The sequence below is a fragment of the Erythrolamprus reginae genome, chromosome 4, assembly GCF_031021105.1.
Source record: "Erythrolamprus reginae isolate rEryReg1 chromosome 4, rEryReg1.hap1, whole genome shotgun sequence".
Taxonomy (NCBI): Eukaryota; Metazoa; Chordata; class Lepidosauria; order Squamata; family Dipsadidae; genus Erythrolamprus; species Erythrolamprus reginae.
The window spans coordinates 59,981,154-60,053,242 of NC_091953.1; the positions used below are offsets into that span (position 1 = coordinate 59,981,154).

At 40.4% G+C, this 72,089-nt stretch overlaps 3 protein-coding genes across 8 annotated transcripts; 1 reads left to right on the forward strand and 2 right to left on the reverse strand.

Annotated features, from left to right (window-relative positions):
• The first annotated feature begins 239 nt into the window (after positions 1 to 239).
• Positions 240 to 50,193, forward strand: SMIM11 (small integral membrane protein 11). Of its 6 annotated transcripts, none has more exons than XR_011558991.1 (5): positions 240 to 361; positions 6,595 to 6,702; positions 8,856 to 9,033; positions 36,212 to 36,350; positions 49,566 to 50,193. XR_011558991.1 is itself a non-coding variant. In XM_070750368.1 (4 exons), exons 2-3 carry the CDS (start codon positions 6,688 to 6,690, stop codon positions 9,021 to 9,023), a joined length of 183 nt encoding a protein of 60 aa, XP_070606469.1. In that variant the 5' UTR covers positions 240 to 361; positions 6,595 to 6,687; the 3' UTR covers positions 9,024 to 9,033; positions 22,808 to 22,906. The 6 variants fall into 6 exon arrangements, 3 of the variants coding, with proteins under 3 accessions (XP_070606469.1, XP_070606468.1, XP_070606467.1); XR_011558990.1 differs by lacking the exon at positions 49,566 to 50,193 and adding an exon at positions 39,363 to 40,321; XR_011558992.1 differs by lacking the exon at positions 49,566 to 50,193 and adding an exon at positions 37,197 to 37,311.
• Positions 21,211 to 21,969, reverse strand: C4H21orf140 (chromosome 4 C21orf140 homolog). Its single transcript, XM_070751775.1, has one exon. It carries the CDS (start codon positions 21,967 to 21,969, stop codon positions 21,211 to 21,213), a length of 759 nt encoding a protein of 252 aa, XP_070607876.1.
• Positions 50,194 to 65,916: 15,723 nt separating the features above from the next.
• On the reverse strand, positions 65,917 to 66,294 carry KCNE1 (potassium voltage-gated channel subfamily E regulatory subunit 1). Its single transcript, XM_070751776.1, has one exon. It carries the CDS (start codon positions 66,292 to 66,294, stop codon positions 65,917 to 65,919), a length of 378 nt encoding a protein of 125 aa, XP_070607877.1.
• Positions 66,295 to 72,089: the final 5,795 nt, after the last annotated feature.

The following is a 72,089-nucleotide window of genomic DNA, read 5'->3' on the forward strand; positions in this document are numbered from 1 at the left end:
AGAGTGTAGGAGTTGAAGGAGTTTAAATCCAAATATTTTCACAGCCCTTTTTTAAAAAAAGAGTCTCCTGCTTTAGCATGATAACCTACAAGGTTTCCTTCCAGTTCTTATTTTGATTGTTATTCTATTTAGAAGAGAGAACGTGCTTCTGCCTTCAATCCTAGTAATAGTAAAAGAGGAAGCCCCCCCCCCCCCTTAACAGGATACTGAAATCTCAACTTCCTTCGCAGGACAAGTACTGAAAGGGTTAACATCTACGGGTTTTTTTCTTTGCTGACGTATTGGATTCCGTGGCAGCAAGGGTTCTTGGGAGTCGTAGGCTCTTGTAGTTTCCTGTGTTTAATGGCTCCTCACTATTAAGGTACTGTATCTTTCTCATAACAAATTACACGGCGTCGTAGGCTTATTTACCACAAACTCTAATTTAAACAGAAAGCATAGCATGAAAAGTGACGGTGCTGTCGACTTTATGTTTCATAGTTTAATCTTTACATTGCATTAGGAGCAATGATTTGTACATTCTTTGGTCTGCAATTCAGAATCTCCTAGCAGCAAATCTGCATTTGGAGTTAATTTTGTTGGACACCAAGGCACATAGTTTAGCATCTCAGCGTACGTGGAATTCAGTTCCACAATTCAGACTAGGCAGACATAAGGGAAGTTATAGTTGCTTCCTCCTTGCATAGGTTTAGCCGTTTTCCAAATCATCGTTGTAGATAGCGGAGTATGTTGCAAGCCAGGCCAGGCCATGTAGCTTTCTCCGGAAATAAATAGCGCTTATCTCATGTAAGAGTGCTAGTGGTTCAGTTTTTGGAGGAGTAGAGGAATCAAATAAAATAGACTTCTGAATACAAACAATTGTACTGAAAGTGCCCAGCTCTATATATTTATTCTATGGAATTGTTTACGAAATAAAAGTCAATTTTACCACGGAACTTTGCATTTTGTGTTACCAATTAAAATATTTACATCCTCGCAGTCTAAATTTGCAGTTCTGTGCCTAGTAACAAATGAGTCAATCACATTGAGGTTTATTTTAGTGTGAGAGCACGCTATATCTAAGTTGAAAGTCAGAACCATAAAGCAGTTTCCCAACGTTGGCAACTTGAAGATATTTGGACTTCAACTCCCAGAATTCCCCAGCCAGCGAATTCTGGGAGTTGAAGTCCAGATATCTTCAAGTTGCCAAGTTTGGGAAACACTGCTCTAAGGTGTTTTGTTATTCCCCTCTTTTTTGTGTAATCTGAAACTTTTATATTTTCTAACCATCTGAGCCTCATTGAAATACTGTAGGTTGAACAATACAGGACTCAAAAAAGGAGCTTTCAATATGCTCCTTGATGTTTCCATACAGTTTGACCTGGAGTATACTAATTAGGTACAATTGTTCCATCAGCTCTTATTTCACATAACAGTAATATAATCCAGTCCACATTGTGCCTTTTTTTCCCTATTAGAATGTCATGAGAAATTTACTATCCTGTTGTCTTATATTTCAGGCTCCAGTGATGGGCTAATTTTGATCAAAGTCTTCACTTTTTGGAAAGTTTTAACATTTGATTATGTATCTTATCCATAGTATATAACACAGAGCTGAACAATATTTTGAATGTAGGCTGCATTCAGTCATGCCGTAGTCATTCGCTGATGGACTCAAAAGAAAAACTAAATTTAATTTTATTTAATTAAAACTAAATTAATATGCACATATATTTTCCAATATATTTCAGTACTTCTTTTCTCCCAACCTGAAGCCTTTTCGTTTCGTTTTATAAGTCTCTGCTGAAAGCCTTAAGTAGATTTTTAAAGACATAGTAACTGCAGCTGTGATGCCAGAAAGCATATATGGATGCTTTAATAGCTTTTATATCTATATACTATGAAACACCTTTTGAAAATCAAATGTGAAACATTGTATAGCTTTAGTTTATAGATAAATATCAATTATTTATAATGCTATTATTTTATCCAGGTTGTTATATTAACCAGACTTTATGGATTAATTTGAATGGCCTTGACCCTATTAGTTTTTCATAAGAACTTGGAAACCTAGTTGTTACTTCCCCCTTGTGGCTTTGAGCCAGAACACTGGTTGAACTCATTCTGAAATAATATTATATAATACAGTATAATATTTGCACTGGAATATGTTGTGTCTTGCCTATATTGTAGTTTTATGTGTAGTTGCTATCGGTTTCTTTGTTTTTTTTCTATTTTTAGTTATATGTAAGTTTCTCAGAGTCTTATTTGTGAAATGAGCAGAAATATAAATCTTCCAAATAAATAAACAATATAAACTGGCATAGCATTAAGTCTTGTTATTTTATTAGGAGAAACATTGCCGCTGTAGGAAAACAAACTGTGATCATATATCAATCCATTAACTGATCTTTGAGGGGAAAGATAAATATGGAACTTCATATATCTATATGATTATAAGGGCCTCAAGAACATAATTTTGAAAAGTCTTTATGAATTATCACTAAAGAACATTTTAAAAAATAAATGGCTTTCCATGCAGGGTTTTGGCAGAGACATAAAGATGAAAACAGAACTGGGAGAAAGTCCTGGAACTTGACAGAAAGGTCAATAGAAATAAATATAAATATTTTTGGAATAAACTTGCAGTGAAATATGTAACATGTAACATTAATATGTTTAGAATTAAGTTTCCCTTGAAATCCTTAATTTATTTCGAATATAAATGGGTTTATAAATTTGTTTTCAGAAGAGACTTTGATTCAAAACAGAATTTTCTGTATAAAGCAGGATAAATAAATCAAGATTGTTTAAAAGAGTACAGTACTGAGCAATGTAGAAAGAATATGTTTGTTTGCTGCTGTCATATCCATTTCAGAATTTTTGCTCTAGAATGAAAAAAATCAGATTCCAGGAAAGAGTCGAAATGGTTTTTTGGTTTCAGAAAATGGGCAGGGGAATATGGAATCTAGAATATAAACAGGATAATTTTTTCTCAAATTTAATAGTAAAAATGTTGTCATTAGTGCTCAGTTTTCATTGCTGTTTTCCTTTATTGAATATTTTATTCTACATTATTAACACAAAAGATTTCTCAATTCAATTTTATATTGGGAGAGCCAATCAAATTAAACTTAACTATTCCTACTTGATTTCTATTGGCTAAGAATTGGGTGGGTAAGTTGAAGCCCAGTTGTTGAGTTTCAAGCAGTTTGTAGGCAGCTTGGCAAGTAATATACCAAATTTGGAGGATTTTGAATAGATTATCCTTTGGCCAAGTTAGTGGTTGTAACTTAGGTGCAGCTCCTTAAATTTTTGCAAATGCCTTTTGGTCAGTAGAATCTGCTGGTTTAATTCATCTAAAGTCAGATAGATATATAAGCAATAAATTGGGATTCTGTATGATTTTAACATGCATCTAGACACTGTGGTGGTCCAGAGAAGATTGGGGTTGCTGGTATCAGAATGACACAAGCAGTTTTGGACAGTCATAAATTCAATTCAATTCAATTTATTAGATTTGTATGCCGCCCCTCTCCAAAGACTCGGGGTGGCTCACAACAATAATAAAAACAATATAACAGTAAACAAATCTAATATTAAAAGAAAAGATATATAAAACCCCAACAATTAAAACCATACAGCACATACATACCAAACATAAAATATAAAAGCCTGGGAGAAGTGTCTCAGTTCCTCCATGCCTGGCGACATAGGTGGGTCTTGAATAATTTGCAAAAGACAAGGAGGGTGGGGGCTGTTCTAATCTCCGGGGGGAGTTGATTCCAGAGGGCCCGGACCGCCACAGAGAAGGCTCTTCCCCTGGGGCCCACCAAACGACATTGTTTAGTCGACGGGACCCGGAGAAGGCCAACTCTGTGGGACCTTATCGGTCGCTGGGATTCATGCGGTAGCAGGCAGTTCCGGAGGTACTCTGGTCCATTGCTATGTAGGGCTTTAAAGGTCATAACCAACACTTTGAGTTGTGACCGGAAACTGATCGGCAGCCAGTGCAGGCCACAGAGTGTTGTAGAAACGTGGGCGAATCTAGGAAGTCCCACAATGGCTCTCGCTGCTGCATTCTGCACGATCTGAAGTTTCCGAACACTTTTCAGAGGTAGCCCCATGTAGAGAGCGTTGCAGTAATCGAACCTCGAGGTGATGAGGGCATGAGCACCCGTGAGCAATGACTCCTTGTCCAAATAGGGCCGCAACTGGTGCACCAGGCGAACCTGGGCAAACGCGCTCCTCGCCACAGCCGAAAGATGATGTTCCAATGTCAGCTGTGGATTGAGGAAGACGCCCAAGTTGCGAACCCTCTCTGAGGGGGTCAATAAAGCAAGCACTATCCCATTTCATCATTTTGATGACGGCAGGAAGCTTCTATTGGTGCCCATGCCTATAGAGGGCTGAGTTTCAATATTTTGCCAAAGGAGAAATCTTTAATGGAAGATACATAAGGTCTTAGCAAGTTAAAACTGTCTCCAAACTTGTTTGGAATTTGTTCAAGTCTATAACTTATTCCAATAAAATATAGTAGCCCTTCTTTTAGACAGCTTATGTCTGCTTTATTTGACGTTGTATTCAATCACAACATTGTTTAAAAATCCATTCACTCACTTAGCATTAAAATTGAAGGTCACTGCCAGTACTGCAAATACAAGGTGTAAGAAGCATTATTGGAATCTTTATAGAGCAGAGGTCCCCAAACTTTTTACATAGGGGGCCAGTTCATTGTCCCTCGAACTGTTGGAGGGCCGGACTATTAAAAAAAACTATGAACAAATCCCTATGCACACTGCACATACCTTATTTTAAAGTAAAAAACAAAATGGGAACATACTATTTAGAGGGGGGGAAGAAATCTGAAATTCATATATGTTTATGTTTTGTTTTTAATTTTCTTTTGTTAACATCTGATTGGCTATACAAGGTTTTCTTGGTTTATAGAAAAATGTAATAAAGAAAGAAGGAAGCACTTTGGCATAATGATTAATAAGTTAGAAATATAATTGGTGGTGTACTTTTTGAAGGAACATTAGGGAGAGAATTTAATTAAAATAAAGGTATGTATCTGTGCTCCTGTCACTCACCCATGGGCCGTAGTTTGGGGACCGCTGTTATAGAGACTCCAGGTAGTAGAAACTGAGCAGAAGTTAGTTGTGATTCCCTACTCTAAAAACAAGTTAGCTGTAATCAATATCCTACAGTAGGGTTTTCAGTAGGGTTTATATGCATTTAGCATTAAATGAATTGGAGCCCACAGCTGTGCAGTTACCACTTGACCAGTATTTTTTAACTAATAGATTAATTGTTGCCATTGAGGCTTTCTTTTTTGTTGTTCTTTTCCCCCTCTCTTAATAGCTGCTGAATAGCCATTTGCCGATGGATATGATCCCTGTCACCAACCAAGTCAAGTCTTGGCTGTTTATACTGCAACTGGTCAATGATCTTGTCCCTCCGTGGAACCACATTTCCCTTTCTTAAATGCTTTGTATTTGAGGAGAAGTGTGTTTGTTGGGAATTCTTACTTATGGGAACATCCTCTCCTGCCCCTGAAATGAGATCAACTCCAACCTTTTGAAGTTTAAGTTTAAGTTTAATCAGATTTGTATGCCGCCCCTCTCCGCAGACTCGGGGCGGCTCACAGCAATAACAATACAATGTAAAACAAATCTAATATTTAAGTTAATTTAAAAAACACCACATATTAAAACCAATCATACATACTAACGTACCATGCATAAATTTTATAAGCTAGGGGAAGGGAACATGTCAATTCCCCCATGCCTGACGACAGAGGTGGGTTTTAAGGAGCTTACGAAAGGCTAGGAGGGCGGGGGCAACTCTGATATCTGGGGGGAGTTGGTTCCAATGGGTCGGGGCCACCACAGAGAAGGTGGCCCCTCTTCCCCTGGGTCCTGCCAAACGACATTGTTTAGTTGACGGGACCCGGAGAAGGCCAACTCTGTGGGACCTAACTGGTCGCTGGGATTCGTGCGGCAGAAGGCGGTCCTGGAGATATTCTGGTCCAGTGCCATGAAGGGCTTTATAGGTCATAACCAACACTTTGAATTGTGACCGGAAACTGACCGGCAACCAATGCAGACTGCGGAGTGTTGGTGTGACATGGGCATATTTGGGAAAGCCCATGATTGCTCTCGTAGCTGCATTCTGCATAAGCAGAAACTCCATAAGCCCTCAAGACCTGGTTATCTTATCAGACGTGGGACTCCCAGGGTACCAGAGACTTGCTTTGAGGGCTCTATTGTTGAGGGGGGCATTCTTCTCCTCCCTTCACTTGATTTGTATCTTTTTGGCTTTTATGTTTTTATTAATATAGTTTTTACATCTTTATCTGTTATTTTTATATTTGCTGTTTTATTTAATTGTTATGCACTACCTAGAGTGTTATTGAGAGGATGGCTGACAATATGAATTTAATAAATAACTAAATATTAAGCCCATGTCACTAATATTGACATCTTGTTGATGCATATCTGTTGAGACCAATCAATGAGCTATTTTGGGCAGATGATTTTGTCCTTCCCAATTTTCCATTTATCTGTGATTCAAATGGGTTCTTTGAATACACCACTTCTCTTTCTTCCCCAGGTGGCTCCTCATAAAAAAGCATTGCATTCTTACATATTTTCCCTGCATTCCTGTAACGTCCTAAACTGAAGATTACAGTGATACAGAATCAAGATGGTGAATTGGAAGGTGAGATAATTTTTAATTTGTAGGTACAGTGGTACCTCATCTTATGAATGCCTCTTCTAACGAACTTTTCGAGATACGAACCCGGTGTTTAAGATTTTTTTGCCTCTTCTTCCGAACTATTTTCACCTTACGAACCCAAGCCGCTGCTGCTGGGATGAAGGGGTTTCTTTCCCCCCCCTTTTTTGAAGAAAGAAAAGGGAGGGGCGGCTTGGAGGGGGAAAGAGTTTGCATTTAAAAAAGTAGGAGAACAGTGTGCTTGCACAGGCACTGAAAGGGTGTCTTTTGAAGAAAGAAAAGGGAGGGGCGCCCCCCCTGACTTCCTTCCTTCCCACTCACCCTTTAGCCTAGCCTTGCTTCTTCCAGCCGCCCCCTTTAGCTGCTCCTCCCTGCCCTCTGTTCGCCTCCCTTCTAAAGTTTGGGATTTTCCTGAAGGATTTGCACGCATTATTTGCTTTTACATTGATTCCTATGGGAAACATTGTTTCGTCTTACGAACTTTTCACCTTACGAACCTCCTCCTGGAACCAATTAAGTTCGTATCATGAGGTACCACTGTATCTTAAATTTTGGTTTCCTGATTTCTTAGTCACGGAGTCTGGAAGAAACAATCCTGTCTATTTTCTATACATCAAAAGTATTGTGAATCTGGCAGCAGAGTCGGACAGCGAGGAGGCTGGGGAGGAACATGGGCCAGACCTGGAGTCTGGAGAAGGTTCAGTGCCAAGAGGCAGGGATCAAGCCCAGGCCATCTGGGAGGTCTGTCCCAACTCCAGAGCCTCCAGAGACTGACATGAGTGAAGCAGAGGAACAGGGGGTGCCTGTTCTCAATGCACACATGCACAGAGCTGCTAGAAGGCAACAACGGTTACAGAAGAGGAGGATTACTCGGGAGTAAGGCTTGGAGATAATTGGCCCCTCCCATAGGCTATATAAGTGGAGCCCACTGAAGTGCTTGTTGCAGGAAGCAACTTTGTTCAACTTATGTTATTTCATTGCAGACTCCGTGTTTCTGTTTGGCCTTGCCAAATTTCTTGCTAATTGGTCTTTGGCAGCTTGTCAAGAAAGACAAAGGTGCATATGCTTATCTGCCTTTCCCCAAAAGACTGTTGTTGGACTTGTTGTCATGTTTGGGACTTATAACGGTTGGGAATGATAATAATTCACAGCCGTTAAATCAAATAAGCTTTTTGGATGCTATTTGTGCTATATTATTTGATCAGGAAGCCTAGGTCAGAACAGATACCTATTCTGAGAGAGTACAATATTCTAGACAACTACAATCTGTACTGAATGATTTGTGTTTTTATACAAAGGTTATAGCAGGTTCTTCCTATGGCCTCTTTATCTTGTTTCTTGACTGGCTTTGCAAGAACGTATCTCAATCAATGACAGCACACTTCAGGCATGCGTGCTCTTGTGCTTTATCCGTGTGGTTAGCTTAAACTGGTTTTGTATGGAACAGATTCTGTTTCGTGATTCAGATTAACTTTCACACTTTTTAAAATTGTAGCCTTTTGAATAAAAAACTACAAAATCATTCTGTTCTTCTTTAATAGATGATGTAAAAGCCAGCAAAACCTTTATTGGGGACTCCCTATGGTTAGCTTTTTAGTGAACCTATTTGGAATGTTAAAAGAATGTTGTCCATACCAACACAAATTTATTTGTTTGTTTGTTTGTTTGTTTATTGGATTTGTATGCCGCCCCTCTCTGGAGACTCGGGGCGGCTAACAACAGTAATAAAACAATGTACAATAATAATCCAATAAATAGTAAAAATGATTAAAAAACCCGTTAATATAAAAAAACCAAACATACATACAGACATACCACACATGAAATTGTAAAGGCCCAGGGGGAAAGAGCATCTCAATTCCCCCATGCCTGGCAGCAGAGGTGGGTTTTAAGGAGCTTACGAAAGGCAAGCAAAGGAATTTTTAGAGAATTAATTATAAAGCGCCTGTACAGTATTTTAACTGAGATCATCCTCATAAGGCATTGTAATTTGTGATGAAAATTGTAACTATGAAAGCTGTTCTTGCAAGTAATTTGAGTTTGATAAATTCAAACGTTCATTTTCTAGCTAATCTGTTTACATTATTACATTAAAATAACACAGTGATTACTGTATTTTTTGTTTTGTTTTGTTTTAGGTGCTGGAAAATTTTCCCCTACTAATGTACATTTTAGCTGCTAAAACATTAATTCTTTGCTTAGCATTTGCTGGGGTTAAAGTATATCAAAGGAAAAGACTTGAAGCAAAGGCGAAAAGGGAACAAGTAGAAGAACAGAAAAGAGAAATGGAGAAAAAAGAAAACTGAAGATCTAAAGGTATATTTTCACTGGAATCAATGGTGTTTTTATAAGAGAATGCTCCATCCATTGAAATAATGCATGAAGGGAATTGTTAAGTGACACGACCCATTCTATTTTCAGGTTGGTCAGCAAACCTCCTCCTCCTCTTCCTCCCCCCTAACCCTCCCTATCTTGCATGTAGGTTTTCTACATTTATGCATATAAACAATTCTTTTGCAAGCTCTCTTGATTTGTTCCAAGACTGAAGGGACTTTAATTTGTCATCTGAACAGTGTAGAGCTCCTAAATACATTATGGGGCTCAAAGCATACAATCTAGTAAAAATGCAACTAGAAATGGGTTGGCGTTTACAATGTGTTGCGAGTTGGAACAGGCTGTTGTGGCATGCACAGTAAACTATAATTAAACAATCAGTGGTTCGTTGTTGAATTCAGCCTTTCATTCAGGATGTGGGAGTGTTGTCGTAATTCACATGCCTCTGAATAATTTCATGCTTGGTGAGTTTACTACAACTCTTTGGAACTCCAGTTTAGATTTTATATGTCCGGTAGGTATTTGAAAATGTCAGCTCTCGTAGTAGAAGGAGCTCTTTCAAATTCCTATTCTCCCAGCCCTTTAAATATGATCATCACCCATAAATAATATGTTCTGTGAGATAACTTCTTCTTTTCTGGTGCAGAAATACATTGGTATGGGAATATTAATAATAATAAATAATAATAATAATAATAATAATTTATTGGATTTGTATGCCGCCCCTCTCCGTAGACTCGGGGTGGCTAACAACAATGATAAAAACAGCATGTGACAATCCAATAATAAAACAGCTAAAAACCCTTATTTATAAAAACCAAACATACACGCAAACATACCATGCATAGCTTGTAATGGCCTAGGAATATCTCAACTCCCCCATGCCTGGCGGCATAAATGAGTCTTGAGTAGTTTACGAAAGACAGGGAGGGTGGGGGCAATTCTAATCTCCGGGGGGAGTTGGTTCCAGAGGGCTGGGGCCGCCACAGAGACGGCTCTTCCCCTGGGGCCCGCCAAACGACATTGTTTAGTCGACGGGACCCAGTGAAGGCCAACTCTGGGACCTTATCGGTCGCTGGGATTCGTGCGGTAGCAGGCAGTTCCGGAGGTAATCTGGTCCAATGCCATGTAGGGCTTTAAAAGTCATGACCAACACTTTGAATTGTGACTGGAAACTGATTGGCAGCCAATGGAAGCCACGGAGTGTTGAAGAAACATGGGCGAATCTTGGAAGCCCCACGATGGCTCTCATGGCTGCGTTCTGCACGATCTGAAGTTTCCGAACATTTTTCAAAGGTAGCCCCATGTAGAGAGCATTGCAGTAATCGAACCTCGAGGTGATGAGGGCATGAGTGACTGTGAGCAGTGACTTCCTGTCCAAATAGGGCCGCAACTGGTGCACCAGGCGAACCTGGGCAAACGCCCTCCTCGCCACAGCCGAAAGATGATGTTCCAATGTCAGCTGTGGATCGAGGAGGACGCCCAAGTTGCGAACCCTCTCTGAGGGGGTCAACATTTCCCCCCCCCCAGGGTAATGGATGGACAGATAGAATTGTCCTTGGGAGGCAAGACCCACAGCCACTGTGTCTTGTCTGGGTTGAGTTTGAGTTTGTTGACACCCATCCAGGCCCCAACAGCCTCCAGGCACCGGCATATCTCTTCCACTGCTTCGCTGACTGGACATGGGGTGGAGATGTATAGCTGGGTATCATCTGCGTATTGATGATACCTCACCCCATGCCCTTGGATGATCTCACCCAGCGGTTTCATGTAGATATTAAATAGCGGGGGGGGGGGAGGACTGACCCCTGAGGCACCCCACAAGGGAGAGACCTAGAGGTCGACCTCTGACCCCCCCACTAACACCGACTGCGACCGACCGGAGAGGTAGGAGGAGAACCACTGAAGAACAGTGCCTCCCACTCCCAACCCCTCCAGCCAGTGCAGAAGGATACCATGGTCGATTAATATGAGAAAAAGACCCTGTCAGTTATCTTTCCATTGCTATCTTCCATTCTCCGACTTTGCCTGATTAAAGACAAAACTCTTTCCAAGAAAGACAACAACAACAGCAACCACATTCCTCATTCTTCAGGTCATGATCTTCCAGTCTTCCTGTTCAATTGCAGTAGAAGGCTTATGCCTTCTGGAGGTTCACTATGGGAAAAATGTCAAGTAAAATATTTAACTTAGTACATTAAACATGTTGGAACCGGAGCAGCAGAAGAATATATTTGAGTTAGACACATCCTGACCCAGGAATTTTATTTGAATAAGCTGCACTGCTTGTTTTACTGGGCCTCTTTGGGGCAGTCTTGTACTGAAGGCTGAAATAGTTCCAACTCTTTTTTATTTGCAATTTCAGGACATTCTAAGGAACTGGAAATAATTGCTTTTATTATGTGTGGAATATTTGTCCTGTATCCACATGCACTTAATATGTGCGCGCGCACACACACCCTCAGCTTATAAGAACAGAACAACTTTGTCCAACCGTTTGCCAAATATGTGCAAAATGTAATTAACATGCAAAAATGTGATGACTAACAAATTCATGCAAAATGTGACTAACACAATGTTTGGAAACTGGGAACCTTAATTTATGAACTGAGAGCTTAGTAAGGCTTCTTTTATTATTGTGCTTTTGATTGGCATATTTTATTATTTGATACATGATAATTGCTGCATGCAGAAAAGTGAGTTTCAAAAGTGAGTTTCAAAGCATGAAATAATTTTCGTTTTCTGGGAAAACAATAAAATTATTAAATGTTATATGGTGCTCTGAACCTGAAATGGCATGTGTATTCGTAAACTGGCTGGAATGCGGCCACCTTTTAGTACTTTTCAACAAGTCAAATGATTACGTTTCTGAAACTATTTTATTTTAAATATTTTTAAATAATATTGTGCAAAATCATTGCATCCCAAAATCTGAAGCAACAATAAGAAACAAATCTTAAAACCCAATATAAAGTACATTTTGTAAATTGAATTTAAGAAAAATATTTGAATAAAAGTTGAATAGTAGCAGGCAGGATTTTGTGTCATCTTCTGAGAGAAGGGAGAATGGGAGCTAATTGAAACTCTTGGACAGCAGATTGCATATCATGGGAACCATTGAGGGTAAGACTATACTTTACATCAGAGGTCTTCAAACTTGGCAGCTTTAAGACTTGTGGACTTCAACTCCCAGCATAGCTGGCTGGAGAATTCTGGGAGTTGAAGTCCACAAGTCTTAAAGTTGCCAAGTTTGAAGACCTGTGCTTTACATATTAGATTAGAATGGCATCTGAAGTAGGACCTTATAAAATAAGACTTTAATCTAGGGCTGAGTATTTGCTACTTTCCTCTTTACTTCCTTGGGCCATGGTGGTGCGGTGGTTAGAATGCAGTACTGCAGGCTGCTTCTGCTCTCTGCCGGTTGCCAGAAATTTGGCAGTTCCAATCTCATCAGCTCAACGTTGACTCAGCCTTCCACCCTTCTGAGTTGGAAAAATGAGGACCCAGATTGTTGGGGGCAATATGCTAATTCTGTAAACCTCTCAGAGAGAGCTATATAAGTCTAAGTAATATTGCTGTTGCTTCCTCGTGAGACTTATCTTAATTTTGATTTTAATTTTGATATCCCTCTATCAACAGTCAGTTCAGACTTTTTGATAAAAATACAGTGATACCTTGTCTTACGAATTTCCTTGGTTCCAGGATTATGTTCGTAAGGTGAAAATGTTTCCCATAGGAATCAATGGAAAAGTGATTAATGTGTGCAAGCCCAAAATTCATCCCTTTTGCCAGCTGAAGTGCCCATTTTTGGGCTGCTGGGATTTCCCTGAGGTTCCCCTCCATGGGAAACCCCACCTCCGGACTTCTGGGTTTTTACGATGCTTCAGGGGAATCCCAGCAGGGGAATCCCAGCATCGCGAAAACGGGCGCTTTGCTGGCAACGGAAGTCCGGAGGTGGGCATCCCAGTGGTGGCGGCGGGTTCATAAGGTGAAAATAGTTTGGAAGAAGAGGCAAAAAAATCTTAAACCCCGGGTTCGTATCTCGAAAAGTTTGTATGACGAGGGGTTCGTAAGACGAGGTATCACTGTAGTGTGTTTCTTGATTTTATTTTCTAACAAGAAAGGAAGGAAAGAAAAAGGAAGAACCTCCACCAAAAGGAGAATGGATTGTGCAATGCATATTCCATCCATTTTAACCTACCAGGTAGAGTAACAGTGCCCTTCGGCTTACATTGTAAAACTTTGGCACTGTCTTCTGCAAACAAAATAAAGATCTCAAGCTGGGTAAAAAGTAGGCTGGGAGGAAGTAGCAAGAAAATTTATTCATCTTCTAAATCCGGCCACAAAGGATATGTATGCTTTTATTAACGGGTTTTATATTATCTTTTAAACTGTCTTTTTTAGATGTTGATTTTTGCTGTAAGCCGCCCAGTGTCCCTTGGGAGTTGGGCGGCATATTAATTAATTAATTATTTAATCAATCAAACAAACAAACAAACAAACAAACTCAAATCCCCATCTTCCTTCCCAATCCTAAATTTTTGTGTGCAGAAAATAGGATAGGCTGAGATTTGAGCTATGAAGTTGCAGCCAAGCAGTTAGCTGGACCTTAGGTACAGTAGCATTAGGAGTTCTAATATACGAGATTGCAGCATCACTTAGGAGCCCAGCACGTCAAAGCAAAACTTTTGAACTCGCATGTTGCTTTTTGCATGAGGAAAACGGAGAGTTACTAGCTGCTGCAAATAGAACCATTCTATTTTGTATGCAGATATTCAGACATGGGGAAGCTGACTTGGATGCCTTTCTGGGAAGCATTGAAGATTTCACTGAAATGGAGAACTATGCTGGAGAAATGAATTCCCTAAGATCAAGATTCATTTGAACAAAATATATTTGAATGTTGTTGTTGTTTTGTTACAGGTAGTAGCAGGATATTGTCAGTTAATTTATTCAGTAAATCTTCTTTTGTAAAACTCACACGTTATCATTTGGAATCCTTCATGTTGTGTTCCATTTATTCAAGTACCTTCCAGTTAGATAGAGCAGTGTTTCCCAACCTTGGCAACTTGAAGATATCTGGACTTCAACTCCCAGAAGTCCCCAGCCAGCATTCGCTGGCTGGGGAATTCTGGGAGTTGAAGTCCAAATATCTTCAAGTTGCCAAGGTTGGGAAACACTGAGATAGAGAATTGATTTTTCCCCATGCAAGAGAAAAACTACTGTATTTTTTGGAATATAAGATGTACAGTACTCCCTCACCTATCGCTGGTGTTACGTTCCAGACCTGGCCGCGATAGGTGAAATCCGCGATGGGGAATTTATTGACTGATAGTACTTATTTAAGTATTTATATTGTAATTGTTTGGTAAGTTTTCATTGTTTTAAGTGTTTATAAACCCTTCCCACACAGTATTTATTTTAGATACAGTATTTAAATACAGTATTTACAATTTTAGATATATTTTTTTTTAAACCTGCCGATTGAGTTCGGCGGGCTGTTTAAATCTGCCGATCGGCTTCCTCAGAAACCCGCGATGAAGTGAAGCCGCAGTAGGTGAAGCGCGGTATAGCGAGGGACTACTGTATAACCTTTTTACTCCCAAAAAGAGGGTCAAAAACTGGGTGAGTCTTATACTCGGAATGTAGCTCTACCCACCTGCCAGCCCCCACTGCTCTGAGGTTTTAGCCTCCACACATTGTGTTTTGGAACAGTTCCAGGCGGCAGGGATCATCACTTCCACTCGCGGCCAGCGGAAAGTGGGGGCTTGGTTGGAAAAGTGGGCCCTGTGCAGGAGATGTAAGGCAAGATGACTCATCACTTGGCCTGGGGAGGAAAGCATTTTCATGAGGCAGTGCCGCGATCTCCTCCCCAATTCCAAAAACGGAGCATGAGGAGACCAAAAAAGAGCATTGTTTTTCTGGTTGGCACTGCGGCCCAAAAACACTTTTCCTCCTTGATTCTAAAAATGGGGCGTCCAACCAGAGCTGGCCACCACCCGTAATGCGATGCTTTTTTTTTTTTTGGTCTTCTCACGCTCCTCATTGCCCCAAATGCTCTTTTTTGGTCTCATCACACTCTGTTTTTGGAATCGGGGAGAGGATAATGACATTTCCACCTGAAAACACTTTTCTCCCTGATTCCAAATACAGGGCGTCCAACTTTGTGAAAATAGAAGTTGCAGAGCATGGGTTTGTGGTTCACACTGAATCACTGCAAGGGGGTAGAATAGGAAGGTGTTCTGTTGGGCTCTCTGGTAGAATCCTCCCAAAAATTCACAGGTTCAAATTTCAGACACACACACGTTTGAAAATTCAAAACAATGTTCTTTATAATGAAAATTCACTTAAACTAAGCCCTCTTTTGGTATAGCAAAGAGCACTCATCTCCAAACAAACTGGTAATTTATACAAGTCCCTTATCAGTCCTGTGATACTTAGCTTGCAGCTGTGAGGCAATTCAAAGTCCTCCTTCTTTCACAAAGTGAAACACACTTTGCCCTGGTTTAGCTTCAAAGCGGGGGAAAATCAGCACACAAAAAGTCAAAGTCAGTAAAGCAGTCATGAAACACAACGATCACATAATCCTCCACAATGGCCAAACCACTGCTATTTATAGCAGCCTCACTAATTACCACAGCCTCACCCAACCACAGGTGGCCTCATTTTCTTTGATAATAATCTCTCAGTTGTTGTTGCTATGCATCGCTCTCCGCATGCGTGGCTATATCATTAACTCTTGTTCCGAATCCAAGGAGGAGCTAGATAATTGATCTCCTTCTGAGCTGTCTGCCACACTCTCCTCCTCCCTGTCACTCATGTCTTCTTGGTCAGAGGAGCCTTCATCAGCAGATTCCACCGGGGGGCAAAACAGGCCTGCAGCATGTGGATGTCTCCCCCACATCCACAGTCCTTGGGGCAGGAGCTGGGCCAGAGCTAACCACAACAGGAAGGTGGCAGAAGGTGCTTTTGCCCACCTTGCCTTTATGTGGTGTGCAAACTGGGGGAGGGGGGCTCCTCTTAGCAGATTCACTGGCACCAGATTTAAATCGAGCGAATAGCACTGGTACAATAGCTTTTTTTTGGCAATGCTGGCCTCTTTAAAAGCTATGCAGGAATCTCAAAACCCCAGACCGTCAGTTGTCACTTCATCTCGCCATGCCAGGGGAAAAGGGGGGAGAGGAGAGCTTTATCTGTTTAATTTATGCCATATGGACTGTGAGGGCTTTTCATTAATCTATTGGAAAAGGAGTGGCCCAGACATTTTATAGGCAAACAGGCTGCAATCAAGTGTTATGGAAGAACTCCCTTTCAGAGAAATATTTATCTTCATCAATATGCTTGCAGTCTCGCATGGCAGAACATTCTATTGAATATGATAAGGCTTGTTTCTCACTAAATAATTAGTAAATATTACAGCCTTGTGCTGCAGCCTTACTGAGCTTGTGTTGAATTTTCTGGAACTTGGAATTAGACATGAATACAGAACTTTAAAATCCTTGGGAATATGGGCTCTAAATTGGCTTTATTAATTTATTTCATTCTTTTTGTTAGTTTTTACTGTTTTTAATATGGTTTTATATTCTGTAAGCCTCCTTGAGTTGCAGTGAGTGAATTGGTGGCAATATGAATTCAATTACCTTATTTTCCAGTGTATAAGACGCACCTAGATTTTAGAGGAGGAAAACAAGGAAAAAAGCATTCTGAACCAAATGGTGTAATATTATATTGTTTAATAAAATACCAGTGTAGCAGAATACTTTTTACAACTATGTATACCTTTTAAAACCATGTACACTTTTTACAAACTTCAAACTTGACAGAGAGAGAAGGGGACGGGCAAATAACCAGCTTCTCTAGAGCAGTGATTTTCAACCTGTTTTGAGCCGCGGCACATTTGTTACATTTACAAAATCCTGGGGCACACCACCAACCAAAATGACACAAAAAGACAGTACATATTATACATAGTATACCCCCTTCTCTCTCTCTCTCTCTGTGTGTGTGTGTATATACACACTCTTGAACCATTTCCAAAAACAGGTGAGGGCTGGCGTTTTTGTTGCTCTCTTATTCTTTCCAAAAACAGGTGAGGACTGGGGATTTTTCCTCTTTTATTCTTTGGGTGCTTTTTATCACATGCTTTAAATCAAGAGTCAATTCTCTCTCTCTTTTGTTTCTCTCTCTTTCCTTTCATTCTCTGCCTCAATCATTTTCTCATTTCTCTTCCCCTCTTTTTTCTCTCATTTCTCTCTCTCCCTTCCTCTCCTTCTCTCTCTCTTTCTTGCTTTCTTTCTCTCACTCACTCTCTTTCTCTCTTGCTTGCTTTCTCACTCTCTCTTGCTTGCTTTCTCGCTCTTTCTCTCTTGCTTTATTTCTCTCTTGCTTTTTTTCTCTTTCTCTCTCTCTTGCTTTCTTTCTTTCTCTCTCTCTTTCTTTCTCTTTCTCTCTCTCTTTCTCTCTCCCCTCTCGCGGCACACCTGACCATGTGCTGCGGCACACTAGTGTGCCGCGGCACACTGGTTGAAAAACACTGCTCTAGAGAAAGAAATGTGTATCTCCCATCAATTGCAGTGTAATTCTGTCTTTCTGTCTTTCTTTCTTTCTTTCTTTACATTGCAATTGATGGGAGATACACATTTCTTTCTCTAGAGAAGCTTGTTATTCACCCACTGCCTTCTCTCTCTCTCTCTCTCTCTCTCATTAACAATGAATGAGCTTGCAAGTGGTAAGAGCTGGGAACATCATTAGCACCTGGTTAGGGCTAGAAAGAAACATACTCAGAGTAATGAAACAAACCCTGCAAAGACGTAGGGCTTGGAAAACATTCTTCACAGAGAGAAACAATGAAAGAGGCTGCAAGGTAAGTGCTGGGAAGATCGTTAGCAGCTAGTTAGGTCTGGGGGGAAAAGCTACATTCAATGTGTAACACACATCCTAATTATCAGCCTATATGGGAGAGGAAAAAGGTGCGTCTAATACACCGAAAAATACTGTAATTTAATTAATACATCATTTAAAAAGTGTATGATTGTTTGCAATTATAAACACTTGTAATAATTGCAAATAAAATTTAAATTACCTAATTCATCTCCCATTTTCTAATAACCAAGAGATATGGGTCTCTTATTAATGCAAGGCAAGATGTATTGCTTTAACAAAATATTTAAAAACTTCCTCCTTTGTCCCTTTTATACCAGTGAAATAATGACCATACTGTTACTGTATAAGGCTCATTAGGTTCAGTTTTAATCTTCATGTTTAAACTAAGAAGCCATTTAAATCTAATGTGATGTTTTGATTTGTTCTTATAGCCTGATTAGTTATAAAAGTACTTTAATTTTGCACAGAGTGCAAGTCAGCAAGTAGAATTTATACGAATGAAAATGGGAATATTGGTTTTATAATTCTACTGTTTCTAGACAAGGCACGTCAATTGGGATGCAAGCTTTAGTATTGAGAGTCCGATGAGAACGTTACTTTGGCTCTTTTTAAAATCTCCATTTGTGTTCGACATGGCTTTTAAAAGATTCTGTTTCTTTTTTTGTAGCTGGGAGGCATATTCTTCCACTTGCTGCTGAGAAAACTGATCTTTGCTATTCAATTTATTTTGTTTTAATTAACAAGTTGGAAAAGCAGTCCATGGGCCAGCTTCCAGATATTGCTGAAAGCAACTCTCATCAGCCATCCTAGCCAAGGCTTTTGAGAAACAGAATTGGACAACATTAGGAGGAATCCATGTTGCCAATTTGAATTAAGAATGAGAGGCACTGCTTGCACTAGAACACAAAGGCCTCTGGCACATTAACATCATGTACTGCCATCCTGTGGAAATGGGATGATTTGCTGTGGCAAAGGATGAAAGTCACCCTAAATAGGAAAAATGTCATAGGCTAACAATAGAGTACTGTATATGTTTGGAAATGACTACAGTGTTCCCTTGATTTTCGCGGGGGATGCGTTCCAAGACCGCCCGCGAAAGTCGAATTTCCGCGAAGTAGAGATGTGGAAGTAAATACACCATTTTTGGCTATGGACAGTATCACAAGCCATCCCTTAAGACTTTAAACCCCTAAATTACCATTTCCCATTCCCTTAACAACCATTTACTCACCATTATTACTGGTACTCACCATTGAATAAAACACTTAGTGATCCTGATATTTATAAACATAATTATTTATTAACAATAATATTTTTTTTTGTTATTTATTTGCAAAAAATATTAGCTTGGCAATGACGTATGATGTCATCAGGCGGGAAAAAACGTTGTATAGGAAAAACCCCGCGAAGTATTTTTTAATTAATATTTTTTGAAAAACTGTGGTATAGGCTATTCACGAAGTTCGAACCCGCGAAAATCGAGGGAACACTGTATTACTAAATTCAAAAGGTATTTTTATTGTTGCTGGTGAAGCAGAAATGTCAAGAACCTCTTGTACCCTCTCCATCTAAAGATGGATTTGAAGGATACCAGTATCACTGTTTTTAAAAAATCTTTGGATAAACATATACAGTGTTCCCTCGATTTTCGCGGGTTCAAACTTCGAGAAAAGTCTATACCATGGTTTTTCAAAAATATTAATTAAAATATACTTCATGGGGTTTTTCCCTATACCATGGTTTTTCCCGCCCGATGATGTCATATGTCATTGCCAAACTTTTGTTTGCCTTTAATAAATTTTTTTTTTAATAAACTTTAATAAATAAACAGGGTGAGTAATAATCTAAATGGTAGCTAAGGGAATGGGAAATTGCAATTTAGGGGTTTAAAGTGCTAAGGGAAGGCTTGTGATACTGTTCATAGCCAAAAATCAAAAACGAGGGAACACTGTATATAATAAAACACCCCGGAGTCTTTGAAGAATATTGTTCCCAATTAACCATTCATCCAGCTAAACTAGCAGCTTCTCCCAATGTGTCAATTGCTAGAAGAGATAACAGTCTCCAGGTGATACTAGCAAACTAATATAAGCATAACTCTAAGGGGAGAAAGGGTACATGGAAAGTGTAAAATGAGAAGAAAAAAAAGAACCAAGAAGGAAATGAAGGTGATCAATAGAGCACAAATAACTCAAGAGAGAACATTTTCCTTGGACAATGTATCTCATAGATTTACTTTTTGCCTTTATTTTTTAAAACCATGGAACTATGCCGTGGATGTGGCCAGTCTTCTGCTAAATGTATCCTATTTGGAAGTTGAGTCTCTTCCACAGTATTCATATTTATTTCATGTTTTGAGGGGTATAGCCACAAGACATCTTTGGAAGCTATTTTGAATATATGGATTGCTAGAGTATAATTGGCTGGATATTACTTGATCATCACAATAGTGGATTCAAATTTAAGCACAAAAGTACTCTTATTTATTTAGCATTGGTTGGACTCTTCCATTCATTTTTATTCTTCTGGCTAGTACTACCAAAAATAAAATGTAATCATTTTAGGAATCTGAAACATGAAATCTATAAATCTCTTGGCCACCTCAAAAAGCATTGGTGTTTTGGTGGTAATTGGATGAAATTTGACCAGGGCCAGGAATTTTGATTCGTAACTAGATTTAGGGAGTGAAAAAGTTTTCGGAAAAGTGTATTTGTAAAAAATAAAGTTTTAACCATACCCCACCCACCTATTTATTGGGATGATCATCACTGTCTCTTGATTAACTTAACTACTTCTTTGCTATTCATGAAAATGTGAAAAAATTCTAGAAGAGAAGGAAATATCTCTATTGGAACTCATCTATTATTTTGCTCTTAAAATTTGTCCTAACACAGTTATGAGAATCAGTGTAATCTAATATGGATTACATCTTTGTTTTTCTTATCTGTTAATAATTTAAGTTTTAGTTTCTTATATTCATTTATTTTAAATAATTTAATTTATTTAAGTTATTTAACTTAATGTAATTTAATTTAACAAAACCTAATTTCTTAATTCTTAATTCTCAAAAGTATTTACATATTTACGAATCGCTGTTTGTCCACATCATGACAAAATTAATCTACTTAATTGGCACGTGAATCTAATACTATAGCATTAAAAGTCACTTTAACACTATTATTTTTATTATCACCATTGACCTAGAATAGTGAAAATGCACATTTGGTATATGAATTATCTTCAACCAAAGATTACTTGACAAATGGCTGGAAGCTGTCAGGAAAACTTATCCAAATAGTAATTTTCCCATCTCCGCACTTTGTTAATGGCCAGTTTCCACTTGATTGGGCTTGTTTTCTCTATTCCTTTCCCAATCAAGTCACTGAAGAGGATGCACTGGTATGAATAGGTCCTTTCCACGGATGTCAGAGAAAAGTCTTTTCTGTTATTGATGATAAACCATTTCAAAGATGACCAGACTGCATCCATAGGATGCAGGTAGTTATAATCAAAAGGTACTGAAAGAAGTTCATGACCTGTAGCCCTGGCAATTTCAGGGCAGTGCTTGATGTTCAACAAGTAGGGATGAGAAATGGCCTGAGAATTGATTGTGTCCACCTTCTGGTTAGACGCTTCAGCCTTCACCCTTAAGTGTTTTTTCTCTTTGACCACAATGGCACACTTCCCATAAGTAATAGACAGAAAGTCACAGAATTCCTGAAACATGTCGTCCTGCTGCGCTAAGGGTAAGTCATCTCTTAGATATACTCTGTATCTCCAGGGTACCCATCCTTGGCTGTTGCCAGCATGTACAATTGTCCACACAGGCCACTTGAGATTATCTTCATAAGGAAACTTGTCTCCTGTTATGAGACTTTCAGAAATATCGGTTTCACCTAAAAATATAGTCTTGTAGTCATTAAGGTGCAGAGTTCTTAAATTTTTCAAATATTGCAGACATATTTTTCTTGATGTAGCGTCGTGGGAACTCCGGTGAATAATATGTTTTAATAGCGGGTTTACAACGCGATGCATCGTGGACTCTCTGGCAAAATTGAACTGCACAGAAAATTCTAATGATGCCCAGGGATATTGATGATCTCATAATGGATTTCACTGCCTGTATTATTTAGTAATATAGAAACAAAAGCTAAAGGTGTCAGGAAGGACATCTAGCTGGTAAATGCTCAGCTCCAATCAGTCGTCCCGACTCTACCCTGAATAAAGGATTATAATTTAACTGATCATGTACTGTTTTATAGAAGTCTTCTGCACATTTTTACACAATGGCAATATACACCTTTCAATATCTGCGGGCTGTGCTGCACACATGAAAGAAATATACAAAAACATGGAACTACTGTTCAAACGCAACTGGAATATCTATGGAGGTTTATGCTCTTACTTATGCAAAGTACTGTCCTTGCATAGATGAATGGGACAAATATTCAAGAGAGTTGCATTATATTAAAAAGAAATAGCCACCCCAAAAGAACTTGGTTCTGGTACAGAAAAACGTGGCATTTGATGATGTGACAAATATATTTTTGCTTCTGTTTTACATAAATCTTGGATTGATGAAAAATAAAAGTTTTTGGTATTTGAGACAAATGTTTTCAAGAATAATTGATGTCAAGATTAAGGAGGGCATTTTTGTTGGTCGACAGATCAGAAGTAGTACCTCATCAAAGATGAACAATTTGAAGATCTGTTAGTGGGGCCAGAGAGAATTGCATTCGCAAATGTTGTTGAGAATTTTCTTGGTAACTAACAGAGCATCAAGCTACATTCACTCGGTTGTCAAACAAGACCATTTAGTGCAACATGGTACTGAAGATTCATTTTCTGCATTCACACTTGGATTTTTTTCTAGGGGTTATCAGTGACAACCATGGTGGAAGGTTTCATCAGGACAGTGCCACAAAAGAAAAATGATATACAGCAAGATGCATCGGAGACAACAGAAATGAAATTCAGAAGCAAAACACTTTTAGCTCCCTTGAACTCATGCACCATGTCAAAAACTGATTAAATATATTATAGTAATTCAAAGTTAATTTCATATTTTTCAAGATTCCTGTGTGATAAGTCATTCTGAAATTATATTTACGTTATGGGTCTATCATCACCAAATTAAGAAAACCAAACTTGAAAAAAATGTTGTCCAATGTAATGGGATAAATGAAGGGCATCTGAAAAAAAGTACATTGGAGCAAATAGCATGACCTATCCTCACAGGACGCCAAAATTTTATATTCCTAAACCATTACCTCTGGATTGGTATGCAAAGGATAGGATAGCAATGAGGCAGAATCTTAACATTTTCTAATAAGAATAGAAGTAACAGTTGGCAAGAAAGGAATGGGTCAATGGTGCAACATCTGCAAACATTCAGGTTTGCCTGAAGGTCAGCTGTTACTAAGCAACACTTTTTCTATTGTCTAGTTTTCCTTTGGGGATGTGTATGTGTGGTCTTAAATTCAGAATAATTTTTCCAGCTGGTTTTTTTTAATTAACTGCATGACTACTTGGTACATCTTAATTTCTTATAAAAGTATCTTAAAATCAGGTCCCACAGAGTTGGCCTTCTCCGGGTCCCGTCGACTAAACAATGCCGTTTGGCAGGACCCAGGGGAAGAGCCTTCTCTGTGGCGGTCCCGGCCCTCTGGAATCAACTCCCCCCGGAGATTCGAATTGCCCCTACCTTTCTCCACTGCATCTGGAAGGAGAGTCCAGTATGGGTAATTCTCCAATCCTATTGGTAGAGGCTGAGTTTAAATTAACATGTTAATTAGGCACCGCCCCTTGCCTGCCCCCAAGGGCTCAGTTTTAAAAACTCAGTCCTTGAAGAGAGACTCACAAGTAGCGTAGTAAAATATCTTAGTAAAATAAATATTATTGTAATTGACTGTTTTTCTCATGTCTTTTCTTGTTTTTCAGATGCTGTTGCATCAAGGACGGGGTCTCTGCCCTCCGCGGGCACCACCTCCATCAATTTCCCCATGAAACCTCTTCCCTCAGAGGGTACAGTTTTGCCAAGGGAAGCCAGCAATGGGTCACTGGCCTCAGTGGCCAAACCCGGCTGCAGCCGAAGGTGGGGGGGTCCACCACCCCCACTAGGAGGCTAAGGAGAAGACATCCGGAAAGATTCAGGGAGTGCGCTGCTTCCTTCTTCCAATCCGGCCAGTGGGCGAGTGACCCGACTGATTAGACAGATTGTCGGGCACGAAGAGGCCTTCCGCAAGATGTTGAAGACCTATCTATGTTGCCAGGCATGGGGGGAATAATTATCTCTTCCTCCCACCACCATATTTTTTCCTGACTGTAATATATGAGAATGGTGTGATTGTGCAGTAATGATTGCTTTTAATATCTATGGGTTTTAAATCTCGTTTTTTAACTCTATTGCATTTGTATTCTATGTATTGTGTTGTTGTTGTGAGCCGCCCCGAGTCTTCGGAGAGGGGCAGCATACAAATCTAATAAATCTTAATCTTAAAAGTGAACATCAAAGAAAAAAGATATTTCCAAGATAGAAGAGTGATCAATAGGCTACATTTGCGAAGTACAAAAGCAGCCAGGATATTAACTCTGGTGGAAAATTCAGAAGTTCAGAACCCAACACCTAGGAGAAGGAACCATGTACCTGCCCCCAAGCATCATTTTCACTCCAGGCTTTGATTTTCTTTACCTTTTTAACTAGGTTTTAAGTATGTTTTAATCCCATTTTAATTTCTATTGCTTTAGTCTTTGACCAACCAGCTTTCAGCTGCATAGTTTATGGGTGTTTTTAGTTTGTATTTTACTGAACTGAATATGCTTTTGTTTTTACTTGTGTTGAAACCATCCAGAGAACTTGGCAATAGGGTTTAAAGAATGTAGTAAATAAAATGACCGATAAATATTGAGGGTAACATCAGATTTCAGCTGACTTTAATTTTACTTCTGGAGAAGAATGCTTGAAAGGATTGTCTTCCTACCTGGCAGATATCGGTAGTCCTTGTCTGACAACAGTTTGTTTAGTGACCTTTGGAAGTTACAACAGCACTGAAAAAAGTGATGTATGACTATTTTTCATACTTATGACCATTGTAGCATCCCCGTGGTCATGTGCTTTACATTGATGGTTGACAACTGAGAGACATTTATGACAGTCCCCTTTTGCGACCTGATAAGCAAAGTCAGTGGGGAAGCCATTTAACAACTGTGTTATTAATTTAACAACGCTGTAATTCACTTTAATACATGTGGCAAGAAAGATCGTATAACGGGCGTACCTTGAGAACTATCTGTATGTTGTACTACAAGTCCCATTATCCTCAGCATGTTGAAAGAAAGCTGATCTACATTATGAGAAAAACGATGCCTAATTATAATCCTTTCTTTTCCAAGTAGTGTCCCTTCCTCCTACTTTATGATGTATATATAAGCTGTCACTCAAATGAAATAGTGTGTTACAAGATTTGTGGGGGTACGGTAAAGAATAATAAACTTCTCAATCCACCCTTGTTTTGACAATGTCGGGTATACTAAGCCAGTGTTTCCCAACCTTTTTTGAGCCGCGGCACATTATTCATATTTTCAAAATCCCGGGGAACACTGAAAGGGGGGGGGCAGGGGGGAGGGCTAAAGAAAAGTTTGGACAAAAAAACCCTCTCTCTTCCTCCCTTTCGCTCTATTTCTCCCTCTTTCTCTTTTCCTTCCTTCCCTTCTTTCTCTCTCTCCATCCCTCTTTCTTTCTTTCTTTCTCTCTTTTTTGCTCTCTTTCTCTCTCCCTCCTTCCCTTCCTCTATGTCTTTCTCTCTCCTTTGCTCTCTCTCTCTCTCTCTCTCTGTCTCTCGCTATCTCTTTCTTGCTTTTCTCTCTCTCTTGCTCTCTCTCTCTCTTTCACTGTCTTGCTATATGTCTCTTTCTTTCTCTTTGCCTCTCTTGCTATCTCTCTTTCTTTCTCTCTTTCTCTCTGTCTCTCTTGCTATGTCTCTCTTTCTTTCTCTTTCTCTCTCTCTCTGTGCCTCTTGCTAAGTCTCTCTTTTTCTCTTGCTATGTCTCTCTTTCTTTTTCTCTCTCTCTGCCTCTCTTGCTATGTCTCTCTTTCTCTGCCTCTCTTTCTTGCTCTGTCTCTCTCTGCCTCTCTTGCTATGTCTCTCTTTCTCTCTCTCTCTTTCTCTGCCTCTCTTTCTTGCTGTCTCTTTCTCTGCCTCTCTTGCTATGTCTCTCTTTCTCTCTCTCTCTTTCTCTGCCTCTCTTTCTTGCTCTGTCTCTCTCTCTCTGCCTCTCTTGCTATGTCTCTCTTTCTCTCTCTCTCTTTCTCTGCCTCTCTTTCTTGCTGTCTCTTTCTCTGCCTCTCTTGCTATGTCTCTCTTTCTCTCTCTCTCTGCCTCTCTTATATGTCTCTCTTTCTTTCTCTCTCTCTCTCTCTCTCAGCTGACTGCAAGCGGGAGCCCTGACGGCGGCAGCTGGACGTGCTGCTGGACACCGTATATGCCAGGCCCACAGCGCCAGCATGTACGACGTCTAGCAGCACGTCCAACCGCCACCGTCAGGGCTCCCGCTTGCAGTCAGCTGAGAGAGCGCTCCCTCTCGCCGCCGCCATCTCCCCACGACTGCCTGCGGCCACTGCGGCCGCCCCCGCCCCCCGCTCCCATCGCCAGTGCCCTCCCGCCGGGCCACAAAGGAAACTTGCCGTCGACGCAGGAGAAGCTCCAGCTGGGCGGGGCGCTGCCGGTACTTCCGTCTTGGGGCTCCCGCTCGTAGCTGTCAACCGGCTCCTGCTCGATGCCGCGGTTTTCGGCGCTCTCCTGCTGGGTCCCAAAGAAGGAAGGCGGGGAAAAGGCGCGAAGAATAAAGCTCTCCTTCTTCCTGCCTTCCTTCTTTGGCGCCCAGCAGGAGAGCGCCGAAAACTGCGGCATCGAGCAGGAGGCGGGGGACAGCTGCGAGCGGGAGCCCCAGGACGGAAGTACCGGCAGCGCCCCGCCCAGCTGGAGCTTAGCGGCACACCTGGCCATGTCTCGCGGCACACCGGTGTGCCGCGGCACACCGGTTGGGAAACGCTGTACTAAGCACATGTCCTGGATTCCTTATATAATGCCAGGAATGCATAACTTTTATTTGACAAGGGTCACACTTAGCTTTTGAATGGTGAGTTAGAATCTAAACTTGACTTCAGTTTGCTTCCATTTAAACTTAATTAAACTTTAGTATAATTATGGTAACCTGCCTAGTCTCGAGTTATGGATTTTATTATTTGTTTATTTATTGATTGTGCTTTTATGCCACCCTATTCCCGGAGGACTCTGGGCGGCTACCAATAAATAAGAACAGTTCATAAAAACAGCATAAAAAAACATTAATAAAAAGCCTCACCCAAACATACATATTCTCGCTCTCATTCCTAGCAGGATCTAGGTTTCATTCACTCAACGAATGAAATAATGAAAGGAATGAACTTTAATAGTCAATGAAGCAGTGGAAGTGATGTGCCGGTGCCTGGAGGCTGTTGGGGCCTGGATGGGTATCAACAAACTCAACCTCAACCCAGACAAGATGGAGTGGCTGTGGGTCTTGCCTCCCAAGGACAATTCCATCTGTCCGTCCATTACTCTGGGGGGGGGAGAACTACTGACCCCCTCAGAGAGGGTTTGCAACTTGGGCGTCCTCCTCGATCCATAGCTGACATTGGAACATCATCTTTCGGCTGTGGCGAGGAGGGCGTTTGCCCAGGTTCACCTGGTGCACCAGTTGCGGCCCTATTTGGACAGGGAGTCATTGCTCACAGTCACTCATGCCCTCATCACCTCGAGGTTCGATTACTGCAATGCTCTCTACATAGGGCTACCTCTGAAAAGTGTTCGGAAACTTCAGATTGTGCAGAACGCAGCCGCGAGAGCCATTGTGGGGCTTCCAAGATTCGCCCACGTTTCTTCAACACTCCGTGGCTTGCATTGGCTGCCGATCAGTTTCCCGTCACAATTCAAAGTGTTGGTCATGACCTTTAAAGCCCTACATGGCATTGGACCAGATTACCTCTGGAACTGCCTTCTACCGCATGAATCCCAACGACCGATAAGGTCCCACAGAGTTGGCCTTCTCCGGGTCCCGTCGACTAAACAATGTTGTTTGGCGGGCCCCAGGGGAAGAGCCTTCTCTGTGGCGGCCCTGGCCCTCTGGAACCAACTCCCCCCGGAGATTAGAACTGCCCCCACCCTCCCTGTCTTTCGTAAACTACTCAAGACTCATTTATACTGCCAGGCATGGGGGAGTTGAGATAGCTCTTCCCCCTAGGCCATTACAAGTCATGCATGGTATGTTTGTGTGTATGTTTGGTTTTATAATAGGGGTTTTTAGTTGTTTTTTATTATTGGATTGTACATGTTGTGTTTATTATTGTTGTTAGCCGCCCCGAGTCTGCGGAGAGGGGCAGCATACAAATCCATTAAATTATTATTATTATTATTAATAAAGTTCCTTGTTTTGTCACATTAAACATGACAATTTGGCAATTTTCAGATTCTGCTGATTTTTAGGGGATACTTGCAGCCCTGAGTTCCAGGTATATCCCTTGGTTTTGAATTTTCTATTTATGGATAATGGGCCAATAATGAATTAGGGCAGGAGAGTTAGATTTCTGGCCAATATGAACATTTGCTTGATTTGACTCTTTTCATCCTTTTATGTATTTATTTTAGATTTTGAGGAGGTCTCCACAACCTTCACAACATAACACAGTTACAAGAACAAAGGTCTTCACAAAACACACAAGAAAAAGAAAGAAGATGACTTAGTCCGTGTGGGCATGAACATAAAGAAATTGTACACGTTTGAACTTGATTACCAAACTATTAGTGGAAACTTAATGGAGCTTAGGATAGGAAAACAATAATGCAGTTTAGAAATAAACAAGTTTTTTCTTGCACTGTAGATAGGAAGGTTGCTCCAAATGAGGCTTGCCAAGAATGGCCCAAGTTAGTTCAATCAGGTCTAATACTTTCAACAGCAACAAAACCATCCAGAGTTGAAAATAGGTCATGATACTGCACCTTCATACATTTTTCTGCACTGATTCCATGCTTGGAATTTCTGCCATTGGGCAATTGTCAGTCTTTTGGCATTGGCAATCTGTCTTAGCTTCTGTTGCAATACCCTTTCCAACATTAACCATTGTACTGTTGCAGGAAGTTATCCTCCTCTTTCCTGGAAATTTATTTTGAAAGAGATAGTCCATGTAATTTTCCCGCTGCCTGAGAACAATATTGCTGAGCATCATAGAGAAAAGGAGAAAGCCAAAGAAACCAATAATAATCAGGATATATAGCGAAGCCGAGATTTCTTCCTGCTGTACAAGAGATGGATTTGTATAATTCAATTTCCTCTCCCTGTCTTGCATATAAATAGATAGCAAACTCTGGAGAACAGATTTGACTTCCGTGGGGTTGACATTCATTTTATAACATCATCTGAGCTGCAAAGAAAGTTAAAAAAAGTAAAAAAATAATATTCAGGCACTTTATTTATTTATTTATTAATTTTTTATTTATTTATTTTATATATATATATATATATATATATATGTTAAAATGTTTTCAGCTGGAATTTTAAAATTAAGGGAGACTAGGATGGTCCCATTTCGGCCTTATTAGGCCTCATCAGCTAGCCACACCCCTTTCTTTTACTGGGATTCGATCTGGTGAACTCTGCATTATATATATATATGCCACCCCTCTCTGAAGACTCGGGGCGGCTAACAGCAATCATAAAACAGAGTACAATAATAATCCAATACTAAAAACGATTAAAAACCCATTAATATTAAAAACCAAACATACATATAGACATACCATGCATAAAATTGTAAAGGCCTAGGGGGAAAGAGTATCTCAATTCCCCCATGCCTGGCGGCAGAAGTGGGTTTTAAGTAGCTTACGAAAGGCAAGGAGGGTGGGGGCAATTCTAATCTCTGGGGGGAGTTGGTTCCAGAGGGCCAGGGCCGCCACAGAGAAGGCTCTTCCCCTGGGTCCCGCCAAGCGGCATTGTTTAGTTGACGGGACCCGGAGAAGACCCACTCTGTGGGACCTAACTGGTTGCTGGGATTCGTGCACTTGTTTGACTACTTCCCATTAGTTTAAGAGAAACACACCAAATATCTACAAACCATTTTTTTTTCAAGGAGCTGCCTGTGAAATACAAGTATTGCCATAGTAGCAATTATAATGGCAGGCATGTGCCAGTTGATGTGAGAATTCAGGATCTAGGCATGAATCATGTTGAAGCCTTAGTTGGACTATTGAGCAACTGGGTGACTGGACAAACAATACAAAGAGTCTGATAAGCAGATTGACAAAAGTACTATTCCCTTAGCCCAATTTATTTCACACAGTTGTGGAGCAAAAATTAATGAGAAGCCTAACCTATACTGTCTTGAATCCATAAAGGGAAAAAAATGCAAATGTAATAAATAAAGAGGACTTCACTTATCAAATTTGTGCTGCCAATTGGAAGCCATTACATTATTTCAAAGTGCTCCTTGCATCTAGAAACATTATGGTAATGATTTGCCTTTCTGTGTTCTGTAACATCAGAAGCTAGATTTATAAGCAAAAATGTTTATTTCTAGAATACCAATAGTGTCAAGCCAAGCCCAAGAATGACGTAGAACCATCCAGCCCAGAATCTACTTACACAACATAGATAGAATCTTACCAAATTAAAGCTATACTATTCTGACTCTAACAAATATAAACGGGGGAGGTTCTAGGGAATAATTACACTCAACATCTTCATCTTTCTTTGATTAAACTCAACATCTTCATCTTTCTTTGATTAAGCTCTGGGCTGTGCTCTTTCTGTTCTCCCCTTCCCCAATGTGCTGTCTTTCTGGGAAACTTCTACTTCATTGTAGTTCATCACATAATCTTCCTCCTCTGTAGGTCCCCTCTGTTAAATCACTCAACATTGCAAACTCATGGAAAGAGTTACTTTGTTCATTGTGCTTAGTACCTACAAGTCCTCCCCGTCTTCTTTTTTAAACACAGAGAATCCATTTCCTCATAATCATTTAAGACATGTTCATTTCTCATATCCCTACTGTTCAAATACATTGTCTAATCCTAACCATAATAATATGCTTCTCATCCAACATCACTAAAATTGATAAGCCAAATATCATTTATGCCACAAGTAGATCCAGAGATCTGTGCATTGTGATAACTCAAAACTGATATAATGTTATGTTTAGAAATACTAAAAAAAACCCCAATGGTTATCTCTATTAAGAAATCTATAAGAAATAAGCCAAGAAATAAGTAAAAATATTAGACTTACATATACAGGCCATAGATGCTTTGAGAAAAAATCATAGTGAAGCAGCATGTTCAATATACACTGCAGCTCCAGTTGGAATCTTTCTAATGAAACATCTCACCTGCTTTCTTCCTGTCTGGGCTCCACACTTGTTTTCTATCATTTATTCTTCTGACTCTGTGTCAAATGTTACTTTTGAATGTGGACAGCAAGGTACTTCCTTCCATAAGCTATTTTGGATCCCTTTTGTGAGGTCCAAATAGGAGGTATCATTGGCCACGAGGAATTGTGGGAACATCCTGGATGATTCAGTTCTGCTATTGCTAGCAACTCATCTTCCTCCTTTGGTATTATTGCATTTTAATGGCAGTGTTTACTCTGCCTGAGGCTTGTGATTGAGCCACCTGGAATCTAGCACCCATTAATACTAAACAGACCCTGGGTTCCTTGAGTTGAAGGAGTGAACTTTCCACTTCATACAGGAGGGTTGCTTAATAGTAAAGCTCACAGTATTACAACAGCAGAAACACACATTTGATCTTTGCTTTGTACCTATAGTAAGTTGTCAGAGAAACAGATCCTCTGTAGAGTTTACAACCAGAAGAATCTTCAGTTGAGAACACAACTTGTTTCGTTTCCCCCCCCCAATGGACCTATGAGCAGTAATACCAATGGTGTGTGTGAAGATGAAAAGGAGAAGTGGATGGAATGAGATAGAAACAGGATGGTAGACAAAGATGAGGAACAAGATTCTCGTGGAAATTGATTGTAAAAGTGTTAATATAATTTGGGAGGAAGAAGAGAGTGGTGTTGGCGATAAGACCAAATTAAAACAGGATCCTTGATTTAAAGGGTGAAAGGATGGAACACGGACAGGATTTTGAATGCATATGAGAACATAAGAGTTTTGATGGATCAGCTCAGATACCCATTTAGGTTAGCGTTCAACCTTTAATGGCGCAGCACCTTCCTGCATTTAAAAAGCGGACAAGTAGACTTTGAGGATAATATTCTACTTCCATTGTCAACAACAGGAGATTGCTGGGATTTGGGAAACATTATGGATCCGTAGATCTAGTAGCTGTTGTAGCCACAAGTTTCAGAAATTGATCTAGTCACCTTTAAAAGCTTCCTAAATTGATATGGATCAAATTAAATGGCAACACATGGGGCTACCTTTGAAAAGTGTTCGGAAACTTCAGATCATGCAGAATGCAGCTGCGAGAGCAACCATGGGCTTCCCTAAATATGCCCATGTCACACCAACACTCCGCAGTCTGCATTGGTTGCCGATCAGTTTCCGGTCACAATTCAAAGTGTTGGTTATGACCTATAAAGCCCTTCATGGCACCGGGCCAGGCTATCTCTGGGACCGCCTTCTGCCGCACGAATCCCAGCGACCAATTAGGTCCCACAAAGTTGGCCTTCTCCGGGTCCCGTCAACTAAACAATGTCATTTGGTGGGACCCAGGGGAATAGCCTTCTTTGTGGCGGCCCCGGCCCTCTGGAACCAACTCCCCCCCCAGAGATTAGAATAGCCCCCACCTTCTTGCCTTTCGCAAGCTTCTTAAAACCCACCTCTGTCGTCAGGCATGGGGGAATTAAGATATTCTTTCCCCCTAGGCTTCCACAATTTATGTATGGTACGTTTGTATGTATGATTGGTTTTAAAATAAGAGTTTTTAGCTTCTTTGGTATTGGATTATCGCATGTTGTTTTTACCACTGTTGTTAGCCGCCCCGAGTCTACGGAGAGGGGCGGCATACAAATCCAATAAAATGAAATGAAAATGAAATAGTTTACTTGTGCTGTGTAAGTAGGTTCTGTTTTCAGTCCTGCATGATCCTCATTTAACTTTTTTTCCCTATCAATCATTTCTACTCCTACATTATACTTTTTATCATGCCCCTCTGCTGCATTTCTAAGCTACAAAATCCAAATGTTGCCATCCCTCCCTTATAAGATGAATCCATCTGATTTCCCTTTTGGGTACTTCCTCTGTGTATATGTATGTGTGAGACAGTATTGTGTCTGTCAGGAGAAAGACAATCAACAAAATCAGCACAGCCCACTGTTTTACATACTATAGAATCCATAGATATTTGTCAGCCAAAGTAATAGCTGCAAGAAAATAAATTTAAAATGTGTGGACCTCTATGGGGTCTCTCTGCTTCCAGGAAGATAATATTGTAGTGACCTTAGCTAAATGGTTGTGAAAGTCCAGATCAACTTCCTAGTTCTTATAATGAAGCATACTTTTAATAGACCTATTTATTTATTTTCATGAACCAGGAAAGGTTTTTCAGATGTAAAAAACAAAGTGACACGGGTTTAAGTCATCAGCAAATGAACATCACTATGCCTAGAATCATAGAAATCCAGGAGCCAGACAACCTTTACAAAATTGTCTGACACATGGTAACCAAACGTTTAAAAAATTATATCATCTTCAAATCCCTTGTTTGTTCCACTATTTCCTTGACCAGATAAGATCAGTGACAAGGCTTTGCTGGCTTTGTGTCCAGTGAAGCATCTATTATTAGTAACTCAGTGCTTCGCTTTGCCATTTTCCCTGCCATCACAAAAAATAAACTGAATTACTACTGTTCCTAAAATTTCTGTGTTAACCACTATGACAAACTAACATTGCTTTCCAAATGACTAATGATGGTCTCAAGATAGAGAATGTAAAAAAAAAAGTCAAGATGAAAAAAGTGACAATGTAATCAAAGCTCCATGTCTTGTAAGATGCAGATGCCTGTAACTAGTGTAGCAGTAATATTGGATTTGGTTTCTTAATCTAATCATGCTATTAGCAAGGTCCTAGAACAATGATGGCACGCGGAGCGATATCTGCTGGCACGGGAACTGTTGTCCTAGCTCAACTGCAACATGCATGTGTGTGCCAGCCAGCTGATTTTTGGCTCACACAGAGGCTCTGGGAGGACATTTTTAGCTTCCAGAAAGCCTCCGGGGGGGATAGGGGAGGGCGTTTTTCCCTCCCACAGCTCCAGGGAAGCCTGGGGAGCCTGGGGAGGCTGAAACACAATCCTACTGGTCCCACCAGAAGTTGGGAAACAGGACATTTCTGACCTCCGGGGGGCTGGGGGAGCTGTTTTTGTCCTCCCAAGGCATTGACTTATGGGTGTGGGCACTCACGCAAGTACGATAGTGCGCACTCACACTCTTTTGGCACCCAAGGGAAAAAAGGTTCGTCATCACTGTCCTAGAAGGTGGGAAACCAAGAATCTCTTCCAGTGAAATGCCATCCACTGATTAGATATGGCATATTCCTGCTCATAGATACCACGCCATTGGAACAGCACATATCAAATTGATCACTGTTGCAACCCACTGGTGATAATATGTATTTGGATGGGTGGGGAGGTCATCATATTCTATTACAAGAACAAGAAATTTAATGCTAAATTTACTTTATAAATACTTTATCTGTTATATAAACTTTAGGATCTCACTCCAACCTTGGGATGAAGTGTCATTCTGAGCTCTCTAGTACAAAGAATAATAGAAGAAAAGTGTTATTACCAGCTCTTGGGATTTGAAATATTTTCTATGTGGTGAATATTTATCCAGATGTGTTCCCTTCAAAACTGCAGAAGTTCACTCCAGTTTTACAATCCACAGATGTGGTAGATTGGGGTGTGGGACACTGCAGCTCTACAATTCATTCCTGATGATATATTAATTTAAACATAATGTTGTAATGGGTAATTATGGTCAGATAAAATCAGAAGATTTATCCCATCAGAGGTACAAGAAGATTTTTTTCAGGATGTAAAGGGGTGGCAAAGACAAAGGTTAGAGCAGAAAGGTTTTGTCCTAAGCATTACTTTCAACTTTTCTGAAATTGAAAGATGGAAAAGGAAAAGAATATCTCAAAATTCTGCCCCTCTCAGTGACTGCTAATCATCCTTTGATCGGAGAAGTCAATACATTTTATCTTTGTACTTTAAAATATAGTTTTGTGCCCATTTACCTTCAAGACTTTTTGTCCAAAAAGTGCCACCAATGGTAGTTTGCATATATTTGGAAAATAACTCAACTCACTATCCGTAGCTTTCAATACTCCCTAGAAAATTAGAGGGAAAAAAGGTTATTCTATTGATAGAGAGTGTGAAGATGCTCTATAACTGTCTGGTTTGGTGCTGCAACCCAACAGGACCGACACAGATTTCAGAGGATAATCAGAACTGCAAAAAAAACAATTGCTGCCAACCTGCCTTCCATTGAGGACCTGTATACTGCACGAGTCAAAAAGAGGGCGGGGAAAATATTTACTGACCCCTCGCATCCTGGACACAAACTGTTTCAACTCCTACCCTCAAAACGTCGCTACAGAGCACTGCACACCAAGATAACTAGACACAGGAACAGTTTTTTTCCGAACGCTATCACTCTACTAAGCAAATAATTCCCTCAACACTGTCAGACTTTCTACTAAATCTGCACTTCTATTCTACTAGTTTTTCTCATCATTCCTTTCACCCATTTCCTCCCATGTTGACTGTATGACTGTAACTTGTTGCTTATATCCTAACATTTTTATTAATATTGCTTCTTCATTGCTTATTTGACCCCTATGACAATCATTAAGTGTTGTACCACATGACTCTTGACAAATGTATATTTTATTTTATGTACGCTGAGAGCATATGCACCAAGACAAATTCCTTGTGTGTCCAATCACACTTGGCCAATAACAATTCTATTCTATTCTATTCTATTCTATGTTAGGTCTCAGCCAGTGGTTTATTATGTAAAATGTTTAACATTGTAAGCCAGGAAGGAAGAATTGATTTATGTGATTTTTGTAGAAAAGGCTTGTTTCTGTTCAATCCACTTTGGGTGGACTATGGGAATTTAGGCGGTTAGACTTGGCGATGCGTTATATTTCATTTCATCCAGTATGTTGTTCCTAGTTCATGTTTTTTATCTGGGATCTGTTTGTTTATATTTTTAGGAATGTTGAGTTCCCAGAGCCTATGATGTAAGAGGCGTCTAAAGTCTGATAAACAAGCCAACAAATAAATGCTATAAGAAAAGTGAGAATGGAGAGAACATTTACATAGGCATTTAGGAAGAGCACAAAAAGCAAGCTGGTAAGTCACAGGAATATATCATGACATATCCATGTATTTTTTTGTCATTTGTCCCTTCCCCCACCTGTCACTTCCACAAACACTTACAATCATGGAAATAAAAGTTGCATGTATTCCTTTCTGTATGTGTGGGATCATAAACTGCCCCGTGAGAAGGATCCTATTATGTTGTATCCTATTATTATGTATTTGTAATGGCTTATATTGTATCGGGAAGAATATTGCTTTGATAAGCAGGGTACAAATACAGTGTTCCCTCGATTTTCTCGGGTTCGAACTTCGCGGAAAGTCTATACCACGTTTTTTAAAAAATATTAATTAAAAAATACTTTGCGAGTTTTTTCCCTATACCACGGTTTTTCCCACCCGATGACGTCATATGTCATCACCAAACTTTCGTCTGCCTTTAATAAATATTTTTTTAAATAAACTTTAATAAATAAACATGGTGAGTAATAATCTGAATGGTTGCTAAGGGAATGGAAAATTGCAATTTAGGGGTTTAAAATGTTAAGGGAAGGCTTGTGATACTGTTCATAGCCAAAAATAGTATCTCTACTTCGCGGAAATTCGACTTTCGCGGGCGGTCTTAGAACGCATCCCCTGCGAAAAGCGAGGGAACATTGTAGTTGTAACAAATAAAATCAATACAGTAGGACATCAGGGCCTCCTAATAGCATCTTAGCCCCAGTATCACCAATATTTTTATATCATTTCAAATAAGGATAAGCACATTTGCATACCTGCTAACTGTGGATGGGGCAGCCTTTGTTTTGGAGGAGTCTTCATGTTTAAAAACTCACCCCAGGAGAAGTCCTGTTTGTTTTGTTTTTGTTTTATTTACAGCAAGTGATAGCTGGGGAAAAGTGCTGATGTTCCAACTGCAGGGAGACTTGACCTGAGCTGCTGAGCTTCTTGGAGCACTGTTCTGGCACCAGATTTGATAGGAGGTCTCTTGTCTCAATAAACTGGCTTATTCAAAGCAGAGCATGTTATTTTTAAAAAAAAGCATTTCAGTGCTCCAATCAAGGATCTTTATTTTCAAGATTTTTTTTCCAAATATTATTTGAATATTATTTCAAATTTTAACAGTACTTTGTTAGGAAATGAAATAGACATGCAAAGCCAGTCTGATAAAGTAGTACCTCTAGATACGAGCTGCTCTACATGCGAGTATTTCAAGATACGAGCCACGAGGGGAGAGACATTTCTGTTCTAGTTCCGAGCTGAAATTCGGGATACGAGCCGAGCGTCCACTAGGTGGCGCAAGAATCCTTGCTTTTGGTTATCTCGGAGGGGAAAAACAACATGTTCCAGATACGAGTTGCCTCGAGATACAAGCTCCCTTATGGAACGAATTATGCTCGTATCTAGGGGTACTATGTACTAGGAAATTAGCCACCCTCCGGTGTTGGAAGATATTGAACAGTCAACCAGGGAAAAGTAGTGGGCAAGTAGCACTGATAATTTTACAATTACATCATTAAAGCCGAGTGGACATCTAGATGTGATGCGTGCAGAGGACAGTTTGATGTTTCAAAAGCAAATATATCATTGGAAGTAGAATGCCAGAACTGTGAGCCAAGCAAGACTTGATGTAGCTCAGGCAGAAATGCCAAGACTGCATATCAACATTCTAGGAATTAAGGAACTGAAATATATTGAAATTCCCGTCAAAAGAACCCTCTGTAGACCCCATCAGGTTCTCTACTGCAGACTTCAAAATCATTTTAAGAAATCCAGCGGTAATAGCTTTAAGTTGGAAGGATGCAACAAAATGGACACTACAAAACTGGTATCGGTACATGGTGGAACACATTCAATTCGAAATTATGGAAATTAAAATGAATACGATTGATGAAAATAAAGTGGAAAAACTGATGGGAAGATGGGACAGGGTCAGAGGTTTTATGGCTAGTAAAATTCGAGACCGAGCCATAAAGAACAAATTGGAATCACTCTACACTTTGCAAATACGTTGATGTTCCTGGTTGTAAAAAATTATAAATTAGTACACCCTCATTTGGTGGAGGGACTGAATGTATGTTGTTGGGTGGCGGGAGCACAATTCACTGTGCACTATTTTGTGTTGTGTATATTTTTATATTAGAAAAAATCAATTTAAAATTACAGTGATACCTTGTCTTACAAACTTAATTGGTTCCGGGACGAGGTTCTTAAGGTGAAAAGTTTGTAAGACGAAACAGTGTTTCCCATAGGAATCAATGGAAAAGCGATTAATGCGTGCAACCCAAAATTCACCCCTTTGCCAGCCGAAGCACCCGTTTTTGCGCTGCTGGGATTCCCCTGAGGCTCCCTTCCATGGGAAACCCCACCTCCAGACTTCTGTGTTTTTGCGATGCTGCAGGGGAATCCGGGCAGGGGAATCCCGGCATCACAAAAATGAGCGCTTCGCTGGCAATGGAAGTCTGGAGGTGGGGTTTCCCAGCAAAGGGAGCATCAATGAAATTGCAGCATCGCAAAAACACCGAAGTCCTCAAAACCCCACCTCCGGACCTCTGTGTTTTTGCGATGCTAGATTTCATGAGGCTCCCAGCAGCACAAAAACGGGTGCTTCGCTGGCAAAGGAAGACCGGAGGAGGGGCATCCCAGCGCCGGCGATGGGTTTGTAAGGTGAAAATAGTTTGTAAGAAGAGGCAAAAAAATCTTAAACCCCGGGTTTGTATCTCGAAAAGTTTGTATGACGAGGCGTTTGTAAGACAAGGTATCACTGTATTTTTAAAAAATCATTTTAAAAACCCCAACTAGTTCTTATTACTAAAAAAAGTATGCAATTTTTAAAAAAATATATAAAATTTGAATGCTTTTTAAAAAATGTGTGATTGCCATCTAGAGTTTCCTGGGTAGATGTTTGGGTATATAAATGTATAAATAGGTAAATAAATATATACAAATGTTTGGATACAGTCCCAAAAAGATAGATGATCTCAATGCATGTTGAAGGCTGGCTAATCACTGTTACGGTGATCTATGTATATGCTCTACCCACAGATACGAAAGAAGTGGAAGCTGAACAATTCCATTATAACTTGTCACATCTTATTGACACAACTCCAGAAAAGATGCCTTTCATATAGATAAATATAGGACACCGGAATGCTAAAATTGGAAGTAAAATAGCTTCTGGAGTAATGGGGATATTTGGCCTTGGTATATGAAAGGATCCTCAGCTCTTCATCAACAGTCACAGAAATGTCTGAAAAATATGGCTTGAAACTAGATCATGGTCATCAGCAAATAACTCATTAATTTACCCACAATAAAATTTGGAAGGAATTCCACTGGAAGGACCACATACTTCAGTTTGGGACATGACCACTGAAGTAAAGACAAGGTTAGAGAAAGATCGAACAGCATTCTTCAGAATGAAAATGGTCTTCTGCAGTCATGACATAAGCCTGAAAATGAGGCTTGTCGGATGTTACATCTTTTCTATCCTGCCCTACGGAGCAGAGAGTTGGTCTGTGATAGAAAGCCACTTGAAGATACTAGAAGAATTTGAAATGTGAATTTACAGATGGCTGTTACGTATAAGCTGGGTTGACAAAATCAAGAAATGAGGAGATGTTAAGCTGCCTGGGAAAGCCAAGGCAGATAATTTGTATGCCGCCCCGAGTCTTCGGAGAGGGGCGGCATACAAATCCAAATAATAAATAAATAAATAAATAAATAAATAATCAAAACCATTAAAAAGTTAAATTTAGAATATTTTGGACATGAAAATTAGAATATTTTCTGGGTGATGCGACGCGTGGAAAAATATGCCAAACTTCACTTAATCCTTCAAGAAAAGATTGAAGGCAAACAAGGTTCAGGCAGAAGAAGAACATCATGGATTCAAAATCTAATGGACTGTTTGGGACAAAACTCAGCAGCACTTTTTTGTGTGGTGCTTGATAAAAATTGTCAACGTGATCGCTGACATCCAATAAATGGATATGGCACAAAAAGAAGAAGAATATGAATGGAAACAGGAGACAAATACAGTTCTGACAAAAAAAGATGCAATGTTTTTAGCAAATACAGTGATACCTTGTCTTACAAACTTAATTGGTTCCAGGACGAGGTTCTTAAGGTGAAAAGTTTGTAAGATGAAACAATGTTTCCCATAGGAATCAATGGAAAAGCGATTTATGCATGCAAGCCCAAAATTCACCCCTTTTTCCAGCCGAAGCGCCCGTTTTTGCGCTGCTGAGATTCCCCTGAGGCTCCCCTCCATGGGAAACCCCACCTCCGGACTTCTGTGTTTTTGCAATGCTGCAGGGGAATCCCAGCAGGGGAATCCCAGCATCGCAAAAACAAGTGCTTTGCTGGCAACGGAAGTCCAGAGGTGGGGTTTCCCAGCAAAGAGAGCATCAGTGAAATCGCAGCATTGCAAAAACACCGAAGTCCTCGAAACCACACCTCCGGATTTCCAGAGGTGGGATTTCCCATGGAGAGGAGCCTCGGGGGAATCCGAGCAGCGCAAAAATGGGTGCTTTGCTGGCAACGGAAGTCCGGATGTGGGGCATCCCAGCGGCGGCGGGGGGTTTGTAAGGTGAAAATAGTTTGTAAGAAGAGGCAAAAAAATCTTAAACCCCGGTTTTGTATCTTGAAAAGTTTGTATGACGAGGCGTTTGTAAGACGAGGTATCACTGTACTTTCCTCTATCAACTTAAAAAATTACATAAGATCTCCACTAGGCAGACAAACCCAAAATCAAATTGTCTACATATGTTAGAAGAAAAAATGGAAGCTTTAGTCTAGTCAGCCAGCAAACGAAGAACACAATATAGGTTATAAACACCTAAAATAACAACAGAATAGAAAAAACAAAATAGTCAGATATGATGAAAGCAATATTCAATATGCTTATATGACGAAGAAATTAAGTGAATTAGAGTGATAAACGTGTCTAGAGAAACTGGAAATAAAGTTTGTTGCAGCATTAAAAATGATACAAAGATATCCTGAAATGTAAAATAATTAAATGGTTACCCTATTTATTGATATGAAATAAAATAAAACCAGAATCTATATCTTGCTTAATTTTTTATAAGAATTGTATTACTCCCCAATTAATAATGTATAGAATGAACTGGCAACCTCAATTTAAACTATACAGTAGTCCCTCACCTATCGCTGGTGTTACGTTCCAGACCTGGCCGCGATAGGTGAAATCCGCAATGGGGAATTTATCGACTGATAGTACTTATTTAAGTATTTATATTGTAATTGTTTGGTAAGTTTTCATTGTTTTAAGTGTTTATAAACCCTTCCCACACAGTATTTATTTTAGATACAGTATTTAAATACAGTATTTACAATTTTAGCTATTTTTTTTTAAAAAAAACCTGCCGATTGATTTTGGCGGGCTGTTTAAATCTGCCGATCGACTTCCTCAGAAACCCACAATGAAGTGAAGCCGCAGTAGGTGAAGCGCGGTATAGCGAGGGACTACTGTACAGAATTATTAATATCACTGAGTTTCCACAATGGGCAAATATCATTATTCTCTCTGAAAAATTAGGTCCACTTTGATTATATCAGTGAACTATTCACACAGTTATATTCTGTTCTATTTATTTATTATTTATTATTTTGATTTCTAGGCTGCCTTTCTCCAGAGACTCAGGGCGGCTACCTGCTGTTGGTAGTTATTGTATATTGTGGTCAGCGACCAGAATAAAAAATATCTGTGTGTATATATATGTATTTGCTAAACAAAATGTGAGTTCTAGAGAACACGAAGTGGCGGGGATTTATATTTAAGTAAGTGATGCAAAGAAATTGAGTATAAGGATTCAATGGAAAAGAGAAGAGACTTATTTAAGTGCAAAGAAAAGGACCGTTGAACTTACCTGAACGGTCTTCTCGCTGCACTGTGAGGAGAGTCCAATGTGGGTTGTTCTTCAGCCTCATTGGCAGGGACTGAGTTAAAAATTAACATAATTATCATGTCCCGCCCACCTCTACCTCCCTAGGTTCAGTCAAGAAAAAAACGAAGGAATAGTGTAAACCAACCAACTTTATTAACGAAGAAGTTAAACTGTCAACGAACTGAACCCCTGGGCCAATAAGCCGGGAGGGTTTGGACTCTCCTCACAGTGCAGCGAGAAGACCGTTCAGGTAAGTTCAACGGTCCTTCTCCCCTGCACTGCTCGGAGAGTCCAATGTGGGATATACCCAAGCAACAAACTAGGGCGGGATAGGCTGGACCAGGGGTATCTGGACACAAACCCGTTGCAGCACTCTGCGACCGAATGCCGCTTCCAATGAAGCGAACGTGTCTATACGGTAATGCCTGATGAAAGTCGTGGGGGCCGCCCAGGTTGCGGCCCGACAGATGTCGTCGATGGACGCCTGTGTGTTCCAGGCGGCTGTGGCGGCTGCACTTCTGGTGGAGTGAGCCGTGATTGTTCTTGGTAAAGGAGTACCTCGTGTCCTGTATGCTTCCATGATGCAGGACCGGATCCATCGGCTAATAGTTTTAGAAGACACCTTGCTGCCCATGGATCCTGGGAGGAAGGAAACGAATAATGCTTCTGATTTCCTGAAAGAGCTGGTCCGTCGAATGTAAATTTTTAGCGCTCTACGGACGTCCACTTTGTGCCAGCGTAAAATTGACGGGTGTGAGCCATGGGTACAAAAGTCCGGCAATATTATGTCCTGGGACCTATGAAATCTTGTGTTGACCTTCGGCAGAAAACTGGGATCCAACCGAAGAGTAACCCGATCTGGGTGGAACACGCAAAGGTCCGGCCGGACTGACAATGCTGCAAGCTCAGACACCCTACGAGCAGATGTGATGGCGATTAAGAACGCCACTTTGATTGATAGAAGTCGAAGCGTGATTTCTCTCAGTGGTTCAAAAGGCGGCCCCGTAAGGGCCTGTAAGACCAAAGTCAAGTCCCAGGATGGGAAATGTTGGATGACCGGAGGAGAGAGGTTCGAGGCCCCCCGGAGAAAGTCTTTAACCCATGGATGATGGGAGATTGGGCGAAGGGGGTCTGGTCTTAAGACCGTGGCGATAGCTGCCACTTGCCTGCGAAGGGTGTTTGGGGTCAGCCCTTCGTCTAGCCCCTTCTGTAGGAAGTCCAATAGATGTAAGACGGAGGACGAGCGAGGGGGGATCTCTTGAGCTCTGCAGAATCTACAAAACGCTGCCCATGTCGCTTGATAAATGCGAGTTGTTGATGGGCGTCGAGCCGATTGGATGGTATGAATGACCTTTTCCGACAGAGATTCCGCCCTCAAGCGTTCCCCCTCAATTTCCACACGGCAAGCCTCCACCACTGAGGGTCTGGGTGCACTAACGACCCCTGGGTGAGGGAGAGTCTGTGGTATGGGATCCTCCATGGCGGGGAGGTTGAGAGGTCCATCAAGTCCGCGAACCATGGTCGCCTGGGCCAAAATGGAGCGACCAGGATTACCTCCGCCCGTTCGGAGAGTATCTTGGAGACTACTCTGGGTAGAAGGCAAGTCGGAGGGAAGGCGTAGAGTAGACCCCTTGGCCATGGGGAAAGGAGCGCATTGATTCGGTCGGCTCCCGGGCATGGGAACCGGGAATAGAATCGGGCCACTTGGTTGTTGAGGTGGGTAGTGAACAAGTCCGCTACCGGTTCCCCGTAACGGTGTATAATGTCCTGAAAAACCTCCGGGTTCAATGACCATTCCCCCGGGTCGATTGTTGTGCGGCTCAACCAATCCGCCTGGGTGTTGTCTGATCCTGAGATGTGTTCCGCTTGGATCGAGACTAGGTGTGTTTCCGCCCAAGACATCAGGGAATGAGCTTCCTCCATCAACCGGCCCAACCTCGTACCTCCCTGATGATTTATATGGGCCCTTGTTGCTACATTGTCTGTCATAACGAGGACGTGCTGTCCCTCTATCCAGTCTGCAAAGGAGTGGAATGCCTTGAAGACTGCTCTCAGTTCCAGCAGGTTGATATTGGGGTCCCTCAGGTCGTCTGCTGTCCAGAGACCCTGGGCCTCTCTGGAACCGCAATGTGCTCCCCAGCCGGAGAGACTCACATCTGTAGTAATCGTCACCTCCCGATGGTGTAGGAAGGGAGAGCCTCTGGTCAGCGCTGGAGATGTCCACCAGGGCAGAGAGTGACGGACTGGTAACGTGAGCCGTACCAGGTGCTTGGAGTTGCTCATGCGTGCTCTTTGGAAGGGGAGGAGGAGCCATTGAAGTGGGCGTGCGTGCAGCCGCGCCCTTGGAACGATGCTGATGCAGGAAATGAAAATTCCCAGCAGCTGGGATAGGAGGGCCAAGGGGACCCTGGTACGGTGCTGAATGGAAGCTATCAGTGTCCTCACCCTCTGCTGCCTCTCTGATGACAGGTAAACGATTCCGGCTGCAGAGTCTATCAGGGTTCCCAGATGTAAAAGCTGTCTGGTTGGATCCAGGTGGCTTTTCACATAGTTGATCGTGAAGCCACAGGTCTCTAGAGATTGTATTGTCCGTTGTAGATCTAGCCTGGCCTGTTGAGGACTGCTGGACAAGATGATTACGTCGTCCAGGTAGGCCATGAGACGAATGGACTTGGTTCGCAGGTTGGCTGTCAACACATCCAGGAGCTTGGTGAAAGCTCTGGGGGCCGACGAAAGTCCAAAGGGCATTGCCCTGTACTGGAAATGCTGGTCCTGTATACAAAAGCGGAGAAAACGTCGATGATGCGGATGGACTGGTACGTGCAGGTACGCCTCCTTGAGGTCGATGGAAGTCATCCAGTCGTGGCGCCGGATGGATGCCAGGATTGACTGCAAGGAGTGCATCTTGAAACGTTGGTAGCGAACGTAGATGTTCAGCTGCTTGAGATTTAGAATCAAGCGGCAGCCGCCGGACGCCTTGGGGACCACGAACACGATAGAATAGAACCCGTGACCCCTTTGATGTACTGGCACCGGTTCTATCGCCCCAATGTCCAACAGGTGCTGTACCTCCCTGGCAATCAGGGAACGTCTTTTTGGTTGGGATAGCGTTGGGCATTGCAGAAATCTGTCTGGAGGGGTCTGTAGGAAATTAATGCGCAGGCCGTTTGTCACGGTATCGAGTGCCCAAGTGTTGGTGGAAATAGCCGTCCAGGAGCCCGAGAACGACTGCAGACGTCCACCTATGGGTACCTCGACAGGTGAGTCATTTCTGCTTTCGGTACCCTCCTCTGTTCCCGCCCCGAAAGGGTCTGCGGGACTGCGTGAACTGACGGTTTCTGTCTCCGTAACCTGTTCTGTCTGACCTGAAGGATGGCTGCATGTAGGAGCTCTGTCCATAGGTCCTGGTGTTTGAGGCCGCGGGCGCGGCTATGTCCGACCGAAAGGGCTGCCTTCGGTAATATGGGGCCGCCCGCCTGTCTTGCCTCCTTGCTGACCTTGGTAGTACCTTTTTCTTATCCTTGTCCTCTACTAGGACTGGGTCCAATGAGTCTCCAAAGAGCTTGGACCCTTGGTAGGGGGCGGTGGCTAGGCGCCATTTCGATTTGGCGTCCGCTTGCCAGGAGCGGAGCCATATTAGGCGTCGCGTGGACAGGTTGGTAGCCATCGCTCGGGATGAAAACCTTGAAGCAGCCAAGGTGGCGTCGGCAGAGAACTCTGTGGAGGCGATCAACTTATTAATGTCTTGACGAAGGCGAGCGTCCTGTGGGCCAAGCCTGGGGAGGATGTCCCGAAGCCAAAGGATTGAGGCCCAGTTGAAGAAGGATGCTGCCATCGCTGCTCTCAAGGACCAGGCGCAGAGCTGGTGCATTTTCCGTATCAGGTTTTCGGCCTTCCTATCGTCGGGCCGCAAGCCATCCGCCATTTCCGATGGAACCAGGGCATTGGAAATGAGTGAGGTAACTGGGGTATCCACCGCCGGATATTGGAGAAGGTCCTCTATCTCTGGATCGAAGGAATAAAACTTCTTATCCAAGGCAGATGGACCCAGAGCTGCTGCTGGTTGCTGCCAGGGCCTCTTTATGTTTTCTGCAAATATGGGCACTGCAGGGATATTTTCTGAGTCCCTTTGAGGCTCATTAATGAGTCTAGCAGCAGGTAACATCCCCACATCCTGGCCCGCTGTCTTTTGAGCACTGGTCAAAGTCAGTGTGGTCCTGGCCTTGTTCAGGAGAATCCTGTAAAGGGATGCCTTGAATAAGCCTGTTAGTACGGGCTGTTCTGGTAATGTGGCTTCATCCTCTGACAGCTCATTCTCTGGATCTGAAAAGGCCTCTCTGAACTCCTGCTCATCCTGAAGGGAGTCATGCAAGGAGGGGGCCGGTGCCGGGGCTGACCAAATGTCCTGCCTGCTGGGGCGAGGCGGTAGTGGGGATTGGTGTTGCTGGGCACCAATTGCTATGCCCTGTGCATAAGCTGAAGCTATCATGTCTTGTACTGAGGGAGACATGGCTTTCCAGTTATCTGTGGGCCCCCGAAGTCCTGCTGCTGTGGGCGTGAAGGTAGCTGCAGCTACTGGAGGCTGTGAAGCAGGCCTGCCCCAGTCTGGTCTCTGGAAACCCTCGGATGGAGGGGGGGGCACTTAATGGGCGATCTGGTGATAGACCCCCAACTCCCTGGAAGGTAGGCCCCTCAAAGGTGGCTGTTGTCAAGGGAGGAGGACCCAGTGGGCTTTGATGAATGGGTGGCATAACCATGGCTGAGGGGCTAGGCCCCTGTCTTGGCTTAGTGCTTTCCAGCTGGGCCTCGAGGGCCTTTATTTTCTTCTCAGCCTCCTTTAGGGCATTGGAGGACTGAGAACTCTTCCCCTTAGATTTTGTGCTGGGCCCCTTGTCCTTACTTTTATTTTTTGAAGAAACCGCAGGGGTGCTGGGGCTGATCTGAGGTGGTTGAGACATAATTGCAGATCACACTCACAGTATAAACGCAGGAGAAAAAGGTTGTTGCTCAATGCAATGCAAAATGGAGGAATGGGGATCTCAGGTCCCCATAATATGACGTCCTCAACCTCCTGGTCTGTGAATGGCCGGGTGTTAGGCAGAGAGCCAATCAGGCCTTGGTTGCCATGGTGACGCCCCCTTTCAAAATGGCGGCCGTGGGGAGAGGTGAGTTTTAGCTTACTCACTCTGCCCCCCTATCCCCCAACATGGCGGCCGTGACGTCAGGCGGGAAATTTTCCCCCATTTGCAAACGGCCCGGAGAAGCCTGGAGGCCATGGCCCTGGCCCCCAAAATGGCGGGCGCAACATCGGGCGGGCGGCGATCTCCCTTTTTTGACACCCCCCCCTTAGGGTGCTGTTCCTCTCCTTTTCGGTCTCCCCAGCAAGTTGCTGGCCGCTTTTGACGAGGCCGCCGAACAGCTGATGCCCTCGGCATGGAACTGCCGATCCGAGCGGCCGCTTCCTCCGCCGAGGCAACAAGACCGCCAAACAGATGATTTCCCTCCGTTTGGGAAAAATGCCTGCAGCTGTCATCCCCTCTGGTCGGTAAGTGCCGATACTGGGGGGGTATCGTTGCGCTGGATAATGCTTTGAGAGCGGCGGGGGGGGTCTGATCGCGGACATCAGGGACCCCAATCCAGCGATCCCTGTCCTCAAGGCAATGCTCCGGAGAGCAGTGGCCTCTCAGGGATTGAAGAGTTGGAGAGCCATACCCCGGAGGGCAGTGGGTCTCTTGTGAAGTGTCCCCCCTATAGAGAAAGGGGGAAAAAGGCATTAGTAAACAATAAAGAAAAAATCCCCTCTTACGAGAGGAGAAGAAACTCATAGTCCCTACACTATGACTGAGTTTTTTAGACTGAACCTAGGGAGGTAGAGGTGGGCGGGACATGATAATTATGTTAATTTTTAACTCAGTCCCTGCCAATGAGGCTGAAGAACAACCCACATTGGACTCTCCGAGCAGTGCAGGGGAGAACAGCCTGTTACTCTCTCTCTCTCTCTCTCCCCCCCCCCCGTGTGTGTGTGTGTGTGTGTGTGTGTGTAGGTAGGCGATGCCAACTCCATACAAAGAATCAGAGAAGGAGTTGAAATAACAGATTTATCTTCTTGGACTCAAACTTTTACAGGGATGGTGACTATATCCATGGAATAAATAGATGTCTGTTTCTTTGCTGAAGGCATAGACAAAAATGGATTGATTGGTTGTAGGGATATCATTTTGATTACAAAACTACATATTGTTATGATTGTTTTTTCCCAATTGTAACCTATCACTGTGAAAGCTGAATGATGGGAAAGGCAGAATGAAGGGAAAAAATGATGCTTTGGAATTGTAAAACTGGAGACAATTTTAAGAATACAGTACCTTGAGCTATAAAAACAAATTATTTAAGAAAAAGATAGAGTGAAGCTAAAATCTACCATGGAAACATTAATAAAGAAGCAAAAGTCTTTGGGAGACATGAAATAAAGACACAACAGCCATTGGAAAATATGCTAATGATAGTAAAGCTGAAGGCAATTGAAAAGGAGATCTCGGAAGACAAAGTGGTTCAACATTAAAAGACTATCCTGCTGAAATGTACCCTTTTGTCATTAAAAAAATAGACATGATTGAATGACTAAACAACAACTGTCTTTAAAAAGGTCGCTGAAAATTCAATTCTATGTTTGCAAAAATAAAGAATATTTGATTGTTTTCCATATAAATACAACATTTGGACATCTTCATTTATTATCAGTGAAAAGTAATTTTAAGATCTCTCACAAAAGAAAAGAAAGAAAAAGTTACTATATTTCTTTGGTGTGTGCTTTTGCTTTCTGAGCTTGAAAGAAATCCAAATTAAGTATAAATCTAGTATAGTAGCATGTGAAAAAAAAAGCACAGTAATATACTTACATTTCATGCTAGTCTGACAAGTGTGAAGAACTGCCCTTTCAGAGATACTTAGGACAAGTCTTGAATTGGCTGTGGCAAGAGCATAAGAAAGGGGGAGTGTCTTCTTTCATTCTAAGAAATATTCAAGGAAGTCATGTGACAGAAGTTACAATCCCAAGCATGCTTACTCATAAATGAGTCCTACTGGCATCCATGTGGTGAATTCAATTATGAATTGCTTGAGCACGTTTTACAGTTCACTGGTGGATCTTAGGATACCACAAGTTAGTTTTGGCTTTATCTTCTAGAAATGGCGGTACATCATGATTCTTGCCTATTGGAAATGTTCAAGCACAGCGATGAATTGAATTTGGAGCACCATTACAGAAAAAATAGTGCTTGAAAGAATGTTTTTTTCCTCAGCCTCTGATGTTCATGTTTGTTTATTGATACCTCAGGCAAAAATATTGACAGAAAAGAAAGAAAGGAGTGTTGCTGCAAGAGACAGAGATGAAGTAATGATGTTATGCACCTTCCTGTTACTCGTTTTTCCTGCTGTGCATCTGGCTAGGTGTTTGCACATCCCTCAAGTATCTGTGTATATTGCACCACTTTGTTTATACACCCATTTCATGTACAGATTATAGTATTTGCTAATACAAGCCCTGATATTTTCCATGAGAGTTCCAACAGCCTAAACTATTTCTTTTTCCTGAATGATAATAACTTTCCATCTTTCCTGAGAGCCAACATTATTCTGTACTTCGTTTTAAAAATTCAGATTGTGTAAATAAAAATCTGGATTGTGTAATCTCACAAATGGGGGAATCCACCATTTTTTGGGGGTGGTGGTGGTAGGTAGATACCTTATGCAGAGCTGAGCTATGGATTATTTACCTATAATCTGGTGATTAAATGGCATAGTTTCTGACAGGAAATTACAGTAACCATAAACAAATCAATCATGTTTTAGTTATAGTAGTCCTAACTGAAATTTTAATAGATCCTTATTTGACCATTCAGATTTTTAAATTTTAAGATACCTTCAGCTTATAATCATATCATGTTGATGATGGTTATATTGATTCAGGATAGATTAGAGTTCAGCACATTATTGTGAATTTTGTATTTGCATAATAAAGACCTTGAACATTATGAAACAGCAGATTAACATTATTATTAATGACTTGTGGGTGGAAAGCAGCTTTTCCCATGCTTCAATTAAATCAGTCTCATTTTTACAAACAATTAAAAAAATGTATTTCGCCAGAACTTTTTGACAATTCTGGATTTATTTATATATGGCTCCTACTTATCACCTTCTTACTAGAAGATCATATGAACTTAACATCGGTGCTCCATCAGTGTTTTGCCCTGACATACACACACACACACACACACACACACACACACTATTTATGATTTTTTAGCAGGAATCATAAAGCAACCAGAATGTAAGTGATAGTTTGGTGTTTTACCTTGCCATCTGTTCTGTCGGGCTCTCTGGTAGAATCCTCCCAAAAATTCACAGGTACAAATTTCAGACACACACACACGTTTGAAAATTCAAAACAATGTTCTTTATAATGAAAATTCACTTAAACTAAGCCCTCTTTTGCTATAGCAAAGAGCACTGGTCTCCAAACAAACTGGTAATTTATACAAGTCCCTTATCAGTCCTGTGATACTTAGCTTGAAGCTGTGAGGCAATTCAAAGTCCTTCTTTCACAAAGTGAAACACACTTTGCTCTGGTTTAGTTTCAAAGCAGGGAAAAATCAGCACAAAAAAAGTCAAAGTCAGTAAAGCAGTCATGAAACACAAGGATCAGCTAATCCTCCACAATGGCCAAACCCACAGGCTGCTCTTTATAGCAGCCTCACTAATTACCACAGCCCCACCCAACCACAGGTGGCCTCATTTTCTTTGATAATAATCTCTCAGTTGCTGCCGCCTATGCATTGCTCTCCGCATGCGTGGCTGTATCATTAACTCTTGTTCTGAATCCAAGGAGGAGCTAGATAATTGATCTCCTTCTGAGCTCTTCTGCCACACTCTCCTCCTCTCTGTCACTCATGTCTTCTTGGTCAGAGGAGCTTTCATCATCAGATTCCACCGGGGGCAAAACAGGCCTGCAGCATGTGGATGTCTCCCCCACATTCACAGTCCTTGGGGCAGGAGCTGGGCCAGAGCTAACCACAACAGTAATGAACTAGTTGATTTTTTAACTATTATTGTGTACCCAATCAACTATCCATCCAATCATTCGCAATACAGATTTATATTAAACAACTGTTTTGAATTTAGAAACAGGAAGAAGGAAACGATTTCCAGTGGAGACATGGAAAACTAAACAGGTCTCCATGGAGAGGGGAAATAATAACTATGGGAAACACTGAAGAACCAGTGGGACCTCTCTGGACAAGGAGAGGATGAGAGATCACCCAGGACAGGTGCTCTTCACAAGGACACTACAAGGCAGTGATCCCCCACAGATCTGAGTGCTGGGAGGCATAGGGATCAATAATTAAGCTCACAATCATAGCAGAATCTTTTAAAGGACAGTTCATTTGCTAATCTTGCTTCTAAGTACTTTTAGAAATTGCCTGTTTATCTATCTTGAGGCTATTAAAGATCTTTGGAATGTCATTTGAAAAAAACATCTGGTGAGTCTATATTTCTGAACAAAACGTATAACAGAGAATAGAGACAGTATGATTTAAAAGGGGCTAAGGATTCCAGGCCAAAAGCCAAAAACCCTTGCCTGTGGTTTTGTCTTAGATTGGAATTTACAAAATGATGTGAAACACTACAACATTTAAAATATTGGAGGAGCTCTCTGAAGAATGGAGCTAGAAATTATTAACTACAATTATCACAAGTAATGATGTCTGTTTCTATGTTTAAAGGATGTTAATGAAAGCGTGACAGATATGAAATAGTGGAATCAGAAATATTGGATTAAAAAACCTGGATTTCAAAATACAGAAGGTATGTAAAGTAGAAATAGAAGTGGCAGGCCAAGAGAATGATCCAGATATACAAAGAAAGTTGCCTGACATTTTAAAAATTAAAGGGAAATGCAAATGATAAACCATGGGAATGACTTGGACAGTGACTTTATTATTGGATTTATAAAGAGACTTGAAGAACCATATGCAGTGGGACAAAGAAAAAATGAAGAGATCAAATCATACAACGATATTTGAATAAATAATAATAATAATAATAATAATAATAATAATAATAATAATTTATTAAACTTGTATGCTGCCCTTCTCCAAAGACTCGGAGGAAATAAAAGAAAGAAATGTAAAATTGGTTTATTTGATCAAGGTTAAAAAGTAAGCCATATTTTTACGATATTTTGCCAACACTTTACAGACTTTTTGCTGACCAAGATTGAAAACCTGATAATGTTTTATGACTTTGGCATTGAATTACAGTATATCCAGGAACATAAGGTTTGTGAATCACTTGAACTGGAAAAAGAACAATTAATTCTGCTATCTTTTCTCTTTTGTTAAGAAAAAACAAACCTTGGGTTAAAAGAATGTTAACTAAGAAGTAACAAAAGCTACTTCACTTGTCTTAGGTTTGGAGAGTGAGAAACCTATACTCTTCATTACTTACTTAATTGAAGGAAACAATTCTTTGCCAACTCTGCTCTGAGTAGTAGTTCCCAGAAGCAGATGTGATGCTTATCTACTTATATAGTCAAAATTAAGGATATACAATTGGCTATGGAAATTGGAAAGATAATTTACGCTCTGCACAATAACTTTAATCAGCCCCAGATTCTAACTTATAGTAGTTGTGTTAAGTTTTAAGAAATTAAGAAACCACATAAAACCAAAATAAAATAAAAGTGAAGAACTTTATCTGTGTGAAGAGAAAGGTTTCTTTCAGTTGCCCAATAAGATATAACTTTAATAAACCAGTTCCATCTTATCTTTTGATATTGGAAAAAATTGACAGAAGGAAAAATTGTCAAAGATAATTTTAATGTTTGGAGGGAGTATTAGAAAAAACTGATGATAGAAGATAATAAAATATTTTAAAATACAGACATCAAAATTGTTATTGGTTGTGTACAGCAGCATTTTCCAACCGGTGTGCCGCAGCACACTAGTGTGCCGCGAGACACAGCCAGGTGTGCCGCGGAGCTCCTAGGGAAGCTCCAGCTGGGCGGGGCGCTGCCGGTGCCGGGGCAGGCTTTCCCGAAATGGACGGAGAATGCCCTCTCTCGCAGCCCCCTGGCTGGGAGCGCTTTCGCTGCGAGAGAGAGCTTTCTCCATCCGTTTCAGGAATGCCCGCCCCCCCCCTCTCGCGCGCGCCGCTCCCCTTTTCTCTCAGCCCTCCCTGGCTTCGCTTCTCAATCCCTCCCTCCTTCCGTCTTTCCTTCCCCTCAGCCGTTCTGTCTGGGGGTCTCCCGCTCTTCCCTTTCCCACCTCCCAGGCTTTGCCTTCACCACCCCCACCCCCTTTTTGGTTGGCAAGGAGTCCTTTGCCGCATTCTGCAGTTCGCACTCGGCTCGAGGCTGCTTTCCCTGGCTGCGCTCTTTCTCTCTCTCTCTCTCTCCCGTGAGCCGGGGAAAGGAAAAAACAAACAAACAAAAACTTCTTGCAACGGGCCTGCGCGCGCGCTCGTGCCCGCGTTCGTCCGTTCAGCAGTGAGGGAGGGAAGTCAGAGGGCGAGGGAGCGAGCGAGGGCTCTTGTCCTCGGTGCCCTCTGCAGCCTGCCTTCCTTATTCTTTGCCGCCGCTGAGGGAGGGAGAGAAGGATAGAAAGGAAAGAGGGAGGGAGAGATAGAAAGGAAAGAGGGAGGGAGGAAAGAGGGAGGGAGAGATGGAAAGAAAATAGATAGAAAGGAAAGAGGGAGGGAGAGATAGAAAGGAAAGAGGGAGGGAGAGATAGAAAGAAAAGAGATAGAAAGGAAAGAGGGAGGGAGAGATAGAAAGAAAAGAGATAGAAAGGAAAGAGGGAGGGAGGGAGGAAAGAGGGAGGGAGAGATAGAAAGGAAAGAGGGAGGGAGGGAGAGATACAATGGAAAGAGGGAGGAAAGAGGGAGGGAGAAATAGAGTGAAATGGAGGAAGAGATATTTTTTTTGTCCAAACTTTTCTTTAGCCCCCACCCCCCGCCCGAGAGAGAGAGAAAGAGAGACATAGCAAGAGAGAGAGAGAGAAAGAAAGAGATAGCAAGAGAGAGAGAGAAAGAGAGAGAGAGAGAAAGAGATAGCAAGAGAGACAGAGAGAGAGACAGAGAAAGAGAGAAAGATAGCGAGAAAGAAAGAGAGATAGCAAGAAACACAGAAAGAGAGAGAAAGAGACAGAGAGAGAGAGAGAGAAAGAGATAGCAAGAGAGACAGAGAGAGAGAGAAAGAGAGAGAGAAAGAGAGAGAAAGAAAGAAAGACATAGCAAGAGAGACAGAGAAAGAGAGAGAAATAGAGAGAATGAAAGAGAGATAGCAAGAGAGGCAGAGAGAGAGCAAGGGAGAGAGAAAGACATAGAGGGAGGGAAGGAGGGAAAGAGAGCAAAAAAGAGGAAGAAAGAAAGAGGGATGGAGAGAGAAAGAAGGGAAGGAAGGAAGAGGGAGGGAGAAATAGAGTGAAATGGAGGGAGTGAAATAGAGTGAAGAGGGAGGGAGAAATAGAGTGAAATGGAGGAAGAGATATTTTTTTTGTCCAAACTTTTCTTTAGCCCCCCCGTACCCCCCCCCGCACCCCCATTCAGTGTTCCCCAGGATTTTGAAAATATGAATAATGTGCCGCGGCTCAAAAAAGGTTGGGAAACACTGGTGTACAGCAGTGGGCTACGAGCCAGAACACTAAAATGCGCTCGCTGTGGCGGCTCATAAGTTCTTGCGGGACCAGCACGATTTTGCTGCTGCACCTGTGGAGCAAAATCATGCACGGATCAGCAAGTAAACCTCGCCGAAACACGGGCGCAATTTTGCTACCTCCACAGGTGCAGCAACAAAATCACGCTGGTCCTGCAATAACTTATGAGCTGCGGTGGCGAGTGCAGTTTAGCGTTCCAGCTCGTAGCCCATCTCTGGTTGTGTATGATATAAATATTCTTGCTTTGGTTTATTTAATATCTTGTATTGCTTTAATCCAATATAATGTTAAAATTCCCAATACATAGCACTTTTTTAAAAGAACAACTTAAGAAGAGATTAAATTGATTTAAATATTTTCCCATTTTTATCATTTCTTTAAAAGGAAAAACAAATGTATCTTCCCAGATTTAAAAATTATATATACATAAATGTGATAATGAGCATCTAAAGGGAGACATTGAATGAAACAGAACATTTGTTAGCCCCAAAGTGTTAGGATGGAGCCATGAATGTTCAAAGAAAAGAGATTAGCTTCTTTGTTTACTTGCTAGAAAAGAAAGGACTTGATAAGGAATGAGAATATTTTTTTGTGCGGAGTAATAAGAATTCCTCTCTTGCTGTTGCTGCTACTGCTGCTGCTGCTGATGAGGATGAGGAGGAGGATGAAGATGATGAGGATGGCATCCATTCAGTTGAATCTGACTCTTAGCTATTTTGTGGATTAGGTCTCTATACATCTTCCAATCTTGCATTGTTTCTTTGAGTTTTTATGTGCTTTGGCTGGTATCAGTTTTGTATTGGTATTTGTATTTGTATTTATTAGATTTGTATGCCGCCCCTCTCCAAAGACTCGGGGCGGCTAACAACAATAAAAAAGACAATGTGAACAAATCTAATATTAAAAATAATCTAAAAAACCCCAATTTAAAGAACCAATCATACATACAAGCATACCATGTATAAATTCTATAAGCCTAGGGGGAAGGGAAAATTTCAATTCCCCCATGCCTGATGACAGAGGTGGGTTTTAAGGAGCTTGCGAAAGGCAAGGAGGGTGGGGGCAACTCTGATATCAGGGGGGAGCTGGTTCCAGAGCGTTGGGGCCGCCACAGAGAAGGCTCTTCTCCTGGGTCCCGCCAAACGACATTGTTTAGTCGACGGGACCCAGAGAAGGCCAACTCTGTGGGACCTAACCGGTCGCTGGGATTCGTGCGACAGAAGGCGGTCCCGGAGATATTTTGATGGTGTCCATGTTCTTTGATGGCCTGATTTTCTTTAATGGCCAACTCTTCCAACATAATTGCTTTCTCCAGCAAATTCCCCATATGTCATGGCCAAAGAATGTGAGACTCCTTTCTATCACTGGTCAAAACTTACAACTGGAATTACATTAAATGAAGGTATAAGGAAAAAACTACCATAATCTTTGAACCAGAAGTAAACCATTATATAGTGAAGAAAGGCACGAATGGCTATTTTTATGCAATAGTGCTAAGGAATATCATGGAAAAATTAATAATGTTCTTTTTAACATTTGGAATTCAGAACAGACTATTTTGTCTACAAACAATTGTTACGTGTTACTCAAATTATTCAAAAATATCCAGTACACAAATGTTGGAGTAGTAAAGAAAAACTACAAAAATTTCTAAATTAGAATTGCTGACTATAATTTGTAATTGAATACCACGTGCAAATAGTTATTTTAACTGAAGAATATTCAAATACTGAAATGATGGCATTTATATTTGCATCCATATGGAATAACCTTTTTAAACATAATCTTACTATTTTTAAAGTAAAATGATACAAAAAACTAAGAGAAATTAATAATTAAGATAAGGAAAAAGGGAAAGAAAAAACAAAGCCAAGACAGCACGGAAGAGAGAAACTACAAAAAATAATAATAATAATGACTTCTAATTTTGTTTTTATAATGGAGTAACTTTTGAGAAAATCTAGAAACAGTACATAAAGAAAATAAAGTATTGCACAATGTTGCAATGAGAAGCTGGGTGTAGAAAAAAAATACAAACATTAAGAAACAAAAGAATAATATTTGTTTTAAATATTAAAACACCAGATGAAAATTCCAAACAAGGAAATAAGTGATTATAGAAGAATTCTTGATTGATCCTACTTGTTGCAAAATCTGGATTTATTAGCATAAATATTCTGGTCTTCCCACAACACAAACCTTAACTGCGTTCAGTTCTGGAGACCTCACCTACAAAAAGATATTGACAAAATTGAACGGGTGCAAAGACGGGCTACAAGAATGGTGGAAGGTCTTAAGCATAAAACGTACCAGGAAAGACTTAATGAACTCAATCTGTATAGTCTGGAGGACAGAAGGAAAAGGGGGGACATGATCGAAACATTTAAATATGTCAAAGGGTTAAATAAGGTTCAGTTGGGAAGTGTTTTTAATAGGAAAGTGAACACAAGAACAAGGGGACACAATCTGAAGTTAGTTGGGAGAAAGATCAAAAGCAACATGGGAAAATATTTTACTGTAGTAGATCCTTGGAACAAAATTTAATTTCTCTTAGTTTTTTGTATCATTTTACTTTAAAAATAGTAAGATTATGTTTAAAAAGTAGTAGATCCTTGGAACAAACTTCCAACAGACGTGGTTGATAAATCCACAGTAACTGAATTTAAACATGCCTGGGATAAACATATATCTATCCTAAGATAAAATACAAAAAATAGTATAAGGGCAGACTAGATGGATAATGAGGTCTTTTTCTGCCGTCAGTCTTCTATGTTTCTAAGTTTCATTTTTCAATTATTGACTTGAATTCTTATCTGAAATTAGATCATAACTGCAAATGCAAATAAAAGAAATTGTTGACTTGTTGAGTTAACCGGCCTGCGTATTTATATGTTATATTATCTGAAATTATGATAACCTGATTAGGGAGAATGGAATTTCAATTGTAATGCTCTGCATTGGTGATCCCCCCCCCCCAGAAGGCTCTGTTGAATTTCTCAGAAATTCCAGATTAGCTTGCTCCGTTCTTGAGATATCAGCTTTCCTCCAGAAGTTAGAAGAAATATTTTCAAGAATGTTTTTAAAATCTACCCTAGATTCCGAAAATCCCAACACTATTTTTTCATGAGGCCCACTGTTTCCCTTCTCAGTGATAGCATCTGTTTTAATAGAACTTAAAAATACTTCAGCAGATCCCAGACAAGTCATTCTTAAGGATGGCAATTATTCTTGCTCTTAAGACTAATTATTTTAAATCAATTTTTTTAAAAGGATGGAAAGTTGTCCTAAATTTATTCTCCTCTATGAACTTAAAAGTAATTCTATGATGTAGTCATAGTCTTTCTGTTTCATATTAGAGGAAAGCAAAATTATTTTCTCTTATCAGAAACTGATAAATCTTGACTGCAGAGAGAGGGGCTAAGAATCAGCAGGTAGCCTAATTGTTCACTGAAAGTAAGCAGAATAATATCCTTCTCTAGAAGCACATAATTTTTTTCAGATTATTGGATTAGTTTAGAATAATAGCGTGGTGATGATTAACCGGGCATGCTGGCCGTGTCTTTTGGCAGGCAAATTGCATTTCAGTAATTCAGAATAATTATTAAATGCTTCCTCAATGTGAGCAGATTGTTAGGAAATGGCTGGGGAGTGTTTTCAATAGGAGAGGCCATAATAACTTCAATGATAACACCCTTTCCACCAAAGTAAAGAGAAGGAATTGATTTAAACAAGATTGTACATGTGTGTGCTCAGTTGCATCCTGTTTACTAGGGTAAGGAGGAGGCAGAGAGCCTGGAAGATCAATGAAATTAGGGGAGGAAGATCAGGGACCGATGGCATCCTACAGGATGGTGCAGTAGCATGGGTGGCATTATAATACATTTATGCAACAGGAAGAAATGCTGTCTCCATTCAGCCATGATACCAGGGAAAGTCCCATCTAGTTGTAGATGTATACTCCCAATAGAGCTAGATCTAAATGGCTGCTTGAAACTACTGTACAGTGGTACCTCTATTTAAGAACTTAATTCGTTCTGTGACCTGGTTCTTAAGTAGAAACGTTCTTAAGTAGAAGCATTTTTCCCCCATAGGAATCAATGTAAAAGCAAATAATGCATGCAAACCCATTAGGAAAGAAAGAAAAGCTTGGAATTTGGGTGGGAGGAGGAGGAGGAAGAAGAAGAGGAGAAGGACAGTCAGTGGGGAAGGAAGAAGGTAGAGTGAGGGGAATCGAAAAAATCCAAAACTTTAAGGTTTTTTAAAAAAAGAGGGACTCTGAGGCAGCGAGGAGGAGCACGCGCCTCCAATACACCTGGCACGAGGCTGCCTCCCATACATTGGCTGCTGCTGCTGCTATCTGCAGCCTCTTCCTTCCCATGCTGAAGGGCTCTCCTCTCCTCTCACTCGCTCGCTTTGTAGCCGGTGCTTTTCCTTCGCTGTGGTGACTCCTCGCCTGCCCAGACTGAAGGGAGCGTTTCTTTTCTCTGGGCGCTGGCAGAAGTCTATTCCCTGTCCAAGTGCCCAGAGAAAGGAAAATGCTTCGTTCACTCTGGACTGCCAAAGCCTCCTTAAGCACCACTGAAAGGCTCCTCTGGCAGCCCAGATGGCTGGAATTAAAGGAGGAATGGCAGGAAACTGGCCGGGTCTTCGTGCCGCTCTCATATTTCCTGGCATATTTTCCAGGCTCGGGTTCTTAAGTAGAAAATGGTTCTTAAGTAGAGGCAAAAAAATCTTGAACACTCGGTTCTTATCTAGAAAAGTTCTTAAGTAGAGGTGTTCTTAAGTAGAGGTACCACTGTACTTTGCTCTATCTAATTAACCTCATCTCCACTTCCTAGTCCATCTTCTTTTCCTCTGAGATTGGAAACTTCATTTTCACATATTCTGTAAAGCATCAGATACACTAATGTATGTTTGCCTGTGGCTGCATGATAAACTTAGAGTTTTTGGCAAGCATAGAGACAAAGCACTTCAGGATACACGTTGCTAAAAATATTACTCTGCTGAATATATACTGTTTGCCTCCATAAATGTTTAACATATACCTGTAAAAAACCAAATATCTAAAATGCTGTAAGTTTCCAGTGCTTTTGACTCTTCTCTGCAGCTATCTGTGGCTTGTTTGTTCTTTCCTTCATAAAGGGATGACAATGGGGGAAATCCTTCATGAACACAAGGCCATTGATTCTAACACTGTGGGGTGATTCCAGCACGCATGAAGTAAAGCTCTCATGGCCATGATATTTTAAGAAGGCATTATTATTTATTATTATTTATTGGATTTGTATGCCGCCCCTCTCCGTAGACTCGGGGCGGCTAACAACAATGATAAAAACAACATGTAACAATCCAATACTAAAACAACTAAAAAACCCTTATTATAAAAGCGAACGGAGAAATAAACACCTGTTACCAGCAGTTTGGATCATAATGATGATGTTACATTTGCCTTTATATAATCATTCCACATACCGTGCATAAATTGTAAGGCCTAGGGGGAAGGAATATCTCAGTTCCCCCATGCCTGACGACAGAGGTGGGTTTTAAGGAGCTTACAAAAGGCGAGGAGGGTGGGGGCAATTCTAATCTCTGGGGCGAGCTGGTTCCAGAGGGCCGGGGCCATCACAGAGAAGGCTCTTCCCCTGGGTCCCTCCAAACGACATTGTTTATTTGATGGGACTCGGAGAAGGCCCACTTTGTGGGGCCTCACTGGTTGCTGGGATTCGTGCGGCAGAAGGCGGTCCCGGAGATAATCTGGTCCGGTGCCATGAAGGTCATAACCAATACTTGCTGAGACCTCTTTCCCAAAAGAAGGTCCTAGCATGTACCTCACTTTGTAATATGGATATTGTGATTATGTCATGTGATCAGTTGTGTAACAGACTTTTATTATAACTAGATCCGAAATTTTCTGGGTCTTGTTGGGGAAATACAAAAAAGTCCCAATTTAGACTCCTGGCTGATATGTAGCCTAGCTTTTTTATGATAAGAGTTAAAATTCTGGTTATTCCCTTTCAGTTACATTAATAGCTTAAAGAAGAAAATGACTTTTTCCAAGCTGTACATTGCTTTTTCATATGTGATATTTTTAGTGACACAGCATTACTAAAATATATTTTACTAATGTCAACATGCATATAATGACTACTCAGATAATGTCCGGGGAAAAGGTTTAGCTAGGTTATGACTCCTATATCACGCTCTCTACATGGGGCTACCTTTGAAAAGTGTTCGGAAACTTCAGATTGTGCAGAATGCAGCTGCGAGAGCAATCATGGGCTTTCCCAAGTATGCCCCTGTTTCACCAACACTCCGCAGTCTGCATTGGTTGCCGATCAGTTTCCGGTCACAATTCAAAGTGTTGGTTATGACCTATAAAGCCCTTCATGGCATCAGACCAGAATATCTCCGGGACCGCCTTCTGCCGCACGAATCCCAGCGACCGGTTATGTCCCACAGAGTTGGCCTTCTCCGGGTCCTGTTGACGAAACAATGTCAATTGGCGGGACCCAGGGGAAGAGCCTTCTCTGTGGCGGCCCCAGCCCTCTGGAACCAATTCCCCCCAGAGATCAGAATTGCCCCCACTCTCCTTGCCTTTCGTAAACTTCTCAAAACCCACCTCTGCCGTCAGGCATGGGGGAATTGAAATAACATAAATATATAATTTATGTATGGTGTGTTGTGTGTATGTTTTTTAAATTATGGGTTTTTAACTTCGTATTATTAGATTTGTATTGTACATTGTTTCTATCACTGCTGTGAGCCGCCCCAAGTCTACGGAAAGGGGCGGGATACAAATTTAATAAATAAATAAATAAATAAATAATAAATAAAATAAATATCAGAAAGAAATTCAGCTCTCCTCTTATGTTTCGGTTCAATTCTTGTTTATCAAGGAATGTCACTTGGTGTGATTTAGGAAATAGGCCTATTCTATTACCATGCCTGTTTTTCTGGTACATCATAATCCCAAGATTCAGCAGGCCAGAACTCTGCCAGCACTTGAGAAAGACTTTGGATACTTTCCTGGGTGTGGGGATTGGGAGATCAGTGGAGCCCATAAAATGGATGTTATTTGTAGTGATCATTGTTGACCTCAATTCCTACCATTTGTACATTTATTGTTGTTTTTAAATTTAGCTTTAAATTAACTGCCCAATGGGCAACCATAGACATTGAAATGAGCGAACGGAGAAATAAACACCTGTTACCAGCAGTTTGGATGATGATGATGTTACATTTGCCTTTATATAATCATTCCACCAGCAGATGGTGCTCACACAAAATGAAACCCTTTTTTTATTTTGCAAATCATATTTTTCTTACATTCTGGGCACATGCTGCTACTATTTTTTTTAAAAATCTCTTGAAAGCATATATTGTTATAATTAAGAAGTGTGAGTACTTGGATATCATGATACAATACTAAGACCTTAGATTTCTTAAAAGCTGCATTGGGAATTAAAAATAAAATTTTGTTGAGAATATTATTATTTTTAAAATACACGTGGTGACAGAATGAATTGGCTGACCAAAAAACACTCAGTACAAAAAGATGTTTTTCAGTATAATTAGTATTATTTTGAACAAGAATACAGTTAATCATAATATTTGGGATGCTAGTCTTTCCCCTGGTTCGTAAAACATGAAAGAAATGTTAATGGAATCTCACATGTGACTCAGTCTCCAGATTCCCATATTAGACTAAACCCTTTAGTGATGATCCCCAGTGCAGATTTAAGCAAGAGCTTCAGTTTAAATGTGGTAAATGTTGCAATCCATCCCAGGTAGTAATTTTACAATTTTTACAAACAGGATGGATGGCTTTTGCGGCATGAAAAAAAACAACAGCAAGCAATTTCATTGGGAAATAGAACATGCAGAAATTAATTTGTTTCTAATACATATTTTGAAACATGCTTAAACATGATGCTTACTTTGAAAAATACCTATCTCACTTTTTCAGATTATGTATTATTATTATAATTCCCTCAACACTGTCAGACTTTCTACTAAATCTGCACTTCTATTCTACTAGTTTTCCTCATCATTCCTATCACCCATTTCCCCCCATGTTGACTGTATGACTGTAACTTGTTGCTTATATCCTAAGATTTTTATTAATATTGCTTCCTCATTGCTTATTTGACCCCTATGACAATCATTAAGTGTTGTACCACATGATTCTTGACAAAAGTATATTTTATTTTATGTATGCTGAGAGCATATGCACCAAGACAAATTCCTTGTGTGTCCAATCATACTTGGCCAATAAACATTCTATTATATTCTATTATATATTTTATTGTTTATTTATCATATTTATGTGCCTGCTGATCTCAAAAGAATGTGATTCTGGGTGGTGTACAACAATTAACTAAAAAAAGTAAATAAATACATTTTAAAAAATCACACTCGAAACTATTAAGAGACACACAAAATAAGAAATGATAATAACTTTAGTCTGGGAGCCATTGCAAAATCTCCCCAGTCTTTGAACCTAGTAAGCATACCCAAGTCTTGAGGGACTTAAGTGAACACAAAATATGATTAATATTAATAAAGTTATGTTAGATTTATCTTTAAAACAAAATACTTGTTATCCTGTATTTTACCAAGCCAAATTATATGAGCTGATAAAGAAGCAAGCAAACAATGCATTACTCCATTCATTTAGATTTAGATTTATTATTAGAGTTGGAAGGGACCTTGTAGGTCATTTAGTCCAAACCCCCACTCAAGCAGGAGTTCCTACACCATTCAAGACAGGAGGTAGTCCAATCTCCCCTTGAAGGTTGCAAGTGATGGGGCTTCCACAACCTCCGCCGGCAAGCTGTTCCACTGGTTGATCACTCATACCATTAGAAAGTTTCTCCTCACTTCAAAATTGATTCTCCCCTTGGTCAGTTGATCTCGCCCCTTTTTGCCTTTCCATGTCCAGATGCTCCGGGAGGCAACCTTGCGTTGGGTGTATGGGAGGCAGTGCAAGAGAGTCACCACAGCAAAATTGTTTATTCCCTCTCCAAGCGCCCAGAGAAAGAAAAATGCTTTGTTCTCTCTAGGCTGCCAAAGCCTCTTTAAGTGCCACCTAAAGGCTCCTCTGGCAGCCCAGAAAAGCCCGAGATGGTTAGGATTAAAGAGAGAATGGCAGGAAACTGGCCGGACCTTCGTGCCGCTCTCAAATTTCCTGGGAATTTTTTCCGGGCTCGGGTTCTTAAGTAGAAAATTGTTCTTAGGTAGAGGCAAAAAAATCTTGAACACCTGGTTCTTATCTAGAAAAGTTCTTAAGTAGAGGTACCACTGTATATACAAGGCACTTACACAACATGTTTGATATTAGCATTTTTTTTATTTTTGAGATCAAAAATTACAAATGTAATAAATTACAAAGGCTAATTGCAATCACTTAAATTACATAAAAAGATTGCAGTTGAAACAGAAGTTGCAATTATTTGAAAACATTTATATCTATACTATTTACTTGCTGATTTCTAAAATCAAGACTTAAGAACAAACTAGCCCATTTTTCTGGTCATTTGGAAACCTTAATGATATATTCCTACAGTATACCATTATTTACCAATTCCCAATCAATTGTTCCTCAATAGAGGATATTGTATAAAAATACAGTAAAATAAACCATTTGTTTGAAATACTACTGAAGTTATATAATAACTAGAAAACTCCTTCAATAGAAATCACTTATTAAAGTAAATGAGAAATATACAAATTAAGACAAAGAATCAACGAATTATCATAAAAAAGATTGATCGGTAACTGAAAGGTTTGGAGAAAGATGTACAGTGGGTTTTTTGGAAAATTGCAAAATAGATTTCATAAGAAATCTATCAGTGAAATGTTTATCATATATAAAATGATATGCAATTATGTATTAAATTCACCTAGTGGGTGACACTAAGCAGCTATGTATTTATGTTGCTTTTCTGTTTGGTTTGTAAGAAAAGGAATAAGTTCCAAGCAATGTATATAGAGAAAGAGAAACTTCAGGAATTCTACGTGAACCTTGAAGGGAGAGCCAGGTCTGACTTAAATGGAGCCTATGGGCCAGATTGAAGCAAGAGGTCCCGTCAGTGGCAAAGCAGATCATCCACATGGTTTAAAGATTTAAAGGCCAAAATTCAGAATTAATCCACTGAGCCCTCCAAAACAAATATCATGAGATCAATAAGAGTCGGAATTGATCCCCAAATGGTGACCAATATTGGTATTGGTCTTAGCTAAATAATGTAGCAAAGTTTAATTATACCACCTTCTCTTTCTCTACATTTTTCTTTGTAAATTCATGTTTTGTGAAACTGGACAGTTACTAATGGCTGTTTCTGTATTTTCTAAATTTATAAGTTCTTTTAATCCTTTTTTAAAAAATCCTAAATTTAAACAGATCTGTCTCTACCCATACATTTTAACTGGTTAAAAGCCCATCCATTTGGAGGGCCTGTACTATATTGTATACAAAGAAATTATGTGATTTATATTAACCTGTATGGGCTCCATCTCTTATGAACCAGTTTAATGTTTTCTGTTGGTGAGATGGAGATACCTGTAAAATGTCAAACTGAAGCAACGTTTTCATGCTTGTTGTTTTGTTAATAAGAGTGAAGTCTAGAACCAGGTTCTATTTTATAGTACATCCAGTTTTTTTGAAATGGAAAAATATGATGGGATAAATCATAGCTTACAAATACCTCCTATATTTTACTGTTTAGGTTAGAACAGCTGTTTTTCCCAACATGGTGCTTCATAATGAACTCTTCAAATATCAACTCCTTCTACTACACAGAAAGCACATATTGGTCAGGAATTGCTGGAACGTAACATCCAGTACATTAGTGGCACCAATTTAAGGGAGGCAATTGTGGAGGTTATAGATTCTATCCCTTTGCTTTTGAAATGTATTGTCCAATTGCTATCTCTTTGGTACCTACAGCACAATGTCTCTTCATCTTGTGATTAAGATTTCACTTCAGGGATATGATTAGTAGGTTGTTCGACAGCATGCTCATTTTTCCACACACAACATGTTTTATAATTTTCTACTACTTTGGCCTGCAAGTTGGCTTGATCCCTCTTCTGCCAGAGATCAGTGGCGATGTAGATATTGTAGGGGTCATTGGAATGTTCCAACTTTTTGGAGCGGATATAGCTGATCATGACCCCAAAGGTGATGGATCCAAAAATTCCAAGCAGCAGAAGTATAAACACTACTTCCAGATGGTCACTAGAATCAATGAATGGTACAGGCGTGGGGTCTTTTTTCTTCACTACACAGTCTTCTAGCAATTTTGAGAGGATTAATGTTAGGGCTGTGTTGTTGGATGGCATTGCCATTGTGTCGTGAAGGATGCAGCTGTTTCTACAAGATCTAGAGAAGTTTGAAAAAAGATAGTTAAAAAGAATGCATAAAAAGTATAATATCTGTTTAATATTGTCATCAAACTGACTTTCTTTTATAAAAATGATAGAAATATAATGCACTTTTTAAAAAATGGGATTAGTTCTTGAACTGTGTATGCTTCAGATCTTTATTTCATCTGAATGAATTAGGTCCCAACCTAAATTTTGCCATTATTTGTAACCAAAAGATATTCCATGTGAAACAATAATGAATGAATTGATAATATGCTTAGTAATGGAGATGAAATAAATCTGACAATATATATTGCTTTATTCCTCTGTATCGACTGTAGTCTGTTGGTTATTATAAATTTGTAATCTACTCATAATTTTATAATCTATTCATTCATAAGAATGCGATTAACATTTCCCTCATTGATATTTGTAATTTAAATTGCTCAGCTTCATTATGTGTTGGATATAAATTAGTAAAAGGGGAAAAGGAACCAACAATAGAGGGATTGCTATGTTCTCTGGATGATTAGGCATTTCCTAAATTTTAGTTAAGCCACATGATACCCATTTTGTATCAATGTATAACTCTGATGGTTGGATTTGGCTTTAAATTTAAAACAAGACCCTTGTAGTTAAAGATATGAAAGATTAACACCATTCCGTTTTTATGCATTAACTTCACAGGTATAAAAATTAGAAGCAGGAGAATTAAATTATTTCATTCGTTAGGCAGATAATTTGTGCTGTAGGCAAATAATTTTAATGCAGACTAGGCGTTTTAAGGGAATTGGACAAAGGGTTGCTCTGTAGTTTCACCTTTCATTCTCATCAATGTAATTAATTTCTGACATGAGTTGCAGGGATGGTTCTTATGCAGTTGGGACTCAAGTCATTCAGAATATCTTATCTGGTCTGAAATGATTGTGCATCTATTTCTGGGCCCTCTGCTGATAATCCAGGCTTCCAAGTGTGCTTAATTTCCCTAAAATGTAGTGTGTCTAAAACATTAAGAAATGTAGTGATTACTGAATTAACATACTAACAACCAATAAGAACTACAAAAATTGATCCACATGAAAGTTTTGGGACTTTTTTTTAAAAATGAAGATGGTGGTTATACAGTATTTGGGGGCACAGGTGGAATATTGGCTCAGCTGTATAATTGGAGAAGCTCCTTTATGAATACAAAGCTACCTAGCATGAAGCATATGGATGCTCATAGTTTTGTGTCTTTTTCACATGTTTAGTATATTCTTAGTGTACACTGCCATTAGTATATGAAGTGACCGTTGCTTTAAATTACATTTGTGGCGCGTTTTGGATTTTCTTTGTTTTTGTTTATGATACCCTGGAATCATGATGACATAGTGATTAAGAATTATTTTTTACTGGAAAAAATACATTTCAGAATTTTTCATTTCTTTATATTTGTGTGACCATTATTCTTTTATTCTTCAGTATTTATTGGAAATTTCCCCTGCGTCCTGCCTTTTTCCCCCTAGAAAATTATAATGCCAATACAAAATGAGTATATAATACTTCTATATCAGATTTGCAACTATTTGGCCATGCCCCTACCTCATATAATTGTGGCCAAAATTATTATAACATGCTAGGAGCTATAAAGGGAAATCTGGAAGGCCACAGTAGCTCATTTATATGCTGGATATTTCTCTGTTGAAAAATGTGCTTTTGTTAGTGTAAATAATCGGGTGGGATTCAATTCTGTAACTAATTCTGTCATTGGTTTCAGTTTCTTTAAAAAATTGACCAGGTTCTGCAACATGCATGCCATATGTACACCTGATTGCTTTTGCCATTCTTAATTATTTTTTTGTAGTCTCTGTGTGTGTGCATGTGTAGGCACAAGTGTATTAAACTGATTAGGTTGGGGATACTTTTCTGAAGGAGTATTTTGTGTGAAATTACAGGATAGCAAGAGATCTCATCTTAGAACAGCCTTCCTCAATTTAGCACGTTCCAAATGTATTGGGATTATAACTCCTTGAATGTTTGGTTTAGCATGGTCTGTGAAAACTTGGGCGGTGGGTTGTGGGGAGAATTGTAAACACAACTGGAGAACAAGACCTTGAGGAAGCCAGGAGCACCTAATATCTATGCATTGATGACATGTAACTGTATCCATTGCAGATTGCCCATGTAATCATTCTTGGGTGTATATAATTACAACTGATTAGTGTCAAATTACTCTGTCTTCTTTGGATATCGACTAATTGGACATATTCACTTTTTGGGAAAAGTGATCATCTTTCCAGTGAGCAGGAGGCATGACACGAAACCTTATTTCTGCCCCTACATTTCCCAAATAACATGCAGTATGCTCATTAAGAGCAGCTGTGGATCTTTACATCCAATGGTATTTAAAAGGATAGGCTATGTACCTACATGGATTAAGAAAAGAAAAAAGAAAGCAAGCCAAATGCGGTATAGTCTTTTTAATATAACGCTCCAATGTCTACATACAATGTAATCCATTCTTTTAAAAAATATTATTTAATCCCAAACGAGTGGATTTAATATTATAAAGACTTACTATACTGGTGTGGATAGTTAGAGGTGCTTGCCACATTCTAATTCACGTGTATAATGTGTATTTGCAAAATTCTTCGTAATGATTGTACACATGCACCTATCTGAATTGTGACCTTTCAGGCATGATGTCAGCATTTCATATTAACCAATGTAACAGTGGATGTCAAAGTTAAATCCTATACATTAGAAGTGAAATCCTATAGTTCACCTGTAATTTCAGGTATTGCGATGTTTCAAAGCAAAAATTCTTCCCATGCTTCTCTCTTCAGCAGAAAATGTATTTTACAGTGTAAAATAACTTGAGGACAGAAATCAATCAATGGATAAAAATAATCAAGCAAATGAAAAGAAGCACCGGAGATGCCAGGCACGGCCTCAGGTTCCCCAACAGAAAACAAGATTTACATTTCTGATTAGCAAGAAGCGAGGGCAGAAGCAAACTGGGAAAACATGCAAACTCACCAAGTTGTGCGAAGGAGGGAGCCTGCAACCTGGATGCTGTTGAGTCAGGCTCACATTTCTGATAATGGCTAGAAAGGAGCCTGAAGTTTGGCTGTTGGGAATCCACCCAGCTTGTACGGTTGTGCCTCCTGGGAGGGACCCAGTGACTGAGCTCACAGCCTCATGCTCTGAGGCACAGGAGGAGAAGGGAGCCTATAACAAGCCGGCAGAATAGCAACACGAGGTAGAGGAAGGTGACACAGACTTCTAGGCAGAGAAGGAATGCTCAGGAACACAAACAAGTAAGGAAATGGGCCATGTGCACAGAAGAGCCTGCTGTTCATGTGGCATCATCATCAGTCAATTCCCCGGACTGGTTTTCTTCATGCTTTTCATTGTTTAATTTTATGTTCGTTTTAATCCGACAGTGGTTGCCGAGAATTGCTTGTACTCATAGATGACGAGATAATTTTGTAGTTGTATTGATAACGTGCTGCAAGGGAAATTGAAAGCTTCCTCTTTTGTACTGCACCTCCTTTTTATTCTTTCTTTCTGTGCTTTTACTTTTTTTTCTTCTGACTCTTTATTTTTCTTTAATGATTCTACCCTTTTATTAGTTTGTGTTACTTTTTATGTTTTTTTGTAAAAATTTTAATTAAAAAAAATAATTAAAAAATAGATCTCCATATTTGCATTTTGGGGGTGACTATATAAATCAAACACCCACTCAATCATCTGTTAACACAACGGTCAACATGATTCTGACTTGTATTAGGCAGAGGCAAATAGGCAAAGTCAATTTCAAAAGCTACTGGTTCAATTCTGTAGAGTTACTTTTTTTAAAAAAGAGAGAATGACTGGCTGCAAATCACCCACTATCTTTTATTTTATTTTATTTATTTATTTTGTCCAATACACAATGAGGGTTTTAGTGGGTATACACATAGTAAAATACATAATGAAGGTTATAGAGGATATACTCATAGTAAAATATATCTAAGAAAGAAGAGAAGAGAAGATGTAGGGATAGAACATATCAATGAAAGAATAGAAGAAGAGATATAGGAATAGAAGAAAGGTATAGGAGATATAGGAGAGCGATAGGACAGGGGACGGAAGGCACTCTAGTGCACTTGTACTCGCCTCTTACTGACCTCTTAGGGATCTGGATAGGTCAACTGTAGATAATCTAATGGTAAAGTGTTGGGGGTTTGGGGATGACACTATGGAGTCCGGTAATGAGTTCCATGCTTCGACAACTCGGTTATTGAAGTCATATTTTTTACAGTCAAGTTTGGAGCGGTTAATATTAAGTTTAAATCTGTTGTGTGCTCTTGTGTTGTTGTGGTTGAAGCTGAAGTAGTCACCGACAGGCAGGACGTTGCAGCATATGATCTTGTGGGCAATACTTAGATCTTGTTTAAGGCGTCTTAGTTCTAAACTTTCTAGGCCCAGGATTGAAAATCTAGTCTCATAGGGTATTCTGTTTCGAGTGGAGGAGTGAAGGGCTCTTCTGGTGAAGTATCTTTGGACATTTTCAAGGATGTTAATGTCTTATGTTTAAGGCAGGACTAAAACTTAGACCTCCCAGTTTCTAGCCTGATGTTTTCACCATAACTTTGTAGTGATGAGTTCCAGGGTAGACCAAGCAACTTTGTATTAGAAAGTTTAGGCAAAACCTCATCACTCTGCCTGAACTTGTAAACCTGCACAAAGGTATCATTATTTTTTTTTTTTAAGAGACAAATTTGGCAAGGAGTTTGCAGTTTTCCTTCACTTGATATGCTCCAGGGCTATTGGAGTTTAATTCCCAGCATTCCCACCTAGCATTCACATATCAGTTCTGAGCTGGGATGAATTCTTTCCTTATGACTTTATAAAGCAACTCTCCCATCCTATTTGTCTCTAATTTATCTTTCTGTGCTGTGAAAAATATAAAACAACTACCCCATCTACAATCACTCTGATCAGCTTGGATCATTGGATTCTTGCTGCCAGTGGCAGGAAGCTAGATAACACCATATTAAAACACAAACCAGCCTACCACATTTTACCCCTAGAATATTCTGAGTATCTATCCAATCCAATAATTAGCTTGTGGCTCAGGGTCTTGTGCAAATTCTGAACATTGAGTTTATTAAATAAATTGAACCTAATTGAATAAATTGAACCCTGAGTATTGTATTGGCAGTTCTGTGTTAGCAAAAACTTCAGAAGAGAAGGATTTAGGGGTAGTGATTTCTGACAGTCTCAAAATGGGTGAGCAGTGTGGTCGGGCGGTAGGAAAAGCAAGTAGGATGCTTGGCTGCATAGCTAGAGGTCTAATAAGCAGGAAGAGGGAGATTGTGATCCCCTTATACAGAGCACTGGTGAGACCACATTTGGAATACTGTGTTCAGTTCTGGAGACCTCACCTACAAAAAGATATTGACAAAATTGAACGGGTCCAAAGACGGGCTACAAGAATGGTGGAAGGTCTTAAGCGTAAAACATATCAGGAAAGACTGAATGAACTCAATCTGTATAGGCTGGGGGACAGAAGGAAAAGGGGGGACATGATGGAAACATTTAAATATGTCAAAGGGTTAAATAAGGTTCAGGAGGGAAGTGTTTTTAATAGGAAAGTGAACACAAGAACAAGGGGACACAATCTGAAGTTAGTTGGGGGAAAGATCAAAAGCAACATGAGAAAATATTATTTTACTGAAAGAGTAGTAGATCCTTGGAACAAACTTCCAGCAGACGTGGTTGGTAAATCCACAGTAACTGAATTTAAACAT

Coding starts and splice junctions, on each gene's coding strand:
- C4H21orf140 (XM_070751775.1), bottom strand. CDS start 21,969: ATGCATCGCGTTGTAAACCCGCTATTAAAACATATTATTCACCGGAGT.
- KCNE1 (XM_070751776.1), bottom strand. CDS start 66,294: ATGGCAATGCCATCCAACAACACAGCCCTAACATTAATCCTCTCAAAA.